Source organism: Cardiocondyla obscurior, linkage group LG10, assembly GCF_019399895.1.
Source record: "Cardiocondyla obscurior isolate alpha-2009 linkage group LG10, Cobs3.1, whole genome shotgun sequence".
Taxonomy (NCBI): domain Eukaryota; kingdom Metazoa; phylum Arthropoda; class Insecta; order Hymenoptera; family Formicidae; genus Cardiocondyla; species Cardiocondyla obscurior.
In genome coordinates, this window is record NC_091873.1 from 293031 (window position 1) to 346105 (window position 53075).

The 53075-nt window shown below is 37.6% G+C and overlaps 2 protein-coding genes across 2 annotated transcripts; both read right to left on the reverse strand.

Annotated features, from left to right (window-relative positions):
* Nucleotides 1–25623: 25623 nt before the first annotated feature.
* LOC139106167 (uncharacterized) lies at nucleotides 25624–29095 on the reverse strand. The gene is made up of 4 exons (XM_070662728.1): nucleotides 29001–29095; nucleotides 26603–26670; nucleotides 26151–26353; nucleotides 25624–26076 (listed from the first exon to the last, which is right to left on the reverse strand). Exons 1-4 carry the CDS (start codon nucleotides 29093–29095, stop codon nucleotides 25624–25626), a joined length of 819 nt encoding a protein of 272 aa, XP_070518829.1.
* Nucleotides 29096–29563: 468 nt separating this feature from the next.
* LOC139106127 (uncharacterized) lies at nucleotides 29564–31502 on the reverse strand. The gene has a single exon (XM_070662673.1). The coding sequence runs from the start codon at nucleotides 31498–31500 to the stop codon at nucleotides 30727–30729; it is 774 nt and encodes a 257-aa protein (XP_070518774.1). The 5' UTR covers nucleotides 31501–31502; the 3' UTR covers nucleotides 29564–30726.
* Between the last annotated feature and the right edge of the window lie 21573 nt (nucleotides 31503–53075).

Below are 53075 nucleotides of genomic sequence, written 5' to 3' on the forward strand. Positions count from 1 at the left end.
ATAAAAATTATATAAAGTTTGGATAATAGATATAATAACTATTTCTATTTCCCAAGCCATCTGAACTCCAAAAGCCGAATATATTAACTTTGAAACTTTGCACAATTCCAAATGCACCTGCCTCAAATGTATTTAAACTTAGACATTTTTATATAAAAGTTTTTAATTCAAATGTATTTAAAATTAATTTAATGTTCTGCAAAAACTTTGTATTTTTAAATACTTACTTTATTATTTGTAATAAATGCGTATGATTTTTATATTTTATTTTAGAAATGTTTTTGTAAAACTGGTTTTGAAATTCGTTTTACAATTTTTTTTTTCAAGTGGAATGGAATATAAATTTTATTTTTAAACGTAACTGAAGTGTTTTCTTAATACAAAGTTCGATGCAGAATAAAAGAGTTGGCGCCATTGAAATATTTTTTTTTATAGAAAGAATACCTTTTTGTTGCTCGAAATCCAAGAGTTTCGTATAATCTTTTAATTTAAAAGTGTCTAATTTTGTTTCTTGCTCTGATAGAATTCTTATGGTCTCGCGTAAAAGATGATTAATCAATTCAAATTTTGTGTGCACTAATCTGCATTTAAAAAACCATATTATAAATTATGTTAAGAAATACAGAAGCAATTATTAATTTACGTACCTCGAAAATGCATAAAATTCAAAGGCATTAACATAATCAACAGACACCGACATCATTAACACAAATATAATGTAAATTGCATGTAATGTATCTGAGCGTGCTTGGAAATAGATAAAACCGGTACTACTTATAAAAATAAAAAGAATAAACCACGAAGTCATAAATCCAATTGTCATGAAATACACTCTGTCATAATTGACTTCTAATCCAAGTTCTCGTAACGTTTTATCAATCTGGAATATCTTTTTATGACAAACAGTGATTTCCTGCAAATAATAATTTGTTATACAGCAACATTAATATATTTAGGTACATATCGTTTTGTTTTAGAAGTTTGTAGAGTACAGAGATTATATGCATTATAAATTTTGTGGCAATGATTTATATAATGCATTATTTTGCACGCTTACTTTTGAATGACGCCAGCCGAGAATCATTTTTAATATCACAGACAAAATATACATATTTCCTGTTACTAAAAATATAATATAATCTAGCTTTAACAGTTTAATATTTTCTAAGTATACACCCATACTAACAGCACCGCCACAAAACATAATATAAATAATTAAAATATATATAAAGCTGAATACTGATCTTGGATAACCACGTGGATACTCAAAAACACGAAGTCCTAATAAATAATTGAAATACATTACCGACGTCATCGCCTCGTAGAATGAATTTGGACGTGCAAATAACTTCATTTTAAATGTGTCTGTGATATCAGTTTCTTTTTAATAGTCCATTTATTTAATATGTAATTGTTTAGCTAATTGAATATATCAAACATCAGTTATTTATTAATTCCAGTATTAATAATACTTTTTTTGCTTTACGAAAATGACCAAAAATTAACGTGTAAATATCACACAACACGTACAATTTCACTTTACCAGTCAATGATTCACATACGTCAATACAAGGAACATACTTGAACGCATAAGCGATTGTTATGAAAGCCGTTTGTGTGAAAAATAAACATGCGCAAAAGAACACCCACTCTTGGCTTTCTAAGTAATCATATACATCCATATTATATACACACATATGTATTAAGGAAGTCGTCTTTATCCGCTAAATTGAATAGTTCATTTTAGTACTAGACAAATTATGCTTCCGTTACGAGCACGGTATTATTCGTAAAATTTCAATTAAATACACTACAAAATCGTTTTATTGTACGCAGCTTTTATTATAATTATATATTACAATATACTTTTAAATGCAACATTGATACTTTTGCAATTTAATTATTTTTAAAAAACAATTATGTGACAGAAGCTTTTTAAAAATGTGTATTTTTTAAATCACTCTTTGATTCTAGTGTATTGTTTTCTTGTATTATAATAACCATATAATTCGTTACAGTTGACAACATCTGTAAAAATAATAAAAATATGTAGTATAATTTGATAGAAAGATTGATATAATTTACAGACATTTTAAAAAAGATCCTTAATTATTTTAATTATTTGAATTTTGATATTTTATATCATATAATTTAATACCAACCATACTTAAGATATGATTATCCATCGTTAGACCAAATACGTAGAATGTCACTGGTCTATGCAAAATTTGAATACGAAATTGTTGCATCTAAAACAATTGTAATTAACGTTAACATGGAAAATTAATATATACTTTATGAAACAAACCTCTTCTTGCGTATCAATGTCTGTATTGTAACCATAAGTCGTGTGAATTAGTTCGACAGTTTTATTTCCCTAAAAGTTATTATTATATTATTTAAACATTTTATTTAACGATGGGCATAATAAATTACCTCTTCGGCTGCATTTTTGCAGGTGCAACTTAATAGAAACATTACAAAAATGTTAAAAATGCACAATGTCAATGCCACAAGACTGTGCTCTATTGCAACTTTTAGTAGTTCTTGAATGTACTGATTATATAAAGTATATAAAGTTTGAATACTGAACATAATATCCATTCCTATTTCCCAAAATATTTGAACTCCGAAAGCAGAACATATTATTCTTGATATTTTGCACAATTCTAAATGCACCTGCCTTAAAAATATTTAAACTTTCAAATATTTTAATAAGAATTTTTTCAGAAAAAATTATTTTAAATATATTTAATGTGGGGCAAAAAATTTTTGACTTCTAATATTTACTTCGTTATTTGTAATATATGCACATGATTTTCTCGTTTTGTCGTAGAAATGTTTTCATGAAATCGGTTACGAAATTTATTCTGTAGTTCTTTTTTTATTTGAAATGGAATATAGATTTCAATTTGAGAATCGACTGGACTTTGATTTCTTATTACAAAATTTGATGCAGAATAAATGCTTTGGTGCCACTCGGATATTATTTTCATTGAAAGAATATTTTTTTGTTGCTCGAAGTCCATGAGTTTCGTATAATCTTTTAATTCAAAAGTGCTTAATTTTGTTTCTTTTACTGATAAATTTTTTATGGTCTCGCGTAGAAGATGATTAATTAATTTAAATTTTATGTGCAATAATCTGCATTATATAAAACCATGTTATAAATTACATTAAGCAATACAAAAGTGATTATTAATTTACATACCTTGAAAATGCATAAAATTCATAGGAATTAACATAACCAATAGACAAGGGTATTATTGACACAAATAAAACGTGAATTGTTTGTAGTATACCTATACGTGGTACAATATATAAAATATTACTTATACATATAAAAATATAGACAATGAACCATGTAGTTATAAATCCTAATGTCATGAAATATATTTTGTCATAATTTGCCGTTAATCCAAGTTGTCGTAACGTTTTGTCAATCTTGAAAATTTTTTTATGACAAACAGCAATGTTCTGCAAATAATTTGTTATATAGCAACATTAATTATATACAATTACATATAGAGTACAGCAATTACGTGCACATGTTATAAATCTTGTGACAAATGTTTATAGAATTTGATGCATTATTTTACTCGCTTACTTTCGAAAACCACCAACCCAAGATCATTTTGAGTATCGGAGATGTAAAATATATATTTGGTACTACCACATATATAACACTATCTAGCTTGAATATTTTAATAGTGTTATAGTATCGTTCTACATTAAGAACACCGCTATAAAAAATAACGTAAATAATTAAGAAATATATTAGGCTGAGTAGAGGTCTTGGATGACCACGTGGATATTCAAAAACACGAAGTCCCAATACATAATTGAAATAATGCACAGACGTCAGTGCCTCGTAGAATGAATTTGGACGTGTAAATATCTTCATTTCAAATTCGCTCGTATTATCTGCGTCTTCTTAATTGTTATTTATTTAGTATATGATTTTTTAGCTGATTGAATATATTGAACATAAATCAGTATTAATTTTAGCGTTAAAGATATTATTTTTCGGTTTTAATAATTGATTTAGATTAACGTTTAAATATTACACAACACGTACAATTTTATTATATCAGTCAATGATTCACATACGTCAATACCAGGAGCATACTTGAACTTATTAGCGATTGTTGTGAAAACCGTTGGTGCGTTAATTGAACATGCGCAAACGAGCATCTTTCCTTGGCTTTTTAAGTAATTATATACATATAAATTATATACCCACATATGTATTCTGGAAGTCGTTTTTATCCGCTAAATTAAACAATTTAATTTAGTACTAGACAAATTATGCTTCCGTTATGAGCACGGTATTATTCGTAAAATTTCAATTAAATACACTACAATATCGTTTTATTGTATGCAGCTTTATTATAGTAACACATTACAATATACTTTTAAATGCAACATTGATACTTTTGCAATTTAATTGTTTTTAAAAACAATTATGTGATAGAAGTTTTTTAAAAATGTGTATTTTTTAAATCACTGTTTGATTCGAGTGTACTGCTTTCTTGTATTATGATATCCATATAATTCGTTACAGTTGACAACATCTATAAAAATAATACAAATATGTATTGTAAATCGATGGAAAGATCGATATAATTTACAGACATTCTAAAAAAAACCTTAATTATTTTAATTATATTAGTTTTAATATTTTATATCATTTAATTTAATACAAACCATACTTAAGATATGATTATCCATCGTTAGACCAAATACGTAGAATGTCACTGGCCTGTGCAAAATTTGAATACTAAACTGTTGCATCTAAAACAATTGTAATTAATATCAATATAAAAAATTAATGTATATTATGTAAATGTATTTTAAGAAACAAACCTCTTCCTGCGTATCGATGTCTATATTGTAACCATAAGTCGTGTTAATTAGTTCGACAGATTTATTTCCTTAAAAGTTGTTATTGTGTTATTCAAATATTTTATTAAACGACAGGCATAATAAATTACCTCTTCGGCTGCATTTTTGCAGACGCGACTTAATAGAGAAACTATAAAAACGTTAATAATACACATAATCAATGCTACAAGTACGTCTTCTATTGCACTTTTTAGTAGTCGTTGAATGTATCGATTATATAAAATATATAAAGTTTGAATAATAGGGTGCAGTTCCGAAGAGCGCCTACCCTTGATTTCAAGGATATTCAGGGGGTTATGTAACTTTTAACCCTGATTACGAATATCAAGATCAAAGTTGGCGGAAACCCCATATTATGGTGTTAAACGCAAAACCCCTTTTTCATGGTGTCGCAGGACTCTATGAATTTCTTTTCTCGCATTTGAAAATTGTCGATTGCTTAATGAGCCAATGATATAGTGTGTGTGCCGATTGGCCATTTATAAGTGTTGTATTTGATTGTATTGTATCTATACTATCTATACTATCTAAATTGATAGTTGTGTAACACCCCCCTTTTCTCCCTTCCGTGTGGCCGGACACGGTCAAGCGACCCGCTGCGGTGATCGGCGAGTCGTCGCGCGTATCTAAGACCGGCCGGGGTGTCCGCGGGAAAGAGCGAAAGCAATTGTAGTCTCGTGTTCGTTTTTCAGCTATTTACATTTATTAGTGGTTGTATATTTACAAGTTTTCGATACAGGTGGGTCGTGACGCGTCGCTTGTCGCACGGGCGATGTAAACAGACTTTCGTCGGTCGCGTAAGTTTAATCGCGGTATCCTAATGCGGGGCCCCTAATGCGGAACGCGGTTTTTCGGGAGCGGAAGCGCGGGGGCAATCGCCGAGAACGCTCGGCAGAGACGAAGCACGCTTCACCCCGCTTTATCCGTCGTGACAGGCGATCCTGTAACTCGAAGGAAAGGAGACGGTGTCGCGGCCAAGAACCCTTGGCAGAAGCCGAGAACGCTCGACCCCTGTACTTAGCGACTCCTAAGGTTTTCTGTCGTCTGGAAGACTACTGAGCGGAGACCCGGTGCGGAGCTCAGTCAGTGATGGGAATTTTAGCTCCGAGCAATATCGAAGTTGCTGGAGTGGGGGATCACGCACACACGCCAGCGTCCTGTCGGTAAGCGCGCTTCGCTCGGCTTTCAGAAGAGGACAGATATATATATGTTCCGTCTTCGTCGCACCGAGGCAGCTACGACTCGTAGGCGACGAGTCGTAGCCTTCGAGTTACGGTGACTAAGGCGAGTGCTCGCATCGTGCGAGCCGCGTGAATCGCGGACACCAAGATGCATGTTTTTTTACAGGCTGTATGTTAGAATATGATGTGGTCTTCCGCACTACCCAGGAAGTGCCACTTACAGTGCGTTAGGTTTTTTAACGTGGACCTTCGCCAGTAGCCATGTTATACCACATTTCTGAATTGTCCAACACGCAAAGTGTCCGACAAACCTAATATTAAATTGTTAATAAACTGTCTAACACGCAAAGTGTCCGACAGAATGCGTATACTATATGTAGGATGGATAATTTTTTATGGGAGTAAATGAAAAAGAAGAGCGGCAATATTAATTATTTAAATTTTTATTTTAATTTTAAATTATTTAATTAAAAAAAAATTAATATATTTTTGGGCCGCCCCGGTCTCGCATGCCGCCCCGGCCTCGTCCACCGCCTCTCCAAAAGGTTCCTCGCGAACGTCCGGCCGCGTAACCTCTTTTTCGTTTTTCTAAAATGTATAAATAAAAAAATAAGTATATACTAAATATAAATAATAAATATGAATTTAAATATTGTCATTACTTTGCTGCTTCTGCTGCGGCTGCAGCTGCTGCTTCTGCTACTGCGGCTGAGGCTGCGGCTCCTTCTGCTGCTGCTGCTGCTGCTGCGGCTGCGGATGCGGCTGTTGTTGCAGTTGCAGTTAATACTGCAACTGCTTGTAATGCTCTAATAAAGCAGCCATCTGCTGCTCTACGGCTACGAGCCGCTCTAATGCACTATTTTCTAAAAAATGAAAAAAGTATTAATTTTACAATATTTTTGAAAACTTTTAAAAATAGATAATTAATTAAAAAAAAATAACAATTATGTATATTACTTACGAGGATTTTCGCTTATCTTTGCTCGCTTTTAGACGTCTACTGCTCGTTTATAACTTTGTGAGCGATTATATACAATACATTTGTTTTGCCCTAAGCTACGAGCGCTTCGTGACCGCGAGCAGAAACGATAAATAAAAAATTATTACATATACTGAAAGTACTTCTACAGTTAAATTAGTATATATTGACAGTTTATTTGCTCAGTTGTAATAGTTTTTGTGAGAAATAATTATTACAGAAAGCTGCAACAGATTGTAAGTCTTTTCAATTTATTTTTTATTTTTTTATATCTAATATTTATAATATATAAAACATTGAAATGTGCGATTTATTGAAAAAGCTAAGCGAAGCTTTGTTGAAGCTTGGCTTTCTGATGATCGCTATAAATCTTGGATACGAAAAGTTCCCTCAGATAATAGTTTATATCATTGTATTATTTGTAAAAAAGATTTTTTGTGCAATACATGTGTATCACGACATGCGGATTCTGCGTGTCATAATGAGAAAATTAATGAAACCGATTTTGAAACAAATAATGACGCGAACAAGAAAAATATTAGTTTCGGGGCACGGCAAACATTCCGACAACAATGGTTAGATATTGAAATATTTAAACCATGGTTGCGCGAAGTATCACATAATAAAAAATTATGTTTTTGTGCATTTTGTGAAATATATATGGCGGCTAAATTATCGAATATTTATCGTCATGCAGAATCCGAAGTACATATTATTAACAATGAAAATAGAAAAAAAAAAGATATAAATGATATGTGTGTGTGACGTCTCGACTTATAGATTTAGGGATTTCTAGGGAAATAGTGAAAAGGACCAGAGCGTCGATATTTTAATTCTCCACTCTAGGTACCCTAAGGTCTAGGTTGGAGTTGCTCTTCTTTAGTTTAAGGGGCAATCTGCATGCACCGATTATACCCCGGGATGGCAAGAGCCGTTTCTGCCTTATCGTAAGAAGTTACAAGAGTAGATCTTTTTATTTTAGCTTTTATTCTCCTTAGGTGTACAATTGCTAATTATCTTGTTAAATAGTTGGTCTATTGTTTTGGGAGGATTTTCGCCCAGGACTTCCACTTCGGTGTCGGAAGTAGTAAGATCGATGGTTTCGATTATTCGGGGAGGGCGGTGAACAGTAATGAAATGGCCCTTTTGAATAGTAAGAATTCTAGGGCCTCTGGGCTTCGATGGCCCAGGCTGCGGGTCTTTCGGGGCGGTCTTCTCGGGTGCCCCGAACGAACTGGGAGGGGGAGAACTTGAAGGATGGTTGGCGGCCTCCTTCTCTGCGGCGATGAGCTCCCTCAAACGCCGATAAATCTCCGCCCTTTCACGCCTTTTCTTTCCGGCTCTATATTTTTTCCTCCATACCATCTAGAATCATAATGCGTAAATGCAGACGATTTTCATCGAGCTTGCACTGTTAAGCAAATGATTTTATGGAATAAGAAAGGAGAATTGTGATGCGGAAGGTATGCCTATTGTCTTTGAATTGCATGAATCGCAGACGACTGTTCAGATCGTGGTGCGGCTATGCGTCAAAACACTAATTAAGCACATTACTCGCAGACAATTGGAGAGAAGGGAAATTGTAATGCAGAAGTGTGCAGATCGAGGTGGAGTTGCACGTATTTGCAGACAATCCTTCAGATCGTAATGCAATTGTGCATCTGCGTTTCGATTATGCACATGCTTGCAAACGATTTTAAGGAAAGGTGGAATCGTGGTATATTGAGATACAGACGATTGTAAGGAGAAGGAAATTTAATTGCGAAATGCCAGGATTCGTATTTGAGATGGCGAGTACTGCAGACAACCCTCAGGTCGTAATGCAAGCTTCGCAGCGAAAATCGAACCTGCACTGTTGGGCAATTAATGATTGAAATAAGAAAGGCTTGATTTGCGAAAAGTCAAGATTTGTTAATTAAGATGGCGAGTAATTGCAGACAACCCTCAGGTCGTGATGCACATTTCGCAGCGAAACAACAAATCTATACTATTAAGCAAATATTGAGGAATGGGAGGGATCCGATTTGCAAAATGCGAGAATTTGTATTTTGAGATGGCGAGTACTGCAGACAACCCTCAGGTCGTAATGCAAGCTTCGCAGCGGAAAAACAAATCTGCACTTTTGAGCAATCGGTTTGATAATTTATTAGGAAACAAAGGTATGGTTTAATACAGAGGAGGAAGAGAAAAACGACTTAGCGGCCAATATTAACTTTTACGCTCTAATCGTTCTCTTTAAGTCCCTAAGGCTTGTAGATGTACCAATAATTAATCACATCTATTTTTCTTAATATTAAGAGGATCGAGTTTAGAGATGGGAAGAATTATTTCAAAATTTAATCGACTTACTTTGAGTTTATTAAAAAGAAGACACGGCGCCTTTACAAATCGGATGGTTGGTCCAGACAGACGCAGCGTGATTCGGTTACAGCGGCTTCGTGACCCTCGGGTAGCTTCCGCAATTACACACTTCTTGGATTTTTGAAAAAGACTGAACGCTCGCTCGGGCCGCGGGCCCGCTTATATAGGTCTAGCATCCCTTGCATTAGACGACAGGGAAGGGGGCCTTTTGCGTCTTAGATTTTCGGTATGACGCGGCTAGCGGCGGAGAAATCGTATGGAATTCTTCGTACATGTACTGTTTATTAATTTGGGGGGTTTCGGTCCCCCTAGCGTTGATAGCGGTGCGATTGAAACCTGTAGCTCTGAATGTTATTGTTAGATATCGCGAAACTATGCGTTCCTAGAATTGGCGACTGATCTAATGCCGTGCGAAAGTTTATTCTCACGCGTTTTAAGTTTTAAGCATTCAGAGTCACAGATAAATCTTGCGGGTATATTAAAATAATTATTTATAAAAATTATGCAGGTACACATGAGAGTAAACTCGTTAATATTCTTAATTTCAATTTTTCAAAGAGAAAGATGTATGCGCTCGTGTGTACGTGCATTTACAATGGACGTGATATAATTGTGACAAGTAATTTTAATTAATAATTATCGGCGCGCTTATGATTATCGCAATACTGCGCCTGTGGAATGGCAGCGCGGCTGACAAGCATGGTTGCCAGTTAGCCATTCGGTAGGCGCTGAATACATGTACTGGGGTGCTCTCATATGGTAACATGGATGATCTCTTTTCTTAAAAGTAATTTTAATACTTAAGTAAAATATCCTTAAATAGGATCGTTCGGTATCATTAAAAGTATTAAATTTTGTAAACTCTAAGAAAAGGTGGTAGTGCTGGCGAAAGTGATTCAGTAAACGAATGTTACTTTCTGTAATCATTAAATTATTAAATTATTGAATTTTAGTTTATTCCACGTGTTCTTAGAGTTTTAATAATGGAATTTTCCTTTGGTGATCAATAGTCAGCCAGAGACATCGGCTTAGCCGTAGTGTTTATCGTATGTCAGCAGATAGAGCGCGGCGCCTCCATTTTGTGTATCTCATAAATTAAGCAATTAGGGACCGCGTGTGCGACTCGAGGATCCGATGTCTTGGGCTGTTTATTGTTCGCACTCTTGGCTTTTGGCGCCTTCTTGGCTGGCTCTTGTTCAAAGGAAAAAATACTTATTCTAATAATCTATAATTATTTGGCTGAACGCGTTGCATTTTATCAATTTAATAGAACAAGTTTTTCGAAAGCGCGAGAGTATACGGTGGTATAAGAGAATGAGTCGCGCACGGCTCATGAATTGTTAATATATGGAAAAATTATGTATTAATGTAATCAAGTTCCTTTAAATTGACATTATGCGTAAATATTTTAGAATGTCGCTGTACGTTCTGTTTTATCATTAACATATGGGTTATTGTTCTTAAAGTCTACCATAGATTATTTCTTACGGAGAGGGACCGTCTATCCAAAAGACCAGGTTGAGAATCTTCACTCTCGTGTCATTGGTCGAATCGATTTTACTAGGATCTAGGAACTTTATTTAATGGAAATTTTAATTTCTGACGTCACATGTGACAAAAATATAAACGTGGAATCACTTGTGCCGTTTGATGATGAAAAGAAGGCAGCAGAAATTCGGTATGCTGCATTTATTGCTGAAAAAAATATTTCATTCGAAAGGGCACAAGATATTCTAACATTGTTTAAAGAAATAGGAAAAGATTCTAAAATAATAAAAGGCATGACAATGAATCGAAAAAAATGTAAAAGAATTATTTCCAACGTTTTATGTCCGATAGAAACAAATCGTGTAGTTAACATATTACAAAATAATAAATTTTCAATTTTTGTAAATGAAACATCAGACATTTCGAATCAGAAATGGATGACGTTTCTTGTGCGGTATGTTGATCCTGAAACGTTAGATAGTCGTTCGCAATTAGTAAAATTAATAAATATTGACGCAAAAAATAGCAGCGCGGAAAAATTATTTGATGCATTTTTAAATGAAATGTGGAAATTGCAAATTCCATTTCAAAATATAATTGCTATGTCATGCAACAATGCACATGTTATGGTGGGCAAATATTCATCTTTTAAAACAAAACTTCAAAAGTTTTGTCATAAATTATTAACATTTTCATGCCCGTGCCATTCGGCAGCTTTAATTGCACATAATGCACGTAGTAAAATTCCAGAACATTGCGAAGAATTTGTTAAAAAAGTAGCAACTTTTATCAACAGTAGTCCGAAACGTTCGGCTATTTTTGAAGAATTTGCTATAAGTTTTCAGGAAACAAACCGCAAAATTTTAAAGTTGTCAGATACACGATGGCTTTCTCGGTATTCAAGTATTGAACGACTTCTTGAGTACTGGAATACTCTATTTCTGTTTTTAACTGAAATAGTAGTAAATGAAAAAACAAAATCTGGAGAATATATAAGGTAACTGGGGGGGTTTCTGACACTGTTGCAGTTTCTGACACTAACGGTACATTTATATTTGTAATAAATACAGTTTTTGTCAAATATAAAAACATTTACAACTAAATTAAAGAGCATTTTTTTCTGTTTTATATATATAAGGTGTTTATTTCTCCTCAGAGGTACACCGGGACTTTCGCTTCCCCAATTTTCTGTTTACAATTTCATAAAATATATTTTCAAACTTCATTTTTATCTCTAAACTATTTCTACTTTTATAATCTTCTTTCTTCTCACAGCCGTTTCCTGAAAGTAAAAACTTATATCTACGCCTTTTTCCTATTCTATTGCCTACGCGTCGAGAGAGAGAGATCACACTTCCATTCATACTTTACATTGTTTTGCCTTAATTCTACCTTAAATTCTATCTTTGGACCCCCGCTTCCGACGCTTTTTCTTTCATACTTTCAGTCACTCCTATTTTTCTCCCTTGTTCTTTCCAAATTTTCCAACCAATCTATCCCCCTACCTTCCCCTCCCAGAATTTCCTCCACCATTTCCTCCCAACTAATCTCGTTTCCCCAATCTATACACTCCTCCCATATATGTTCCCACGTTTCTTCCTTCTCCAAACATATTCTACATTTTCTTTTCTCCTCTTCCTCCCAATATTTATTTCCTCTCATTTCCTCCCCTAATCTAAATTTTGCCATTCTTTGCCATTTTTCTTCTTTCCATCCCAATTTCAAATATCCTGGTATCCCTTCCTCTTTCACTTTTTTATAATACTTATTAAATCTTGACTCTCTTATTTTTTTCCATCTTTCCTCTCTTTGCCATTCTTTATCCTTTTTCACCAAATATTCCCCCTTATTTCCCTCTTTCTCTTAAATCTTCCACCTCTTTTCCCGACCACCCAAAATTTTCAAAAATTCCTCTCTTTCTTTTTCCCATTTTCCCTTGCTTCTTCCCTCCCTTGCTCTTTCCTTCATTTCTTCCCAGCACCATTTTGTTAGAACCCCTCCTTTTCCTTCTTCTAACCTTTTTTCATATTTCCATGCTCTCATCCCTGCTCTACCTTTCAATTTATCCCTCTGTAGTTCTTCTCTCACCATATATCCTGGTACACATCTTCTTATTCCCAGTACCCATCTCAGGTATTTTTCCTGTAATATCTCCACCTCTTCTCTTTCCTTCCATCCCCATATTTCCACGCCGTAATTAATAACCGACCATACCAGTTTATCAAATAGCCATATTCTTTTACTCCAATCTTTTCCGAATTTTCTTTTACCTATACTCCACACCTGCCCCATTATTCTTGCCGCTCTTCTTACTGTCCTTTACATGCTCTTTCTGCTCTCCATTTCTCATAATTGTGTATCCCAAATACTTGAAACTTTTTACTTCCTCTATTTCTTCCCCTTTCCATACCCATTTAGTTTTTTTCCATCTTCCTCCCCCCTTTCTACACCTCATTATCTTTGTTTTCTTTACATTCACTTCCAATCCCTTTTCCTTTACATATTCTTCCATACTTTTAATCATTCCTTTCATGCCTGCCTCATTTTCTGCCAGTAGCGCAATGTCATCCGCATACGCCAGCGAGTAAACTCTCCTGTCTTTTATTCTTATACCCCCCCATCCTCCTTTTTCTAATTCTTCATCTATGTCTGCCAACAAGAGCGTGAACAAGCTAGGACTAAGCGGACAACCCTGTCTTACTCCTTTTGTTGTCCAGAAACTTTTCCCCTCTTTATCCTTCACCTTTACTTTATTCACCGTTTCCTCTAATATTTCTTCACACCTTCTTATCAATCCCTCCCTTACCCCTTTTTTCTTCATTGTTTCCACCAATTTTCTCCTGTCTACAGAGTCAAAAGCCGCTTTCATATCTATAAACACAATTACCATTTTACCTTCCTTTTCTTCTATCTTCTTATTTAGCAAATAATTTAACACATATATTTGATCCACTGTCCCCATGTCTCTTCTAAAACCGGCTTGACTCTGCGGTAAAATTTCTTTTTCTTCTATTTCCTTTCTTAGTCTTTCTGCTAACATAGATGCATACACTTTGTACGCAGTCTGTGTCAGCGTTATCCCTCTATACTCTTCTACTTTTTCCCCTTTTCCTTTTTTAAGCACCGGAACTATCACACCTTCTCTCCATTCCTCCGGCATCCCCTCCCCTCTCCATACCCTTTTGCACGTTTCCCATAATTTCTCTTTTACTTCCCCCCCTCCCCATTTCCATATTTCATTTTCTAACCCATCACTTCCTGCAGCTTTTCCTTTTTTCAACTTTCTTATTACATTTTCAAATTCCTCTCTATTTATATCTTCCTCATTGTCTTCTATTCTCTTTCCTCCTAATTCTTCTCTTACTCTCCATTCCACTCCTCCTAACATTTCCTTAAAATATCCGTCCCACTCTTCAATCTTTATTTTTTCCTCCACTTCCTTCCTTTTTTTTCTTCCTTTATTTACTACTTTCCATACTTCTCCCTCTGTTCTAATCTTTTCTATTTCTTTCTCCCATCTCACCTTTTCTTGCAATTTTTTCTCCTCACATAGTTTTTTATACTCTCTTTTCTTCTTTTTGTAATTCTCCTCACTCCCTTCCCCCTTCCTCCAATTTAACATTTCTTCTTTTACTTCACCTTTTTTCTTTTTACAATCTTCATTCCACCATCTTTCTTTTGGTTTTTCCCCTCCTCTTTTTCATTTCCTTTTTAACTACTTTCTTTGTTTTCTCCAGTTCCTTACTAAAACTTCTCCAATTTTCCTCCGTATTGATTTCTTTCTCTCTTTTTTCTTTATATTTTTCCCTGAACATTTTCCTCTCCTTCTCACCCCAAGCCAGTCTCGTGCTCTTTTTTATACCATATTTGCATCTTCTCCTCTTTTCTCCCTCCCTTTTAATCGTCACTATTAACGGTAAGTGGTCTGAGTCCACTTCTTCCCCCACCTTCATTTCTACTATTTCTCCTTTTGATTCCACATTACTGATCACATAATCTATTACTGTTTTTCCTCTTCCCCCTACATATGTCCATTCACCCTCTTCATCTCCTCTTGTACAACCATTAACTATTCCCCATCCTGCTTCTTCCAGAGCTTTACAAAATTTTTTTCCTTTTCCTGTAATTTTTTTGTCTTTTGTTTTCCTTTTTCTCTCTTCCTTGTCTTCTTCTTCTTTTTCCTCATCCCATAGCCCGCCCTCTTCTCCCGTCCTCACATTAAAGTCTCCTCCTATCAGATATCTCGTTCCTTCCTCTTTTTCATCCATCCAATTTCTCATGTTCTCTGTTATGTCTTCTAAATCCTCATTTACGTATACCCCTGCTATTTTCCACCATACCTTTCCACTTTTTATCTTTATTCCTATCATTTCTTTTCTATCTTTAAATTCTAATTCTTCCTCTCCTTCCAATTCCTCCTTCCATCCCATCACCATTCCCCCCATTGCCCTCCCCTTCTTATTTTTTTTTTCTGCCCCCTTATTTATCCATTTATAGCCCTTTGGCAGTTTACTTCTTAACCCCTTCCATTTTTTTTCTTCCAACCAAGTTTCACACATATATATCACCTCCCATTTTTCCATGTTCTTCCAAAAATCTTCATCCTTGTTTTCTATTCCTGCCACATTCCAAAAAACTATTCTCACGTTTCTGTCTTTTACCTCCGCCTTTTCCTTTCCTTTCTCCTTTTTCTCCCTTTCTTTTTCTTTTTGTCTTTTATCTTTCCTTTTTCTATTTTTTTCTTCATCCTTTTCTTTTTCTCCTTCCTCCTCTTTTTTCTCCACTTTTTCCAGCTCATTTCGTTCTCTTCTTCCGCCTCTTTTTAAAAACTTGCATTTAGTCTATCTGCTATCACCTTCTTTCTTTTATTCCCTTCTTTTTCAAATTCTTTCGCACCATCCCATTTTCTCAATTCTTCCTTCAGGTCATCCCATATCCACATTTCTTTATTTACCCATATCTTCTTGTACCCTATTTTTACCTGTTTCCCTTCTCTTTTCAATTTATCCGCTTCTCTCTTTATGAGCCATTCCACTTTCCTTTCGTATTCTGTCAGATCGTCTCCTATCCATTCCGTCCTGTCTTTTAATTTTCCCTTACATCTTAATATTTCCAATTTTTCTTTAAAACTTTCCATCTTTACCCACACCATACTATAACCTCCTTTATTTACTCCTCCTATCTGATTTACATCCTCTATCTTTGCTTTCACTCCTGTTGCTTCTATTATTTCTCCCACTTGTTCTTTCAGCGCCTTTTTTTCCTCACTTTTTATCTTTATACCTCTTATTATTAAATTGTTTTTCCTCCATTCTTTCTTTTCTCTTTCTTTTGCCATTTCCAGCATTCTCGTTCTTTCTTCTAAACTCAAAACCTTTCCCTGTATTTCTTCTGGTATTTCCAGTTTACCTCCCTCATATTTTTTTTCCTTTATTCTTTTTTCCATCTCGTCCATTCTTTTCTCTAAGTCTATCTTCTCTTTTTTCCATATTATCTTCAATTCTTCTATTTCTTTCCTTATTTGTACCTTTATTTCCCTTACTTCCTCCATCTGCGCTTGAATCCTTGCAAATCCACTTCTCATTTCCTTTATTACCTCTTCAAAACCTTCCTTGCTTATTCCCCCTTCACCTCCCTCTCCTGTTGCTTTCACCGGTGATCTGTACACTTTCACACTTTTCCTAAATCCTTCCAAGCCCTCTATTTCGCCTTTTTCTTCCTGCCTTTCCTTCCTTTTCTCTCCTTGCTTCCACGCTTCCAAAATTGGCATGCTGTTAGCCCTTTCTCTTCTTAACATCTCTACCTTTGCAGGCCTTCCCATTTTCTTTTTTATTTTCTCTTCTCCTTTTTCCTCTTTTCTTTCCTCATTTCCACTCTCCACATTTCCTTTTTCCTGTTCGCTCATTTTTCAATTTTCCTTATCTCTTTTCTCTTTGTCTTTGATACCTCTACCTCTCTCCTTTGCCCCCTTGCCTTCCTCTTTTCCTTTGTCTTACCCACGGTTTTTTCCCGTCACCGCCAACCTAACCTCAAAATGAACTCCTCTTTTTACCTTCCCCGATTTTTCCTTTTATTCTTACCTTTGCTCTTTCCCTTCACTTGCCCTCCTTAAAAACCCTTCCCTCTTTCCCTCAAACCAACCCTTTACCTCTGAAAAACTATTTTACTCCCCCGAAACCTTTTTCTACATGCACTCGCTCAGACACACAACCGTTCGCTCTGCTATCGGAAACGAAAGTCTTTTTCTGTTTTATATTGTACAGATACTTTTTTTTTTTTTAATTTTGTATTTAAATTATTAAAGTAAAATGAGCGACTTGTGCTTTTCAATGGCTGTTGAACGTCACTTCTAGTTGACACGTTACAATAACAGCGATTGAAAAACTGCATATTTTTAGTATTAATAAGTATTCAAATAACATAAAAGTTATGTAACACGTTCAGCATGAACCAGATTATTGATCAGACATAAAATAATTTATCTGTATATTATTTTTTCTTTTAAATTCTCAATGTCATTAAGTGCATCACGTAATAACGGTTAGATGTAGTTTTTGACACTACATATATAACCTTTATACTTTTCGATTATGACATTTCAAAGTGTCAAAAACTGAATAATCGTAGCATCAGAAAGTACCGCATGAATGTCAGAAACTGCATACTTGTTAGTGTCAGAATCTGCAATAGAGCGCTTCATAAGTGTCAGAAACTCAGGCAATAAAAACCATTAATAAAATAATTATTTATTTTAAAAATCTAAATAATTAAACTGAAACTAAGGGTGAATCTCACTAAAAAATATTTAATACATGTGTTAAAATTATTCGATTTTAATTTGATAATTTATTCCGTTCGTAAATAATATAAAACTAGAGTCGGTGCTCTAAAGATGTCAGAAACCCCCCCAGTTACCTTACTTTCTGTAATGCAAAAACCTGATACAAAAGCTTACCTATTATTTTTAAAACCTATTTTGTATCATTTTAATTCTTTCAATCTCTTTTTCCAAAGCTTAGAAACAAGAATCCAAGTATTAAACAGAAAATCTTTAGAATTTTTATGTGGCATTTGTAGAAATTTTTTAAAACTTGAGCTATTAAGCAGTTTAAAAGAAATTGATATGCCAGAGTTTGATAAAACAGAAAATCAAATTTCAATAAATGAAATATATTTAGGAGAAAAATGTCGAATATATCTAAATAATTTAATTACGGAAGGACATGCAGACGTTGTTGCCAACATTCGACGAGATTGTTTGCAATTTTACGTAACAGCTGCACAAGACATTTGCAAAAGGCTACCAATACGTGATGCCTTTTTATCAAAATTAAAAGTTTTTGAATTTAATACGGCTTTACGCGATAGTAATAGAGAAAGTTCATTTCGTGATGTCTCTTATATCGTGAGCACCTTTGGAGACTTTGATGAAAAAGATTTGAAGAAAGAGTGGTTTGCATTATACAAAGATTTTTCAGAATCAGATAAAGATTTGTTAGCAATATTAGAGTTTGATGAATTGTGGAAAAAAATTTTAAAAAGTCATCGATATCCTAATTTGAAGTCTGTCTTGAATGCTGTTAGATCATTGCCAAATTCAAATGCCGATTCCGAAAGAATCTTTTCCTTTTTACCAGATATAAAAACTAAAAAACGAAACAAACTTGCACCTGCAAACGTAAATGCTTTATGCGTGTTTAAGTCAGCATTAAAAGCGAGAAAGGAAACCGCTCTAAATATTAACATCAATGAAGAGCATTTATCTTTAATGTCAACAGACAAATTATATTCTACATGTCATAAAAAACAAGAAAGTCATCTAACATTATATACTGCAGATGATTGTGACATGGCTGGTCCTTCCACGTCTACAATGCTATAAATAATTTATTTATGAAAAAAAGAAGTTTAATAATTATCAATTCAATATTAAGTTTGTCGGACACTTTGCGTGTTGGACAGTTTATTTATTATTAATTTAAAATTAAATTTGTAGGACACTTTGCGTGTTGGACAGTTTATTTATTATCAATTTGAAATTAAATTTGTCGGATACTTTGCGTATTGGACAGTTTCGTCGGACACTTTGTGTGTTGGACAGTTTTTTTTTTATTAATTCAATATTAAGTTTGTCGGACACTTTGCGTGTTGAACAGTTTATTTATTAACAATTTAATATTAAGTTTGTCGGACACTTTGCGTGTTGGACAATTCAGAAATGTGGTATGATATGGCTACTGACGAAGGTCCACGTTAAAAAACCTAACGCACTGTAAGTGGCACCTCCTGGGTAGTGCGGAAGACCACATCATATTCTAACATACAGCCTGTAAAAAAACATGCATCTTGGTGCCCGCGATTCACGCGGCTCGCACGATGCGAGCACTCGTCTTAGTCACCGTAACTCGAAGGCTACGACTCGTCGCCTACGAATCGTAGCTGCCTCGGTGCGACGAAGACGGAACATATATATATCTGTCCTCTTCTAAAAGCCGAGCGAAGCGCGCTCACCGATAGGACGCCGGCGTGTGTGCGTGATCCCCCACTCCAGCAACATAGATGTTGCTCGGAGCTAAAATTCCCATCACTGCTTCTCAGTAATATTAACTTCGATTCCACCTTTTTCATAACCTTTTTCAAGAATCTAGAGGATCGCCTCACCAACTCTTTTACTCGTATTATTAACCAAATTTCTGCCTCCTCTCCTCATTCTATCTCTATCGTGGATAATCTTCAATTAAAAGGTTCCACGTCAATTCCATCTCATCCTTCTAATGTCTAATACAACAAAAAATAATATGAAAAATAAGAATATCAACACTTCCATTATTCAATGGAACTGTAGAGGCTTTTCCAACAAAGATCCGGAAATTAGATGGCTTGCTCTTCAACATCATATTATACTTCTTCAGGAAACACTTTTATCCCCCAATAAAAAATTATCCATTAATGGGTTTAACATTATTAGAAAAGATATTACTATTCCTGGAGAAAGTGGTATATGTATTGCAATTAAATCCAATATTAAATTTTCTCCTTTAGATCTATCTCACATTAAAGATCCGTCAATCGAAATTCTTGGAATCACCATTCCCTTCCAAGATGATTTTATTATAATCATTAACATATATAGACATCCGGGAGCCATCACATCAAACTCTACTATGACTAAAATTTTTCAATTATCTCACTTAGCTAAATATGTTCTTATATTAGGTGACTTCAATGCTCATCATCAAGCATGGTCATGTTCAAAAACTGACGGCTTTGGAGGAAAACTCCTTTCCTTTATTGAAGACTTTGATTTACACATACTTAATGATAGCAATCCTACTAGACTTTCTTATCCCCACGATTGTTTTTCTATTATTGACCTCTCACTATCCTCGCTTAATTTAGTCCCCTTTTGTTCATCTTATACTATGTCAGACCCGTTGAGCAGTGATTATTATCCGGTTGTTACAACCATATGTCTTAAAATCAACGTTAACAAAAAATTTGTTTACAAATTTAGCATGAAACCTGAAGAAATTACTCTTCTATCTGACAATTTAGCCGCAAACTCAACACAACTCGAATCGGTTTATTCAGAAAGTTCTCTTAAAGAATATGATAAATTTATTAGCATTATTAAAAATCATATTATTAATATTATCAATCTTAGGGAAAATCCACCTAAAACGTTCATCACTAAAGAAGTTAACTTTAAATCTAATGCCGCGCCTTGGTGGAATGATATCTGCTCTCAAGCTACTAAAAAGCGAAAATTTGCGTTAAACACCTTCAAACAAAACCCATCTTTAGATAATTTAAATATGTACAAAAAAGAGAATCTCTCATGTCGAAGAACTTTATTTAAACAAAAGAAACAGGGATGGAGGTCATTTTGCAATTCCTTTGACAGCAAAACTCCTACTCCATACATTTGGAAACTTATCAAATCCTTCAGAAAAAAAGACGTTAACTCTAACAATTTTTCCTCTTCTTTATCTCAATCAAATTCAGAAGAAGCATTCAATGCAGCACTGAATAAACTTTGCCCTTCTTACTGTGCATCTCCTCCCTTTCAATCTCTTGGTGCTTCTCTTAATGATGACGAAAATAGCAGCAACATAATTCATTCTTTTCTTGATAACCCCCTCTCTCTTAATGAATTAAACATGGCCATTTCTAGCTCCAAAAAATCGTCCTCCCCGGCTTTGGATCAAATAGATAATGCCATAATTCAAGCACTTCCGGACGAGTGGCGTGTTGCTCTCCTCCGATTATACAACCGCTTTCTAAATGAAAATAAACTCCCCCCTTCATGGTCTGATTCTTTAGTCATCTTTATACCAAAACCTGGATCTGTAGGGTTTCGTCCTATCTCCTTAACGTCATGTTTACTAAAAATTATGGAAAAATGCATTTACTATAGGCTTAAATGGTTAATTAAATCACAAAATATAATCCCTTCCAATCAATTTGGTTTTCGTCCCTTTAGATCTTGCAATGATAATCTTGTTACATTTACCAATTATATTAGAAAAGGTTTTATGTTAGATTCTTACACGGTAGCTGCTTTCCTTGACATAGCCGGTGCACTCGATAACGTAATTCCTCAAATTCTAATTTCCGACCTTTTCCATCTCGGCATACCGGCCAAAACTCGTCACTTTATTAATAATTCCATTAATTTTAAAAATATCTTTTTTGTAAAAGACGGCTCTCTTGTCGGTTCATATCAATCTCATAAAGGTACCCCCCAAGGATCCATTTTAAGTCCTACCCTTTTCAATATTTACCTAAAGGATATTAATAATTATCTTGCTCCGAATGTGCGACTTTTACAATATGCCGATGACATAGTTATACAGGGTGTCCGGTTCGTTTTGTCATTCCGGAAATTTTGGGGTAGACAAGAATATTTTAAGACGAAAAGTCCTAGACAATTATGCAAAATTTGTAACCGTTGATTTTATAAAAATTATTATGTCTTGGCGAATGAACGCTAAGAAATCTATGGGCTGGGCGCGGCGATGGCATTGTTTCGTTTTCTGCAGAAAGTAGCCGAGTCGAATAATACTGATTGGGGTTCGGCGAGCGGGTTCGGCGAATGAGCTCTAAGCAACTTAGGGGCCGGCTGCGGCCGCGGCGGCGACGGTGTTTTTAAAGATATAATCTGAGTCAACTCAGAAAGAAACAATCACGTATTGAAGTCTTTGCGGCAAAGATGAAACGAATGCGCTCGCGATTATATAATACCGTGCCGACAAACAATTAAATGTTTCCGCGCTTCCGAAAGCACGATATTAACATTAACATATTATGCTGTGTGACGTCTCGGCTTATGGATTTAGGGATTTCTAGGGAAATAGTGAAAAAGACCAGAGCGTCGATATTTAATTCTCCACTCTAGGTATCCTAGGGTCTAGGTTGGAGTTGCTCTTCTTTAGTTTAAGGGGCAATCTGCATGCACCGATTATACCCCGGGATGGCAAGAGCCGTTTCTGCCTTATCGTAGGAAGTTACAAGAATAGATCTTTTTTATCTTAGCTTTTATTCTCTTTAGGTGTACAATTGCTAATAATTTTATTAAATAGTCGGTCTATAGTTTTGGGAGGATTTTCGCCCAGAACTTCCACTTCAGTGTCGGAAGTGGTAAGGTCTATAGTCTCGATTATTCGGGGAGGGCGGTGGACAGTAATAAAATGGCCCTTTTGAATGGTAAGTATTCTAGGGCCTCTGGGCTTCGATGGCCCAGGCTGCGGGTCTTTCGAGGCGGTCTTTTCGGGTGCCCCGAACGAGCTGGGAGGGGGAGAACTTGAAGGATGGTTGGCGGCCTCCTTCTCTGCGGCGATGAGATCCCTCAAACGCCGATAAATCTCCGCCCTTTCGCGCCTTTTCTTTCCGCCTCTATATTTTTTCCTTCATACCATCTAGAATCATAATGCGTAAATGCAGACGATTTTCATCGAGCTTGCACTATTAAGCAAATGATTTTATGGGATAAGAAAGGAAAATTGTGATGCGGAAGGTATGCCTATTGTCTTTGAATTGCATGAATCGCAGACGACCGTTCAGATCGTGGTGCGGCTATGCGTCAAAACACTAATTAAGCACATTACTCGCAGACAATTGGAGAGAAGGGAAATTGTAATGCAGAAGTGTGCAGATCGAGGTGGAGTTGCACGTATTTGCAGACAATCCTTCAGATCGTAATGCAATTGTGCATCTGCGTTTCGATTATGCACATGCTTGCAAACGATTTTAAGGAAAGGTGGAATCGTGGTATATTGAGATACAGACGATTGTAAGGAGAAGGAAATTTAATTGCGAAATGCCAGGATTCGTATTTGAGATGGCGAGTACTGCAGACGACTCTTTGGTCGTGATACACTGTTCGCAGCGAAAATCGAACCTGCACTGTTGAGCAATTAATGATTGAAATAGGAAAGGCTTGATTTGCGAAAAGTTAAGATTTATTAATTAAGATGGCGAGTAATTGCAGACAACCCTCAGGTCGTGATGCACATTTCGCAGCGAAACAACAAATCTATACTATTAAGCAAATATTGAGGAATGGGAGGGATCCGATTTGCAAAATGCGAGAATTTGTATTTTGAGATGGCGAGTACTGCAGACAACCCTCAGGTCGTAATGCAAGCTTCGCAGCGGAAAAACAAATCTGCACTTTTGAGCAATCGGTTTGATAATTTATTAGGAAACAAAGATATGGTTTAATACAGAGGAGGAAGAGAAGAACGACTTAGCGGCCAATATTAACTTTTACGCTTTAATCGTTCTCTTTAAGCCCCTAAGGCTTGTAGATGTACCAATAATTAGTTACATCGATTTTTCTTAATATTAAGAGGATCGAATTTAGAAATGGGAAGAATTATTTCAAAATTTAATCAACTTACTTTGAGTTTATTAAAAAGAAGACACGGCGCCTTTACAAGTCGGTTGGTTGGTCCAGACAAATGCAGCGTGATTATGTTACAGCGGCTTCGTGACCCTCGGGTAGCTTCCGCAATTACACACGTTCGTTGATTTTTAAAAAAGACTGAACGCTCGCTCGGGCCGCGGGCCCGCTTATATAGGTCTAGCATCCCTTGCATTAGACGACAGGGAAGGGGGCCTTTTGCGTCTTAGATTTTTCGGTATGACGCAGCTAGCGGCGGAGAAATCGTATGGAATTTTTCGTACATGTACTGTTTATTAATTTGGGGGGTTTCGGTCCCCCTAGCGCTGATAGCGGTGCGATTGAAACCTGTAGCTCTGAATGTTATTGTTAGATATCGCGAAACTATGCGTTCCTAGAATTGGCGACTGATCTAATGCCGTGCGAAAGTTTATTCTCACGCGATTTAAGTTTTAAGCATTCAGAGTCACAGATAAATCTTGCGGGTGTATTAAAATAATTATTTATAAAAATTATGCGGGTACATATGAGAGTAAACACGTTAATATTCTTAATTTCAATTTTGCGAAAAGAAAAAGATATATGCGCTCATATGTACGTGCACTTACAATGGACGAGATATAATTGTGACAAGTAATTTTAATAATAATTATCGGCGCGCTTATGATTATCGCAATGCTGCGCCTGTGGAATGGCAGCGCGGCTGACAAGCATGGTTGCCAGTTAGCCATTCGGAAGGCGCTGAATACATGTACTGGGGTGCTCTCAGATGGTAACATAGGCGGTCTCTTTTCTTAAAAGTAATTTTAGTACTTAAATAAAATATCCTTAAATAGGATCGTTCGGTATCACTAAAAGTATTAAATTTGGTAAACTCTAAGAAAAGGTGGTAGTGCTGGCGAAAGTGATACAGATTTAATATTACAAAATTCAGTAAACGATTGTTACTTTCTACAATCATTAAATTATTAAATTATTGAATTTTGTTTATTCCACGTGTTCTTAGAGTTTTAACAATGGAATTTTCCTTTGGTGTTCAATAGTCAGCCAGAGACATCGGTTTAGCCGTAATGTTTATCATATGTCAGCAGATAGAGCGTGGCGCCTCCATTTTGTGTATCTCATAAATTAAGCAATTAGGGACCGCGTGTGCGACTCGAGGATCCGATATCTTGGGCTGTTTATTGTTTGCGCTCTTGGCTTTTGGCGCCTTCTTGGCTGGCTCTTGTTCAAAGGAAAAAATACTTATTCTAATAATCTATAATTATTTGGCAGAACGCATTGCATTTTATCAATTTAATAGAACAAGTTTTTCGAAAGCGCGAGAGTATACGGCGGTATAAGAAAATGAGTTGCGCACGGCTCATGAATTGTTAATATGTGGAAAAAATTATATATTAATGTAATCAAGTTCTTTTAAATTGACATTATGCGTAAATATTTTTAGAATGTCGCTGTACGTTCTGTTTTATCATTAACATATTGGATATTGTTCTTAAAGTCTACCATAGATTATTTCTTACAGAGAGGGACCGTCTATCCAAAAGACCAGGTTGAGAATCTTCACTCTCATGTTATTGGTCGAATCGATTATACTAGGATCTAGGAACTTTATTTAGTGGAAATTTTAATTTCGGACGTCACAGCTGTTTTTAGGATTTCAGATATCAAATAAAACGTATTTTTAATATTAGGAAATTATTAATATTAAGATGTGCTATCATTTCCTCACTACCTAGCGGTAGATAGCATAGTGCGTTTTTTTTATCGTGGTATCCTCGGTAGGCCTAATCCACTGTCATTGTTTAATTTAAAAATTGTTCAAAGTGTCCTCCTCTTTGTTGCACGCAGAGTCGGGCCCTTCGAACAACGTCTTGCGTCGCTTGATGGACCATATGCGGCGTAATGGTAGCGAAGGCCGCAACGATGGCCTCGCGTACCTCGTTTATAGTGCCGTTTCGCTGAGGCTCGACTAAGTTTTTTATGTGTCCCCATAAAAAATAGTCCAGCGGAGTCAAATCTGGCGATCGTGGTGGCCAAATAATTGGACCACCACGACCGATCCACCTGTCGCGAAAGCGTGCGTCTAAAAGTCGGCGTAGTCCTCGACTCCAATGAGCCGGTGCCCCGTCGTGCTGGTAAATCATGTTTCTCCTTGTTGTCAGCGGAATATTTTCAAGAAGACCAGGGAGCTCGGTGTCCAAAAAATATTCATAAAATTCGCCGGTTAAACGTGGCGGAAGAAAATATGGACCAATCTAATACAAATAAAAAAAAATTTTTGTTACAGAGTATTTAATAAAATAATTGTTTTTTTTCTGTTTGTACTTGCCACATGATTATCGATGAGTCCCGCCCATACATTTATGGACCATCGATATTGAAAAGCTCCCTGTCTAATAGCATGAGGATTTTTATCCGACCAGTAAAGGCGGTTCCTTAAATTAATTACGCCGTTTGGCGTAAACGTCGACTCGTCAGTCCAGAGGATAGAGTCTGGAAAAGATGCGTCTCTCCTGCTCTGTGCGAGAAACCCTGCAGTACGAACATTTTTTGATAATTATTATTCCCTCAAATTATCACGAATATAACAGTTAATAAAAATACCTTTACAGAAATAGAACCGTAGATCGTTTATCACACTATTTACACTCAGTATTGTTTTGTTTTGAAAGTCATTTTCAGTATCCTTTATTATTATCAATTGTTAAAAAATATTGTAAATATTGTCGATAATGTATTATACATAAATTTGACAAAAGATAAAATGTTTAGTCTGTTTACGATCTTTGTAACTTAAACTGGCTTTTTCGACATCTGTCAATTTATCAGGTAAGTAACAAGTGTTGAACCTATTTTATTTAATTACTTATTAAACTATATATTAAATTTAAATGCCTAAGCGTTTACTGAGTGTAAATTTGTGTGTCAAACGAAAGGATGCCTCGCTATTATTCCTCGGAAGAATTGACGGAAATGATAATAGCGTATGGACAAGCCGGCGAAAACGCGAATCGTGCTGCCGAAATTTACGCCGAACAATTTCCCGGGCGTGCACATTACCCGTGTAATCGTACAATTTTACGGGTTGTACAAAGATTACGGCAAACAAGGTGTTTTGTGCATAACATAAATAATGCACCTGCACGTGTTCCGGTTGAAAATCAAGAACGAATACTTCATTTATTCGAAGATCAGCCGGACATGAGTATTCGTCGCGCGTCGTATCAACTAAACTTGTCGAGATACAGGATACACCATACTCTTCGGCAAAATGCGTTGCACCCGTTTCATTACCAGCGTGTGCAACAACTTTTACCGAGAGATTTCAAACCACGGGTGTATTTCTGTGAAGGTATTTTTATTAACTGTTATATTTGTGATAATTTGAGGGAATAATAATTATCAAAAAATGTTCGTACTGCAGGGTTCCTCGCACAGAGCAGGAGAGACGCATCTTTTCCAGACTCTATCCTCTGGACTGACGAGTCGACGTTTACGCCAAACGGCGTAATTAATTTAAGGAACCGCCTTTACTGGTCGGATGAAAATCCACATGTTATTAGACAGGGAGCTTTTCAATATCGATGGTCCATAAATGTATGGGCGGGACTCATCAATAATCATGTGGCAAGTACAAACGGAAAAAAACAATTATTTTATTAAATACTCTGTAACAAAAATTTTTTTTTATTTGTATTAGATTGGTCCATATTTTCTTCCGCCACGTTTAACCGGCGAATTTTATGAATATTTTTTGGACACCGAGCTCCCTGGTCTTCTTGAAAATATTCCGCTGACAACAAGGAGAAACATGATTTACCAGCACGACGGGGCACCGGCTCATTGGAGTCGAGGACTACGCCGACTTTTAGACGCACGCTTTCGCGACAGGTGGATCGGTCGTGGTGGTCCAATTATTTGGCCACCACGATCGCCAGATTTGACTCCGCTGGACTATTTTTTATGGGGACACATAAAAAACTTAGTCGAGCCTCAGCGAAACGAGGCGCGATCGTTGCGGCCTTCGCTACCATTACGCCGCATATGGTCCATCAAGCGACGCAAGACGTTGTTCGAAGGGCCCGACTCTGCGTGCAACAAAGAGGAGGACACTTTGAACAATTTTTAAATTAAACAATGACAGTGGATTAGGCCTACCGGGGATACCACGATAAAAAAAACGCACTATGCTATCTACCGCTAGGTAGTGAGGAAATGATAGCACATCTTAATATTAATAATTTCCTAATATTAAAAATACGTTTTATTTGATGTCTGAAATCCTAAAGACAGCATAATATGTTAATGTTAATATCGTGCTTTCGGAAGCGCGGAAACATTTAATTGTTTGTCGGCACGGTATTATATAATCGCGAGCGCATTCATTTCATCTTTGCCGCAAAGACTTCAATACGTGATTGTTTTTTTCTGAGTTGACTCAGATTATATCTTTAAAAACACCGTCGCCGCCGCGGCCGCGGCCGGCCCCTAAGTTGCTTAGAGCTCATTCGCCGAACCCGCTCGCCAATCAGTATTATTCGACTTGGCTACTTTCTGCAGAAAACGAAACAATGCCATCGCCGCGCCCAGCCCATAGATTTCTTAGCGTTCATTCGCCGAGACATAATAATTTTTATAAAATCAACGGTTACGAATTTTGCATAATTGTATAGGACTTTTCGTCTTAAAATATTCTGGTCTACTCCATAATTTCGGGAGTGACAAAACGAACCGGACACCCTGTATAATAGAAAGTACTAATTAGATTTCTTGTTTTTTTGTTCTATTTATAAGTTGTAATAAATATTTTTGTGTCATATTATTTGCTTATTACTACATTGCATATTAAAAAAGAATAATGCATTTTAAAGTATAATTTTATTGTAATACTTTGCGACACAACCACTAGCTCAGTTTAAATTGCGATCAACTTTATTAACTGAAAAATGCATTATTTCTTTAAGTATTCCAATAAAAAGAAAACTTAATGTTAATAAATTTTTTAATTGCACATGAATCTTTGAACAGCAATGTAGTAATTAGCAATGTTTTCCCACCTCCTCTTCCCAAGCGACTCAGAATGTCATTAAAATATATAAAAATGTGTCACAATTATTACTTTGTTATACAAAATTATTTCTTTTTCTGAGTCGCTTTCTGTTGTGCTTCGATAATGTACTGCGGTTCCCGAATTGGCATATTTCTTGCCGTTCTACTATCTACTATTTCAGGAACCAAACAGTCTTCGTAAAATCTTGTAAGCTGTGGCAACATTTTGGTTTCCCAAAAAATGTCATCACGCTAGACAAACGTGTACTTCAATCCATGGGGTGTCCACACAGCAAAGATGCAACAGTCTCTTTGCGTTATGTGGAGTTGTCCCTGTATTTGGAAGTAGTAAGCGTGTCTTTCATTCATTTTATTTCCATCATTTTTGTCAAATATTTTATCTATATTTGAAATTTTGTTTAAAATTGCATCGGAGGGAGACATTTCCCGTGCCACATATGGACATTTAATTTCTACAACGGTATCGTCTCCAATAATGCCGTCAGGCGATGCCGCAAGATACGGAATATCTTTATCTATAAACATTCCGCATTCAGTAATGTCTACTCCTAGCTTCGTTTGCAATTGCTTTCGTGCAATCATCTCTTTTTCTTTACCCCATTCAATAGCCGCATTGGTTAATTGAGGAGGATAAAGAATTGCTTTAACGAGATTTTTGCACGAAGTGGTCTCTCTTCTGCTACAAACTTTTCCAAAGTTTGATGCAGTAAGAAGATTTCGCCGTACTATGTGCCACTCCGGATTTTCATGCTGACCCCGTGTGGCACATTCTAATACCTCGCGTTCGCGTTGCTGTTCTATTAACATTTCGTTATGACTACGTTTTAATTGTTCGTACATCTCATTATCTATGTCTGGTCGTTCCACATCAGGACCATAATTTTTATCTGTAGAACATGTAGTAGTATAATGTTTAGATGTACGAACAGAAATACCTAATTCTTTAGCTGTTTGCATACGTTGCTGATATTTTTTTTTTTTAACAATAAGTTTTTGTTCAAGTACTTTAGCTTGAGTGGGTGGTTCTGTACCCATTACATTACAAACCGCGTTCACAGCTTGCGAAGTATTAAACTGTATTGCTGATACTTTAACGCGACTTTCGTAAGAACCTTTTCGTGCAAAATGAATACGTTTTCCACCAATAAGTTTACTAATAATTCCATTGCAACTTTCCACGGAATTACTAGTAAACTGATATAATAAACTATCAGCATTTTCGATTGTACGTTTCATCGCAATTTCAATTTTTGAAAGTAACCCAGCCTTTTGCAATTGAGGTATAAGATTTTCCTCACCTTCTTTTCTTTCTCCCGTACAGAAATATTGTAACGAAAAGCAATCTTTGTGCTTACCAAATACATGGCTGGGTATATTTCGTAAATCTTTTATTAATCCTGAGAGTTTATGCTGTCGTGATCCCTCACTATTGCGACGAAACGTAACAGCTTTTACAACAGCGTTACGAATTTTCATAACGCTATTCGTAACTATTTATTCAATTTTGCGACATTTCTACTACCGGTGCTTCCCGCTTCACGTATCTTATTACACAGATTGCGCAGAAGATGATTCGTGCATTCAATCTTCTGCACAACAGTGTCTGGATACGGTGGGAAATCTCTTAATTTTTTTAATACATTACTGTCGCCATCACCAATATATTTACTATAAATAAGTCCATGCATTTCCATGCTATTTCGAAAGCCTTCGAGGATTATGTCGCTTTCCATACTAGTGGAGCTCTGATTCTGCCCCCAGTTTTTAAAACATCTGTGTTCCTTTGCTGCTGTATTAATTTTGGCAGCTCTAGCACAAATAACGCAATATTTGTTTCAAATGCCTACAAATAATATTTTTCCCGTATAATATCCCATAATAACCGCAGCTCCGGATGGAGAATCATAACCACCACTGCGGTAGGATCTCTTCATCCAGGAGCCATCTGTTACTACGGGTATGTGCGGAATGTCATTTATTAAATCTCCTCTTTCAATTGCCAATCGTTTTTCCTCTAAACCTGCTACACGCATTTCTTCGTCGACGGCAATTGCGAAGGCTTCCAAAATTTTCTCATGATATTTAATATAAGTTTTGTTATTCATACATGGAACATCCACAGCAGCAAGAAGCTCTTCAAGCTGCGTGTGACCGGTTCCTGTCAAAATGGTACCGCACACGGCACCTTTATTGACATCCAATATGTTGTCGTCTGTCGGTTCACTCCAAAAACTATCTTTGAAGTGACACATTCGACATTCAACAAAATATTGGGTTTTGAGACCGTGACGTTTTGTTTTTGTAATACAAAGATCAATAAGACGACATTCGTTGATCCAGTGACAGGACAGTCTTTGCAATTCAGCAAAAACATGCCCAAAATTAACGATACCTCGTCCATTAATCTCTATAGAATTTAAACGATTAACGTCGATGTTCTCGTCTGTATAAAGAGCGATATCATCTACATTTTCATTTTCATTACTTTCAATATTTTCTACATTGTCTACATTTTTAACAATTTCTACTTCTACATTTTCTAAATTATTTTGACATGCATTATTAATCAGCTTTTCAGATGAAACATTAGAAATTGATCCTAATGACATCGCATCATCGTCTATTTCCATATTATTTTCATCTGTTGCACCGGGGCCGGTGCACGGGGTCCGTCCTTCGGGATCCGTGAGGGAGGGCGAAATGATTTGTTTTAAATAAAAAAAGATTAGAGTTTTATTCAATTACACTGTTGTACTTGTCTATCTCCCTATGGTTCCCTCTCGTTGGTTCGGCGCACGTACTCGCGTTGTCACGCGTCCTCGGCTCCGCGAGGTCTCCTCTTACTTGGCACGCGACCGAACTTTCGTTATCACCGCTCTCAGTTTACGGTACGGACTATAATGCGACTGCCCGTCCGTGACGGGCCGCGGTTATTTAATAGTGACGCAGGGCCTTGGCCTCCTCGGGTTGCAATGCCGAACTTCGGTAGTTCGGCGAATGCAACCTCAGCGATTTCGGCAATAAGTTCTCGCACGTGCTTCTTTTATTATTTAATTTCTTAAGGAGGTTGCTGATCTTGCATCCTCCGAGGTTATTTAATTACGAGAGACTTATTCCGAAATGCTCTGCGTCATGTATCGTGTTGTAACGGGGTTTGGGTTACAACATCCCTCCCCTAGGGGAAGAAAGGTTGAGTGTGTTTATACACCTCAATCTTTTCTTCCTTACAATATGTTTTCTTATTCTACTTACAATTGTATCACCGTCGGTCGTGGTGTTTTTACACTCGGCGTTTCTTTCTTTTTTCTTCTTTTTATTTCGTTGGGTAGGATTATTTGTTCGGTTACTTTATTCTTTTTCTTTTTGTACAATTTTACTATTACTATTGCTAGTACTGAGTTCATTAGTCTTTGGAACGTTGCGGGGGCGTTTTTTAGCCCGAACGGCATTCTATTAAATTCGTAATGCCCATGTGGTGTTGAGAATGCTGTTTTGCATTTATGTTCTTCTTTCATTTGTATTTGGTGATACCCAGATGCAAGGTCTAATGTGGTAAAATATTTCGCGTTTCCTAGCTGATCTAGTATTTCGGTGATATTTGGTATTGGAAATGAATCACCTATTGTAATTTCGTTGATTTTTCGGAAATCTACTACTATTCTCAATTTTGCTTTTCCTGACGCGTCTACTTTCTTTGGTACTACCAGTATAGGCGCGTTCCATTGGCTGCTACTCTGGCGAATTATGTCTTCTTTCAACATTTTGTCTATTTGTCTATTTACTTCTTCTTTGTGTTTTTCTGGTAGTCTATACGGGCGACTATTTATTGGCGGATTTTCGTTTGGTGTATTTACCTCGTGTTTGACAGCTGCTGTGTATGTTAGTGCGTCCCCTTCTAAATAAAATATGTCACAGTAATGTAGGCATATTTTTTCGAGTTCCCTCTTTTCTTCTTTGTTTAGATGATTCGTTCTTAGCTGCTTCATTAGTTTTTCGCTGCGCTCCTGTATCGTTTCGTTGTCGGTTCTTTTATTCAGCGTCAGCACTTTTGCGGAGTTGATGGTTCTCAGTTCTTCTATCTCCACTTGTGGTGTATGTATTTCCATCGGTTCCTCTGTCATGTTGAGCACACTTACTGGGCACTCGTTATCTTTTGGTGCTACCAGGCAGTTTCCTATGAATACTCCTGGTTTTGTTTCTTCCGCATTAATTACTCCTACTTGATTCTGACTTGTAATTGCTCGGAGTATTGTTTCGCTGCGTGGGGGTAGTATATATTTTTCGTACGGATGTAATTTAAATTTTACTCCGTCTATTACTATCTGCTCTTTTCCGTGCAGGCAAGATGCTCGTTGTTTTGTCAGGAAATCTATCCCTAGTATTCCTTCGTACTCGATCGGGAAATCGTCTCTTACTACGTACATTTTCTGTTTTACATTTTTCCTGCCTATTTTAATTGTTGCTCTTATTTTTCCTATCGTATTGATTTTATGTCCTGTGACACCCGTTAATGCCATTTTTTCTTCTATTATCGGTGTGTCTTCCTTTAAATTTCCTACTTTTATTAGTGTGATTGTTGCTCCTGAATCCACCAATAAATTTAATCTTCCCTTTTTTGCTTGTTCGACGTCTAGCGTGATGAGTTTTAATCCGTTGCTCACTTCTTTCGTCGCTATATTCGCAACTTGATACTCTCTTGCCGCTCTTATCACTCTTGGTCTCTGTCTTTCTTCTTCGCTCTCGCTTCCGCTTTCTTTGCTTCGGCTGGTTTCTTTTCTATTCCTACTTGTGCGAGCTATGTTTATCGCGGGTGATTGTCTTGTGCGTATTGTTTGTCTGTTGTCTTTTCTTTGCCATCGCGTGTCTGGTCTTCCGTTCATTGACCAGCATTCGTCTCGAGTGTGTCCTGGCTTTCTGCAGTGTGTGCAGAATTTTTCTGTGTTATTGATCCTCGCACGTGTTTCGGCTCGCGGCAAGTTGAATCCGTTTATGTGTTTGCTGCTTCGGCATTCGCGTGCTATATGCCCTGCTTTCCCGCATTTGTTGCATGTAATGCTTGATGATCGCGGTTTTTCGTGCGTTTCGTTTGTTCGCGTTTTCTCATATGTGCCTTTATATTTCGTTATTCTTATTTTTTCTTCTTCCACTGCGCCTTCTATCGCGTCTTTTAACGTCTCGAAATGTTGCGAGCGGACCATTGTTTTAATGTCGTCTGTTAGTCCCATGTGGAAATAATGTAACGCTTGTCGCTGTATTAATTTTAAAACCGTCCGTTTCTGTTCGCTGGTCATTTCTTCTTCATCCGTCATCGCTTCGTATAATTCCATCGCGGTTTTTTGTACGCGTAGTCCGTATGTAGTCGCACTTTCTCCGTATTTTTGTTTCAACGAGCTCATTTCTGTTTGTAAACGCGAAGTCCCCTTTTTCTCAAATACGTTTTTCGAATTCTTTTAGGAATTGGTCAAACGTCGTGATGTCTCTTGCGTCGAAATCTAATAGCGCGGCGCCTTTCAATTTCGTGCAGAGTACTGCTTCTAACAGCGTTTCGGTATCTTCGCGTGCGACATGTCTCGCGGCGTACGCGCATGCCTTTAAAAATTCTTTCGTTTGAGCATGATTTGTTCCGTCTACCGTCGGAATCATTGCTCGTGCGTCCTTAAGTTTAAATGTAGATATCGGCTCTGTCGGTCTATTTTGTACTTCTCCGTGCGGGCGTTCGTTTCCTTCGATGAGTTCTTGATTTCCCCGCGTTTCTCGGTTTTCGTTTGGTCGACGTTCGAGGCGAACAATTCGGGAATTCATTTCCCGCAAGTTTTCGAGTACTTGTTCTAATAATCGTTCTTGTCGTTGTGTCGGGTGTGGCGTCGCGGTATGTAACTCTCGCAACGCGTTTACCTCTCTGTCGATGAGTATCTCCGGTACTCCCCCAACCGCTCCGTCCAGCAATGAGTAATTGTGTGTCATTTTTTCGCGGGTAGTGTTTAAATTGTTTGCGAAAATTTCCGCGGGATCAAACACGCTACTATCGTATGACGTTAACGAGAATTCTCCCCTGTCCGAAATACCGCTAATGTCGCTCGGGGTGTCTGCGAGTATTTGATTATGTGTACGGCGCGCAATATTTCCGTCTCCGCGGTTTAATAACGCGTCGTCTATTTCGCCAAAATCAAATTCGCGCGGCGTGATAACATTCACTGATTCCTCGCTTTCTGTCGCGGGATCGTCTTCGTATTCTAACACGCGGCGTACCCTGTTCCTAATGTCGTTTAATGCGTTTATGGCGACTCGTAATGGTCGCACAGGTGTCGGCTGTAACGCTCGTCTAGCCGCTTGGCTGTGTAGCCACGAATTGTTTGCAACGCGGCGTTGTAATTCTAATTCGCTATCCGACATGGGTCGGTCGGTTACAAAATTTTTCGGACTTACATTAACGCTGTGATTCGCATGCTTGATCTGCTTTGCTGCTGGCTGCTATACTGCTCTCCTTGTCGTACTGCTTGGCTGCGATGTTGCTTTCCTCGTTGTACTGCTTGGCCGTTATGTTGCTTCCTCGTCGCACTGCTTGGCTGCTATGTAGTTTTCCTCGTCGCACTGCTTGGCCGCTATGCTGCTTTCCTCGTCGCACTGCCTGGCCGCTATGCTGCTTTCCTCGTCGCACTGTCTGGCCGCTTCTTCCTTCCTTTCTTTTATCACGGTTTCAGGTACTGAGTCTACTGCTGACTCAATACTTTTTTCACTGTTGTGTCCGTCTCGTCTCGTCAATAATTTTTGTACTAATCTTTGATTTTATCTTTGTTCCAGAAATCGTCCTCGCCGTCGCAGAGTAGGCGACTGCGCCTCCCGGAGGGCGGATCCCACCGTTGCCACCACTTTTGTTGCACCGGGGCCGGTGCACGGGGTCCGTCCTTCGGGATCCGTGAGGGAGGGCGAAATGATTTGTTTTAAATAAAAAAAGATTAGAGTTTTATTCAATTACACTGTTGTACTTGTCTATCTCCCTATGGTTCCCTCTCGTTGGTTCGGCGCACGTACTCGCGTTGTCACGCGTCCTCGGCTCCGCGAGGTCTCCTCTTACTTGGCACGCGACCGAACTTTCGTTATCACCGCTCTCAGTTTACGGTACGGACTATAATGCGACTGCCCGTCCGTGACGGGCCGCGGTTATTTAATAGTGACGCAGGGCCTTGGCCTCCTCGGGTTGCAATGCCGAACTTCGGTAGTTCGGCGAATGCAACCTCAGCGATTTCGGCAATAAGTTCTCGCACGTGCTTCTTTTATTATTTAATTTCTTAAGGAGGTTGCTGATCTTGCATCCTCCGAGGTTATTTAATTACGAGAGACTTATTCCGAAATGCCCTGCGTCATGTATCGTGTTGTAACGGGGTTTGGGTTACAACACATCTAAATTTGGCTCGTTTGTCATATCAAAAATATTATTAATACAATATTCGCGAACATCTAACAGAGACCCGTCGGAATCGTCATTGAAAACATCAATGACATTTTCAACTTCGTTGTCGTATGTTATTTCGCCCGTAGAAACAGATAGCGATGTCACTGAATTATCAATAATGTTGTCATTTTCGCATGCGTTCAAATCATTCGACGTTCCTGAAACGTCTAACACCGAGAATTCGGGTCTATTCTCGGAATTCTCGATATTTACTCTGTTGTTTTTTACCAATTTCTTGTCGCAAGTGAAGCATTCTCCGTGATATTGATGTCCGTTTTGCCATCACACACTTATTCTTTATGATCTTCGGCATTTTGAAATAATATCCCGTTTATGCCAAAACAAACATGAAATAAACACAAATTTACACTTTTCCTGACACAGAATGTAACACTGTCGATGCAGGATTGAGGTGATACACATGCAATGATATCCTGCTAAATCCCGCCAATATCAGTTGTCATTGGTTACGCGCCTTTATTCTTTTCGCGATATCAGTGACACTTCCGCCCGGGCTCCATCCCCCTCCATTAAAAGTAAAATGGCGGAAGAGTATAGAGGTAAGTATAACCTCTAAATTTTTGGTAAATGTAAATACATATTTTATTTATGTTTTTTTCAGCAATTCCATTGTTCCTGGGGCCGCCACCGGCGCCACCGGCAGCCAGTGGTCTCAGATTGCAGACGGGCAACATACGCACACTAAGCACAATGCCGTGTCCGTGTGCGCCCGCAGCGCCTGCAACGCCTCGGCCAGCGTCGGCTGCTGGAAGAGCGCAGACGTATGTCATATCTGACTCTGTCTCTCTAGAACTACAGCCGACGTCATGGTTCTGAGCAGCAACCGCAGCCGCCCGCAGCCGGTAAGTGTTTAATCGTAATTATTACAAAAAAATAATAAAAACTATAGATATTAACATTTCTTATTCATTTTCCAGACATTTAGAGCAGATCGACGCCGGCGATACCGGGCACGTCGCCGTGCACGATATGCAGAAGCGGTAGCGGTACCGGTACCGGTCCCGGCACTGCCACCGCCACCGACACCGCCACCGCCACCATTGGCATCGGCACCGGTACCGGTACCGGTACCGGTACAAACATTAATTAGAGGAAGAGGAGGACGAGGAGGACGAGGAGGACGAGGAAGACGAGGAAGACGGAAAAACATGTTTAATAACAAAAACGTTAATATTAATATCTTTTAACATTAATATGTAAGTATTACGTACATACTTAATTATCTAAAAAAATGTTAAAATAATCTTTAACAAAAATATTGTTTGTTACAGATCAAACTAAAAGGAAAATCTACGTGGCCCAAAAGAAAGCTTTTGTTTGAAGACTGCAAAATGCGGAGGGATAATTTTTTATTTTGTCTTTTAAATGTATACATATACAGGGTGTCCCAATTGATGTAAAAAAGTTTTAAGTTGTAGGTTGGGCTTCCGAAAATAAGTAGAAAAGTCCTATACGGTTTTGTAAGTTAGGCGTTAATAACCAAGAAAATAACATTTAAAGATTTGACGCCCCCTGTGCGAGTAAGAACGCGCCGCTGAAAGCTACCGAGACGTTAGTGGACCTAGAGGTGTGGCTCTATTCACAAAGAAATGAATAATCTATGAATCTCTGTAAATAGAGTGATGGTGTGGCCCATCCCACTCTATTTACAGAGATTCATAGATTACTCATTTCTTTGTGAATAGAGTAAGATAAGCCACACCTCTAAGTCCACTAACGTCTCGGTAGCTTTTAGCGGCGCGTTCTTACTCGCACGGGGGGCGTCATCTTTACATGTTATTTTCTCGGTTATTAACGCCTAACTTACAAAACCGTATAGGACTTTACTTATTTTTTGAAGCCTAACCTACGACTAAGAACTTTTTTATATCAACTGGGACACCCTGTATAATTATCGAAATAAAAAAAAAAAATAAAATATATGTACATGAGTTTCATTTATAATTATATTATAATTAACATATTTCATAATCTAAATAAATATTTATTTTAAATAAATAATTACAAAAAATTATTATAAATTAAATTATTATAAATTATAGTAAATTATCTGTCCTTGTCTATTTGGAAAATACGTCTCCGTAATTGCACCACACGAGGTGCACTTTAGCACTATTCGTATTTTCCATTTTCTGCCTCCAGTAAATAATGTTTTATTGTAATTTTGGTTTCAATATATGCACAATGTCATTCTACAGGGTGCTACAGAGCCTGATTTTGCATTTAGGTCGTGAAAAATTTATAACAAATCAATTACTGCTTGCGGCTGACTGCACCTGTGCTCTTCACTAGGTGCATCTATCTCCACTTTCATAAAAAATTTATTTTGACCTAAATATAAAAAAATCACTCTGTAGCACCTTGTAATTAATCCTCCTGATCACGGATATCATTAATTTATTAACATTTATTGAGTATTTTGGCCGAAAAATGGAAAATACGATTTCGAGCTTCACGATCAGCCGCCATAGGCTGTTACTGTTGCTCCTGTTCACCCTTAAGATATACTCGCCGCTGTCTATCGCGCGCTCACTCAGCCCACGCTTTCTTGTCGCTCTCGCGTGTATATAAATTAATTTTTTTATTGAAAACGAGTAAAAATGTTAAAAAACGGTATAGGACTTTTCGTTTTCTTTTTAGACGTTCTATCTACCCTAAAAATTTGTTTACGTATGTTTGGGACATTCTGTATAGCCGCCTAGATGAGAGTGAGGGGACTCCCACTCTTAACTCGGCGGCGCGCGCCATCGTCGGACCGGTGGTCGTCCGACGAACCTCGCGTGGCGCGTTCGGCGTTGTCCGGGCCGGTGCCCGCCCGGATCTCCTTGGAGACAGCGTCGACCGTCTAGGGCGGGTGTTCGTCCTTTAGTGGCGAGGCCTAAGCTCTTACCACAACATGAACCTTCCAATTTGAGAGTGACAGCAGGACTGTAGGAAGAAGTCTGATAGAAAAATGCTTTCTAAACAAATTTTAAATGCACTCTGCGTGTGATTTTGAATTAACTATTGTCAATAATATTTTACATTTATTTGATGATATTATTAACTATAATCAATCTATATTGAAACACAACCTGCATATCTCACATGACGATATAATGTAAGAATCTCAATTTGGAAAAATTTTGATTTCTATAAAGGAGTTAGAAATGTAAATTTATAATACACTCAATTTTTCTGATTACTGCCAAACTACTCTTTTACATAAATGTATTTATATTTCTAATTTAAAGACTTATGTACATAAGCATTTAACAGCTTTCACAAGGTACCTATACATATAGTTAAGATTTTTTTGGGCCAAAGTAGCAAACCAAATTAACGCATTGCGTTGATATAAAGTAAAAATTATTATATTTTAAATTGCATAATAAGATATTAGAAATATTATTTCTATTAAAAAAATATATTTTTTTTGTTTTGCGTTTAATACATTTATAATTTTATAGCACGTTTTCTTGTATTAAGTTGCTAATTTTTTTTTTTTATTAAGCTTATTGCTAACAGATTAAAGACTATATTTTCACACGACTAATCTTAATTATGTAACGATGCCCCCGGGAAAAGCATCGTTCCCGGAGAAGAACCACCGGAGGCCGAGACGACCATCCTCTCGGACAGGAAGGGGAGCGCGGCGGCTCCCGAAGAAACCGATCATCGGCGCGATAATTGTACAAGTGTCGAGTAACGCGCAAAGTCCCGCGGAACGGACTTACACGAGCGGCCCCGAGCTCGTCCAAACGAGCGCGACGCGCACGGTACCGCGGAATACCGCGGCCGGCGCCACGTACCAGGATACCCCCGGACGTCGCCTTTTCTAGATAAAAAGGCGAATTCGGAAAAGTCGCGCACCGTTCTCGTTCCGTTCGCCTCACAGCGAACATCCGGACCGACCGACTCCTGGAGCAAGCAGAATAACGGGGTGGAGCGAACTCCGCCTCTGTCAGGTACTCCTAACGCTTGCCCGCATAGGAATCTTCCTAGCAGCCGAAAGCAATTCTTGATTCGTAAGATCGGCTCGTGGAGTGAAGCGCACTTCGCCTCCTTCGAGTGATCTCGATCCCGGATCTACAGTCGGTTTGCCAAAGCGAATATCCTTTCGCACCGTTGCACAAACCCGGGGTGGAGAGCTCTCCGCCTCGGCCGAGTACTCTCGGCTACTGCAACACCGGACAGGTGCTCCGTCCTCCACTACATCCGGAAAACCGCATTTGCGTCGCGATCTACGAATTAGTTCGACCGTCGCGTCCCGCGTCGCGTGCATCGATCAGGTCCCGCCCGGGCCCGCGCCGACGGGAAAAGGAAACCGCATTCGCGTCGCGATCTACGAATTATTCCAACCACCGCGTCCCGCGCCGCGTGCAACGACCAGGCTCCGCCCAGGCCCGCGACACTGGGGAATATTCGCGCCGCTAGCCCCGCGATCTGTTAGGGCGTTATCTAGGCGGTTGCCGAAAACTTGTAACGGCCCGCCCGTCATAGATCCGCGTATCGATCACCTCCGTACCGATCCGGCGCATACACGCGCCAATTACCGCGTTACCGCAAGCGTTCTATTATATGAGTGTTCTGTCCGGCGACGTCTCAACCACGCGTTCGTCACATTTGGCTCTATTGTAAATTGTTATTATTAATTGAATAAACCATCAATTAATCGTGTAACACCCCCCTTTCTCCCCTCCGTGTGGCCGGACACGGTCAAGCGACTCGCCGCGGTATTCGGCGAGTCGTCGCGTGCGTTCAGGGCCGGCCGGGGTGTCCGCGGGAAGGAACGAAAGTATTTAGAGTCTCGTGTCTTTTCTTGTCGGATATTTACATTTATTTTTAGATCGGCTATTTACAATATACTTATATACAGGTGTTCCGCCGCGGTGCTTGTCGCACGGGCGACGTAAACAGAGTCGCCGGCGGTCGCGCGAGTTTCGCTTTTCTTATACGTACGTTTCTATGACGCGGCGCCTATCGCACGGGTGACGCAAACGGAATCGTCGTCGGTCGCGTGAATTCGCGCGCGTTGGTACAATAATGTGCCCTCCCTATGCTGGACCGCGGTTTTCTCTAGGAACGGGAGCGCGGGGAGGGGGGGGGCAATCGCCGAGAACACTCAGCAGAGGCGAAGTACTCTTTACCTCCGGATTGCGCCACGCTCGTTAGGAACCGCCGAAGCGGCTGGAGATACTGCCCGGGCGTCGCCCACGGGATAAACCGAGAACGCTCGGCGGAGGCGAAGCACGCTTAACCCCGCTTTATCCGCTGTGGCCGGCGACCTGGGAGCTTCGGAGGAAAAGAAGCGGTGTCGCGGCCAAGAACTCTTGGCGAAGGCCGAGAACGCTCGACCCTCGTGCTTAGCGACTCCTGGGTGGCTCGGTTGTCTAGGAAGCTACTGAGCGGAGGCCCGGAACGGAGCTCAGTAGATCGGAAGACTGCTCTCGATCGCTCGGTACCCGGCCTTTTTATTCGATCTTTCGCGTGGCCCGGGGCGTTCGGGTTCCCGGGGGGTTGGCGTCGCAGCGCTCGTCGCGATCGTTAAAAGTATTAATTTTTGCGCGACGCGGGACGGTGGTACGCTTACCGATAACGGTGCGCGTTAATCTTTGCGGTGTATTAAAAAAGGGTCGGGGCGCACCGCGCCCCTATTCCGTCGGACGATGTTCGGTCCGACGGGCTGGCCGATGTTTTGCCGGGGCGAGGTAGATGCCTACCTCGTTACAATCGTTAATCCAAGTCTCGTGTATTTTCGAACCTACTTATTCTCTCGCGAATCCTGTCCCCCGGCGAGCACATCCGGGCACTCCGGCCGGCCTGATATTCGCGGCCAAGAATTACGGTCGTTTCAATTAGAAACGTAGCATGTAACGATCTGAACATAGGAATATTGAGATATTAAATAATGAATATCAATTGTCGTGTCTTATATCGATTAACGTTTTCTTATCGTTAATCATGCAAATCAAAAAGTAGGAAAAGGATGCACCTACTAATACATATGACATACAATCAATCTAGTACTCCAATTTACTACAGCGCGATCGTTATGGTGTCTAGTCTGTAAACGATTAATGTTAACTTACCGCTCTACTTGCTTTATCTCCCTTACGCCATATATGATATATTTTATATATTATTTTTTATATATTATTTTTTATATATATATATTAATAATTATTTTCTATAGATTCTATAAAGTAGCCATAACTGTTACCACCAATTTTACACAAAAGAAAAAAAACGATTACTTGTAAATTTTACAAACGTGATAATAGTATGTTCGATTTTTATATAAATTATCAAGAGGCACGGTAGTGACTCGCGCCAAGTATAGGCGCATCGAGGCACTGCCGTGCTTCTATTACGCAAGACGACGTTTTGAGAAATCCATAGATTACCGGATCTCAATAACGGCTCAACCAATCGCTTTCTAAATAGGCTTATTGTATAGATTAGGGTCGACTTATATAATAAAAGTGCTTTTATTATTTTGTTGCGTTGTTTATAAATAAAGATATCGCGATATTAATTTTGGTTACAAAAGTAAAATTTTTAAGATTCTTCGTCGTCATTTTTACGTCTCAAAAAATGTCCCTTTCGTTTTTGCGTCGCTAGATGGCGCAGATAGATTTATCGACTTTATTATTATCGACTCTGGTGATAGTTATAATGACATATATATTAACCTAAAATAATATGTTATTTTAAAAAGGAAGGTGTGTGGTGTGTTATTATTTTCGCACCGCTAGATGGTACTTGATTTATCGACTGTATAGATATCGATCTTTGCAAAAAAATTTGTTTAAGGGGAAGCTAAACCTTCCTGTTTTACCACGCAATCGTAAATTCGACTATTTTTCTAAACGGCTGAACGGAATAAAAAATCCTTCTCCAGGATGAAAGTACGCACGCTTATGAATATCGGACTGGTCAGTTTGATATAAAATATGCGAAAAAATTATTTTTTATGTGTTCACCTACGAAACATTTATTTACTGCATAGGTTATATCGCTTAGACGCACAAACAGAGACCAGGCCGAAATTCCTGAAACATTAAGGAAAAGAATGGCGCACTTGAAATTACGATTCAAAGGCTAACAAAAAAGAATAGTCGAATTTACGATTTAGCAAAATGTGCACGGGTCAGCATGTGCCATTTTGGTAAAAATGTCACGAAAAACGAGCAAGATTAGTTCCGGCGTCACAGGATAGATGGCAGTGTTGTACATATACGTGTTCATATAGAAATAACAGACCTTTGCCTGTTTGCTAGCTTTGCCTGCTTGTCTATCCTGTCCTGTCCATCTTGATGACCATGTGCAAAGAGGAATCATATTTTTTATAAATAAATTGCTACAGCGCAATAACAATTTATTTATAAAAAATATGATTTTTCTGTGCACATGGTGTTATAAAAAAAAAATTTTTTTTTTAATTAGAAAAAAAAAATTATAAGTACGTACATAACCGGACTCGAACCGGCGCTTGCACGTCGTCAAGTTAGCAGGCCCGCTGTTAGCCGTTACGCTACAAAGATATTTTAATAGTTTAGGCGAAGTTACTGGTACTTGTATGGCAATAGTACCATTTGAACCTTTACCAAAAATGTGTGTAATAATCAGCTAGATTATTGAAAGATTGAATATTCTAGCTGTCTAATTCACATATTTAGTGTAAATGTTGAAATGCTACTGTGTCAAGTATCAACCATGGTACTTTCCACTTATAAAAGTCATAACTTATTTATTCATGTATGTAGCTGATACCAGAAGCAAAATATGTATAATATATACATTCTTATAAACGGATTAAACATATATTTCAATCCGTTTATAAGAATGTATATATTATACATATTTTGCTTCTGGTATCAGCTACATACATGAATAAATAAGTTATGACTTTTATAAGTGGAAAGTACCATGGTTGATACTTGACACAGTAGCATTTCAACATTTACACTAAATATGTGAATTAGACAGCTAAAATATTCAATTTTTCAATAATCTAGCTGATTATTACACACATTTTTGGTAAAGGTTCAAATGGTACTATTGCCATACAAGTACCAGTAACTTCGTCTAAACTATTAAAATATCTTTGTAGCGTAACGGTTAACAGCGGGCCTGCTAACTTGACGACCGTGCAAGCGCCGGTTCGAGTCCGGTTATGTACGTACTTATAATTTTTTTTTCTAATTAAAAAAAATTTTTTTTTTTATAACACCATGTGCACAGAAAAATCATATTTTTTATAAATAAATTGTTTATTACGCTGTAACAATTTATTTATAAAAAATATAATTCCTCTTTGCACATGGTCATCAAGATGGACAGGACAGAATTGACAAACAGGCAAAGCTAGCAAACAGGCAAAGGTCTGTCATTCTTATATGCACGCGTATTACAAGGCTCCAAATGTCGCCACGTTCCGGTACGGAATTTGCGCTTGGCCTGTCATATCGACGCCGTGCAAGTTCGGCGACGGCTTTAGCTTCCCCTTAACTTGTTTCTGTGCTAAATCCACCGCATTATTTACCGTACTTCCGTTCGTCATAACAAAAGTATCATCCGCATAGCCAATAATCTCGCACTTTGCTGTAGTCTGAATTCTCATAACCGCGTCATATGTAATATTCCATAATAACGGTCCCAAAATCGAGCCTTGCGGAACCCCGGCTTTAACATTACGCGATATCTTACCTAGTAATCTACTTGTATATACAATAGTTCTTTTACATAAATAATCGTCTATTATTCTTCTTAAATACGCGGGCACATTCTTATCACGAAGCGCCATTCTTATCCTATGCCAAGGAATACTATTGGACGCATTTCGTATATCTAAACTTATTCCTACCACGTATTTCCTTTCCTCGAAAGCCGATTCCACCGACGAGACTACTCTTTCCAACGCGCTACATGTCGATCTTCCACTCCGAAATCCATACTGATTTTCAGCTAGTCCGTTGTCAGGAAAATTCTCAAAGAACTCCACAATCCTCAGCATAATAATCCTTTCCAATATCTTTCCTACTTCATTTAACAAGCATATCGGCCTCGCCTTCGGATCCTCCAGATCAATTTCCACAGCCTTCGGTATCAGGATCAATCTCGCCTTCTTCCATCCTTCTGGAAAAACTCCCCTCCTCATGCATTTGTTAAAAAGCGTTACTAATACTTCTATTATTTTTTCAGGTACTCTCTTCCAGAGGGACGCGGACATTCCATCTGGACCCGGAGCAGCGTAGCCACGACCTTTTCGAATCGCTATTCTAACCTCTTCAATCGTGACATTCTGGTAAGTATTCTCCTCCCATTCAATATTTTGCCATACTTTGATAGGATCATGTGTTTCCCCGTCAGAAAAAAGCGAGTCTATCAACCTTTTTGCAGCATCGTCTTCCAACAGTTCCGTTATCGCAGGTGCCGTTCTTCTCAGCTTATTTAACACAATCTTGAAAGGAAGTCCCCAGGGATCTTCTTCCAGCGTGTCCATAAGCTCCTTCCAAGACTTAATTTTTGCTTTCTTAATTGCCTTCCTTAAAACTAGCTTACTATTCTTATATCTATTCAACGCGTTTTCTTTCTGTTCCCTATTAATATCATTTTTCTTTTTAATTCTAGAATAAACCCGCCGTAGTCTGACACACTTTTGCCGCTCATGTTCAATTATATCGTTCCACCAATAAACTTGCTTATCTTTTAATCCTGGCATATACAATCTGCCCATAGACACCGAACAAGCATCATACATCACCGTTTCGAGCCTTTTCGACATTCTATCCGGATCCAGATTTTCATCTACTGGAAGCCATTCAAGAATATTCTCAAATAGATCAACATTAAGCTTAGAGCTCTTCCATCGTATGTAATCGTATTTATTTTTTTTAACTTTATAATTTCTTTTGAATTTAAATTTTTAACTTATCCAATCATGGTCAGAAAGATTCTCCTTTTCTTTTAATACTTTTCATTCGAATACACATTCTGTCACGTCATCGGTGCACATAGTAAGATCCACAACCGAAGAGCCCTGATGCCGATTACATGTGAAATCTAAATTATTCAATATATTCATATTCTTGTCGAGACACCAATTGTACAATAGCTTCCCTCTCCAATTAGTTTTAATATCCCACTCAATTGAGCGCGCATTAAAATCTCCAGTCAACAATAGATTCCTACCTTCACTTAAGTTATATACATTATCTAAATCCAGTATTAAATTATCGAAATCTCTTCTTTCACAATTAGGCGAAATATAAACTGACGCAACATATAGCTTACCAATTTTAACCGCGATAACAAAATTACTCTTACATACAACTTGTGGAGCCGGTCTTAGCTTATTTGAATCAACATAAATAAAAGATGTTTTTAAATCGTTTGAATACCATCCTGAGAGTTTAGGTTTCCTTGGCATTTCCGTCGCAAATACAATGTCGTAATCAAATTTCTTAATATATCGTAACAGAATCCCATACGCTTCAAAAGACCTATTAAGATTAACCTGCATCATGTCTACGTACTTAATTTTATCCAACATTATAATAGTCGTCGCGATCTCCAGTATTTACACCTCCGTTATTAAAATTATAATTACCTCCTCTCCTATTTACATTCTGAGCAGAGTAACAAAAATATGATCCTATCCTGTGCATGCTTCCGTACCCCGCCTCTTGACATAATACACAATTTATTTTTTGTTTACAGTCTCTCATTGCATGGCCCGCCTGTCCACATCGGAAACAATTCTTCGATCTGTCTTCGCTATTTCTGCATGTATTAGCCACGTGTCCAAACCTCCAGCACCTATAGCATTGTACCTTGCACGCCCGCGATTGATCCACTTTTGCAATGGACCAGCCCAGCCTCAGTTTTTGTAAGTTTGTTAATCTATCTATATAAGTTAAGGGGCCTTTAACCCAGCACATATTCATGCGATTTCTCATTTCTCTGATAGGACTCACCACGAAATCAGTTATACGCGCTCCCACCGCAGTGGCGATGACCCCCGCAATCTCCTCACACGTGATTGAATGATCAAAATTCGAAATGCGCGCTTCTCCCATTGCTACAGGTCTCGTTACTTTTGCCTTTCCTCGTAAAACTCCATTTAATCTTTCAAATAGTTTGTCAGCCCTTTCATGATTATCTTTCCCAGGTAACTCGAGCATCAAAGCGCCCCCCGTTGACATCCTTACTCTCACATTATCGCCGTACTCTGTAAGCGCAACTTCTTTCTTGGCCGCTTTTATAATATCCGCGTACGATTTTTTAATATCATCACCATCAGTTTTTATCGCAACAACCGCATTCCTCGGCGCTCGCCTTATTTTATTCACGTTATTCCTCTTCTTCCTATTTCTAACTAGTTCAAAGTTTAAATCATCCGCTGTTTCTATGTCTGTAGCGTTGTTTCTTCTTCCTTCGAATCGGTTATTATTACTCATATTATCTATAGAGTCATAAATCCCTTTATTTGCATTTCTACTAATCCTATAGGTCTTCGACGACTCCGTCATCTTCGAGTTGCTATCACCCATGATCGGATTATCCACCGGGGTACTTAAAAATTCTGCCTGTTTTTTTGCGCGTAATTTGAACAATTTCTCCATTTCCTCATCAATTAGCCTTGTATCCGCGATTATCTCATCCACATTTCTGCGATTCAATCTCTCCGGCAAAATAAATTTCCCTTTTAATACTTGAGTTATTTTTGGCTTAGATTTAACCCTAAGCGGCAGGTCCACCGGGCGTTTTATATTACCGCTACTCCCTACAGTCGACAAACCAGTCGGGGTATTTTTAACTTCAATATTTTTATTCTTCAGCTCTTTTTTAATCTTAATGTTTTCCTCCGTTACGTATTTCATTTGTTTTGTCAACGTCAACATTTGTTCTTATATCTTCTCCATATTTTTAGTTAAGTCTTTTATTTTAACCTTTAATTCTTTATTTTCTTTTTTCTGATCACCATTTAACTGCCGCAGATAAGCCGGGTCACCCAAATCGGACGCCCTTTCCATCAGTTTTTCCACAATAATTTTGATGCCGCTCAGTCGATTCTTCATGTTTCCAGAAGTTCGTCCCTGCAAATTTTTTGACTTTGCGCGACTCGTGTCCACCTCCTCTATCCATTCTATCGCTTTCTCACCCATTTCTCGTATACCAGCACTTTTTTCTTTCCCTATTACACTTTCAATATTAGACGGCTCCTTAGATATCCTCGACCACTTTCTTTCTTTTTTAACACTGTGCATGCTTATTAGATTTTCTGACGATTCATCACTTAGCGATTGTATGTCAAACGGGTTCTCTTCTCTCCCACTTGTTTCGTCCATGCTACTAATAATCGATTTTTTCCTTCTCGCTGTAATAACTTTCCTCGCGTTAGAAATTCCAATTGAATCTGAGGAGTCCTCCGACGACTCCATCACTGCTTTTCTTTTCATCCGTTTAGGCGTCTCACCTTCGACCACCATCTGTTTGGAAGCAGGCGACTCCATTTGCCGGTGTATAACAACCTCGCACGATGGAAGTACATAAGTATCAATTTTATTAACTTCAGTAGTTTCATTCTCTTCTAGATTATGTATAACAGTTTTTATAGAATCATCCTTATCTATATCCTCCTGAGTTTCGTCTTCAATCTCCTCTTCTTTCTTCTTTTCTCTGCACTTCAGCGAAGAAGCTCCAGAGATTGCGCCTTCACAACTAGCTTGGCTGACAGATGCATCTGCGGGCGGAGAGGCTGTCGGCACACCCTCCACCTGCCCCTCACATGCTGACGAACGCGCCACGTCGGGAACGTGGTCACGGCGGAGTGGTGACCCATCCAAGAGGTCACCAGTTTTATTTATATTAATAGACATTAGGAACATTGTACATAAAGTAGTTTTTTAATCCGAAGTATCTCTCTCCGTGGTAAAGTTTGCGGTGAGACCACACCGGCCGGGCACAAGATGACATACAGAGCCTGTAGTCCCCAGGCTGACTGTTATTATTAAAATAAAACAGACTCTGTATCATGTAATTAGTATACTAAATCAATTTATATTTAGCAATTATCTTAACAATAAATCCCTTGTAAATATTTAAATTAATAAATCTATATTAGCGAATAACTCTATGTTTTAATAGTATAATTAATTAAAAAAGCGCAATTTATAATCAAATTGACTATAGATACCATAATTTTCAACAATCAATCTTCAACATAATGCTTCTTGATATTTTAGTTTAAATTCAACTATTATCTTAACAATAAGCCTTTTTAATCATTTATATATTAATTCTTCATAACAAGCATCTTTGTATCTTAATAATATGACCAAAGATCATAATTTAACAATCAATTTCAATAGATAACATAACTTCAACAATCAAGCCGCAAACATGATGCCTTATCAATGCCCAAATTTATATTATATTTTTCAATACAATCATAATCAATCCTAAACGCAGTATGAGATTCCGATACTTATAACATAATTAAATACACGCATACTTAACTAATTAAATATTTCCAACCCGCCCCATGATAGGTCTCCAATCAACCAATTTATATAAAAAATCATTCATGAACATAAACGATTAAAAGATTCAAAATTAAATAATATATACAACTAGTTAATAACAATATCAACAACAACGTAAATCAACCAACATATCAATAAATTAAATAAATAAATTCACTAAAAAATGCTGTATAAAGGCAATAAATAAATAATAATTAATTAGGAAAATAAATTAAGTTAAATAAAATAATAATTAATATATTGCAATCAACCCATCATGAGACATATCAAATACTACCTCCCTTCGAATTATAAACCTCCCTTCGAATTATAGACCATCAATTACACATTCTTTAGCATCACAACAGTCTCTCACGTCACCCGTTCAAATCATATTATTATTAGCGATATAATTGTTCATAATCACAAAATATCTCAAAATCAATGTACTTACGTCTTAGACTAGATTATTACTCCGCGAGAATACTCGGCCGCAAGAGGCCCAAGAATCCTCACATAACACAATTCAATTAATAAAAGCATATTTATTTAAAGAAGTAACATACGGCAGCTAAAAGAGGCGCCAATAATCGTAAATCCCACTTCAATTTCTGATTTAATAAATTTAAGAATACATTCATTATAGATTCTATCAAATTTCATCAAAATTAAATTAACTAAGTATGTACATATAATCTTGCCATTTATTATTTTAAAAACTGCAATAATTTATGAACCGTGCCATATGCAACCTTCAAGTTTAGTATTTATACATAGTTTAAGCTCCAGATTAAGAATTTCAAATCAAAATTACTCTAACTTCAATTGTTTATAATTTTACTTTTGTACATATGTTACATTTTAAAAATCGATTTTAACCCATAATTTACAAACCACTGCCTCGATTCAACTACAATTTACATATCATATACAACTTTTCATTCCGAACAGAGATATCACTTTGGCTTTTCTCTCATATCAACAGTTTCGATTTTCATTTTTATACTTCTCTTACTTTTCGTTAATATGTACAATTTAATTTTTCCATAATTTATCTATTATTTAACGGATCATTATCAAATTTAGTATTTACATAGTATTCGCGGTTTTCAATAAACCTACAACCTCTTTTTAAACCCCAGAGTCACGATTTAATAATTTACCCCCCAACTAAGTATGTACATATAATCTTGTCATTTATTATTTTAAAAACTGCAATAATTTATGAACCATGCCTTCTGCTACTTTCAAAATCAGTATTTACATATAGTTTCGGCTCCAGATTAAGAATTTCAAATCAAAATTGCTCTAACTTCAATTGTTTATAATTTCACTTTTGTACATATGTTACATTTTTAAAAATCGATTTTAACCCGTAATTTACAAACCATTGCCTCGATTCAACTGCAATTTACATATCATATACATCTTTTCATTTAAAATGAGAATATCCCTTCAGTTTTTCACTACAATTAGCAGCTTCAATTTCAACAATAATACAATTTCTTTTTCAACTCAATTCATCATAAATATATTGTAACATAATAATCAATCGTATATATAGTCATTAATCATTTTTAACACAGAAAACACAAACGAATGTCATTCTCTATTGCCTCATTACTCAATCTTTCGCATTTTATTATCAAATTAATATTAATTTTAACAATTCTACATTATTTATCATTTGAACAACTTCTCTTAAGCTTCATCACTTAATATCTTGCACAACGTTTTGCTGCTAGAGTCGGTTAGCAAACTAATACAGAATTATCTATCAATACTTCTCATTCTCTCTATTGTGAACTTTAAAACTTAATAACATTCGCCTGTACATTTTAATTAGCTTTTATACAACGGACCATCATTTATTCTTCACTCATACTTACAAGAACACTTTTTAATCATAATTCAGTATATAGTCACAATCAATATTCATTAAATAGGCAATTATAAGGGGAACAATAGATAAATAAATAATACACAGTATTCAGCTCAGACAACATTTTAATTTACAAAATTCCTTAGAATCTAATCGACAGACTCAGGACGGGAGCTATTGCCATTATTTAACGTCCCGGCAATGCCTCAATAGAGGCGATAATTCAATGATGAAGCGATGAGCGACAGCTGGGTCTCCACCAACCACAAACCTCATCCACAAACATCAAAAAATAATTAGCTCAAAACCTTCTCTAGGTGACGCCATAAACTAGAGAGCCACAAGAATATTCTGGTGACCTTCTACCGCACATGTAAACATACTGTCGGAAGGCGAGATTCAACAACAGAGAAGGCGTTTTATATAGCGGGGATCTGCACAAACATCCAATGTAATTTTGAATAGGAAACACATAAGAAGTATCAATTTTCCAATTAGTATTAGTAGAAAAGTCGCCAAAGAACTTAGACCGCCTAGCAATCAAATAAGCAGAACCACGTGGAGGTATGATTTTAACATCTCCAGGAATAGGGTTCGCAATACGATCAGCGATAACACCTGAAACACTAGTATCTGCATAATGATAGCAATCTCTCGGGATAACAGCACTTAATCCAGTCATGCAGGCTTTTAAATTTTCCTTAAGAATAAGATTCTCAGGATAAGCCAACCTCAAACGAATCTTGTCGGCACAAGACAAATAATTAGATAAATGTCTAGTAATAACCACATTCATGAAAGGGCTGTTAGACTGCTCCAGGGGTGCGATGGATTTGCTCCCTTGTGGATCAAACAAACAATCAGAATCAGTAGAACACGATGCATAAGCTGAAGTCTCATCAAAGATATATTCGGGAGCTGGTGGAGAAAAATGGCTAGTATCACCAATAGGTGAAGCATTAACCAAAATAGCTCCAGATTCAAGCTTAATGTATGGTGGATTATCATCACCAATAACATGTTCTTCCTTAATCTCAGGATAAATGCCAATCTCATTAGCATCATAATTACAATCGTTCTGTGAACACAGGACCCCACCATCTGTTGAATAATATAATAAAGAAAAAAATGGGACGGTAACAGGTGTAGAATCCAAATCGTGATCACGCATCAGATCCAAAAGGGCTTCCGAGTCTTCGATATAACAAGATGCAGCCTGAGTCGCCATCTTAAAAGCTCTAACGACATCATAATGTCTAGTGGTAATAACGTCAAGCTGATAAAGTTGACCAACAAATTTGTGAGACAAGTCTTTTA

Excerpts from the sequence above, each read along its gene's own strand:
- LOC139106167 (XM_070662728.1), bottom strand. The coding sequence starts at position 29,095 with ATGTTGCCACAGCTTACAAGATTTTACGAAGACTGTTTGGTTCCTGAA. Across the intron at positions 26,671-29,000 it reads ATGCCAATTCGGGAACCGCA|GTTCAACACTTGTTACTTAC; the intron begins GTACATTATCGA and ends TAAATAAAATAG. Across the intron at positions 26,077-26,150 it reads GACTCATCGATAATCATGTG|ATTGGTCCATATTTTCTTCC; the intron begins GCAAGTACAAAC and ends TATTTGTATTAG.
- LOC139106127 (XM_070662673.1), bottom strand. The coding sequence starts at position 31,500 with ATGTCATTAGGATCAATTTCTAATGTTTCATCTGAAAAGCTGATTAAT.